At 39.1% G+C, this 60045-nt stretch overlaps 1 long non-coding RNA gene across 1 annotated transcript; it reads right to left on the bottom strand.

The window, feature by feature from the left end:
- Positions 1–29522: 29522 nt before the first annotated feature.
- On the bottom strand, positions 29523–47543 carry LOC122873676. Its single transcript, XR_006377488.1, has 3 exons — positions 47421–47543; positions 46876–47002; positions 29523–29667 (listed from the first exon to the last, which is right to left on the bottom strand). It is a non-coding gene; the product is annotated as an uncharacterized LOC122873676 (long non-coding RNA).
- Between the last annotated feature and the right edge of the window lie 12502 nt (positions 47544–60045).

Raw genomic sequence — 60045 nt, 5'->3', positions numbered from 1 at the left:
CTCCTTGTGAAGCACTGTAATCTCTGTTTTTTTCTATATAAATAAATGCAAAAACTTTAATGTTAAAAGCTTCACTATGACGGCTGTTGAATTGGATTCCATCGCACAGGTGTTCTTGTTATTGTGTCCGCTCAGCTTTGCAACTTAGCAAATGGATACTCAATCCTTCTTTAACATGTCTCTTGAAGATAGATAAATTGATCAATGTACAATATAAGCTCTTATTTACACGCTGCATGTCAGATGTCAGCAGATAAAAAATATAGCGTCTTTATCTGACCCTTTCCTGTCAGGCTTGGAAGCTGGTGTCCGTCTCCTCTCTTCATCCAGAGTCTCACTGCGTGACAGGGAAGTGGAAGTGAGGGCAGTGAAAAGTCAAAGTGGGTCACAGTAGAGTTTTCCTAATACTGGCCTGAGCCTGTATTACTCACTCTCAGGAAAAAGTAAGGTCGGCAAAGGACCAGTCTGTGTGTGAGAGACAGAGAAAGAGAGAGGATATTTAAATAATTTGACACATTGATAACATATGTAACTTAAGACTAGAGCTGAAATGATTATTCAATTAATTGATTTGTCAACAGACAGAAAATTATTTCAGTAATTTTTCGAGCAGAAAACCAAACACTTGCTGATTCCACCTTCTCAAACGTGTGGGCCTGCTGCTTTACTCTGTTTTAAACTATAGTAAATTGAATATCTTTGGGTTTTTGGGCTGTTAGACATTTGAAGATGTCACCTTGAGCCGTGGGAAATTGTGATGGGCATTTTCACTGTTTTCTGACATTTAATAGACCAAATAATTAATTGATAAATTGAGAAGATATCACTGTTACATTTCTACACTTCACTAGCACTGTTATTTGAAATCAGTTAAACATAAAACAGAAATGACATAAAACAGGGTCGACAAAATTACACACTGTCACTGTCACAGTCTACAATATAATAACACAACAAGGTCAAAAGTACAATCGAGTTGAATTAACGAGTCTTTGACACAGTTTCAGCAAAATAGCCTAGCTCTAAGGTCATTCTTATTGCATGTTCGTTTAGTCAGAATACCCATCGGATGCACAGCCAATATAATACTCATATACAAGATGACATGCAGTTGAATGCAAACATGTAAATAAAATATATAACATAAAAACATCATTCTTGTGTCAGAATAAGGATGCAACCACAAAAACACGTGAGCAGGTCCACACACACACACACACACACACACACACACACACACACACACACACACACACACACACACACACCATCCTTGAACTTCTATCATTGTGAGGACCCTCATTGACATAATGCCTAACCCCAACCCTTATCCTCACCCTAACCTAACCTAACCTAACCTAATCCTAACCTAACCCTTAAAACCAAGTCTTAACCTTCAAACAGCCCTTTAAAATTGTGAGGACTGGCCAAAATGTCCTCACTTTCCAAAAATGTCCTCACTCCGTTGGTTAAAAACTTGTTCTGGTCCTCACTATGTAGGAAGTACAAAACACACACACACACACACACACACACACACACACACACACACACAAAATGCAGCCTCATCTGCCATCCATCAAAACTCAGCACACTGTGGCGGCTCTGTGCTGTAGAGTGGATGAAGTGGCTTAAAGGCAAGTCCTTTGGTCTGGTATTAATTTTACATACTCTAAGGAGGCCATATATATCTTTTATCCATTTAATTAGTTCTGCTGTCTCTAAGTTGGTCAGATCTATTTTACCCTCGACAATATAGGCTGGTCCAGTCAGTCATGGAATTCATCAAATATATGCATTGCATCTCTGAGGACTATTCAGGCTTTAATACATATTCAATGTCTGAGTTATTGTTGTCAAAGGCAGACGCACTGAACTGAAGTTCAGAGAATTGAGAGCAATTTAACTCACATTTCTGTACAGCCCGTTATTGACTTTGGCACCAAACATTATGAATAATGGCTTAGTCTACTTAAATACAAATAAATGTTCATAGACACAGACCAGTGCTAAGAGCCTAAGGCGTTTTAGCTTGAATACTTTCTGCAAAACAATTCAGGACATGTGTTGCGTGTGAAATGCAATCAAAACATCTCATTAGATGATTTATTCATTTTAACAAAATGTATACAAGTTTTATAGATGTTTTCCTTTTACTGTTTTTGTGTGATGCTTCTATAAGTGGGTGGACTGGGTGTCCACTAGGGGTCAGGCTGACACAAAACATTCAGTACCTGCTGTGTGTGGTGAAATTACTCCACACATGCTGACATGTTTGAACATTGTGAAACAATGCAAGGCCAGATTACTACAGAAAAAAATCCCCATTAATGATTAGAAAAAGTGTTAATTTTGATCCGAAAACCTTTTATTTAATTTTAAAAAGCAATCCATTAGCATGATATATAATATAATATAATATATATTCTATTAATATTAAATAATATACTTTTTAAAACTATTAAAAACTTTTGAAATATTTTGTAGCAGTACATGTTACATAAAGAGAATAATGATGAAAGAAATGTTTGATTTCAATAGATATGTTTATGTTCAATAGAAATATATTCAAGTAAAATCCTTGTATGATTGATCATTAAAAAGCGGGCTGTTGTACAATCATTTTTTACATTATGTTGATCCTTACCTAAAAACAGATCAGATCTTAAATACAGTCTCTGCATTTACCTCAAGTACTGTGCCATTAGCATTCGTATCAGAAATTACCTAAAGCTATATCTTATATTATGTTCCCAGTATTATATACTGTATGCTCTCTTTATAACACCCCTCATGGCTATAATCACATATACAAAAATGAATCATTACTACAAATATATTCCAAAATGTGAGTGTTACTGATTACACTTCAGAACCAGTATTTGTTTGAAGGTGAAACTTACAGGTGGAGCCAAATAAGCTGAAACTGAAACACACTTAATCAAATAATAGTATTCATAATAACAATAACAGTAGAACATCATTTTTATTATTTGAAACTTTGCTTTAAACTAAAGCTGGTCCTGCCAGCACTGTCATTCAAGGTGTAGGTAACATTTTTTAATATCTGTCATGTAAAATATACCTTTTCTGTTAATAGAAATTTAATCTCAAATCTAAAATATGAATACACTGAATCGACAATGCTCTGTTACTGAAACATTCCTATTCCTCCATCATATTTTGACAAAACTTCACCTCCTGACTAAAATAGTCTCGTTGACTTTTACTACAATTTCCAGTTTTTTAATTGTGCCAATTTTTCTGTTGAATTCTGTAGTCAAAGGGTGTTCACAAAACTCACAGCGAAGTCCAACACATCTGAGTGAAATGTGATGTTTGCAGCTTGTTTGAATCTGGAGACAGTGTTTAAAACGCTCTCATGTTCCAGACAACAGGAAAAATAATTCCGTCAGATTTTAATCTGTGACTGCACAAGAAAACATTAAATGTACTCAAGAAACTTTAGTTTGTACAGTACAGTAGCGCAGTTCAGATTGTGCTGCTGCAATGAGGTTGAATACTGATTGTCTCCAGCAATCAGTATTTATAATGCTATCCTGGATATTGTTTTATATTTATTTACCTTTTTTCATCATATGTTTGGTATGCAAAGTGAAAAGTGATGGACATTTAGAATTAGTTTAAAATGTATACTTATTTCTTATATCTATACTTATTTATAGTGTATTTTAATGAAGGCAAGCAGTGCCAGAATTTGGTCCATCATTATATAACTGATACATCCTTCACAACAACAGGATATTTTTCTACAGGTTAAACAAGTATACTAATCAAACATAATCAAAAGACAGAGCAACATAACAAAATATTATGCTCTGATGAAAAAGAACAAACAAACCAGAAGTTCATTAGAAGTAGAAGCAATTAAAGTTTGGTCTACTTGGTGAGTGACAGCAGCACATTTTTTATGAGAGGATGAGAAAGTTCCAGTCAAAAAAAAAACTGCACAAATTTCTACTTTGTTCCACTTATTTCTTTACACTCTTAGCAAACAAGAATATGTGTTTGTGTTAGTTCGAAGTGTTTCCTGTATGTGTGTTGAAATATGTGTTATATATTGCAGGGTGCTAATACACAACACAGTGGGAGCAGCTCCAACATGGTGGAGTCTTTAACAAGCTGTCAAGAGCCATAACATTGTTCTCCTGCAACAGTTAACACAGCACACCGGGCAGCTCCAGGTAGTGACACCCTCAGTGCACTACAGAGCACCTTTGCAATCCACACACACACACACACATTGTACACACACATAAAACTGTGTCTGTACAGACTGGCGGTCGCATTCTCACTTCTGGCCCCATACACACCAAAGCAGCTAATAGGCGGCAGTGTTCTTTCTTAATGGAAGTGCAGAGAGAGTTCTGCTGTTGAGGTAGACAGGGCCCTCTGGGCAAAAACACATTAACCTATTTGGAGGGTGTGAATTCTAGATGGTGTTATTAGCAGAGAGTCTGAGCACCTTGAGCTGAGCTGCTCTAATACTCAGTGTGAGTTTGTGTTTGTATGTCAGAGAGAGAAAGGAGGTGAGAGGAAGAGAGAAAATTCTTGTTTCAGTCGACTGTCTCAGGCCGGAGTGAAGGTCTTTGCACAATCCATCTCCGCGGTGTGAAACAGCAGGTTGGAGGAAAAGCTGGACTTCCTTCCCTGAGGGTTTTATTAGCCCTTTGGCAGCTGCACAACAAGTCAATGCAGCGCTGGAGGTGTGCACTGAAAATCTGGTGAGAAACAAAACTGGCCAAAAGAACCCGTTATTTGAGTTTGACAGAAAAATGGACCAAATAAAAAAGTTTGCTTGACAACAGGTTATGTTGTCATGTACTTTAAAAAAGCAATAAAATGACTTCATCGTCACTGCCACAGCTACATTCTCAATTTTGCACTAAATGCTTTGAAGAAAGGGGGCAATTACGCTTATACCATCCACCAATTCTACCCAATTAGCCAATTAAGGCTAATTACAGTTTTAGCTTTGGCACAAGGGTTTTCATAATTAACCATTTATCAAATCTCCACCCTCGTTCTTTCCAGAAGACATCCAGGCAGCAGAGCAGAAGAGGCTGCCTCCTGCTCCGCCAGACTCCCAAGTCCACCTTCCCCCAGGGGACTGAAACCGTAACCGGGCTCCAGCTTGCATCATATTCCCCTGATTACCGTGTTAGGGTTGTAAATAAATTTTTATTTGACCTCTTTTAACAGGATATGTTAATTAAATATCACTAAATAATTATTTTATACACACTTGCGGCCTGGCTATAGAATATACGGTATGAATCTGACCATACATACTGCAACTGTATGAATTTATTGAGGTGACCACAGGGACAGCAACCTGTCCTCTCTGCCACACACAACACTCTAACCCCTATTGTACTACTGCATTATCTACTTTTACTTGGATTCTCCAGTTTCACAGTGTAAGTGAATTTCGTCGAGTTGTGCATTATTAAAGGGCAGAAATTATTTATCTAATATTCATTATTTATATTTATACAAGGAGCTTGTCCGCAGGGAGCAGGTCTCATTTTCAGCCTCATATTTTGTAAACAGGCAGTCACAGAAGCGACAGTTCCTCTGATTTAAAGAGACAGGCCTGCGTATGGAGAATGATGGCTTCCTTGAATTCAAATAGAAAGGTGATCAATTTTTAATATTTTTTCATGCAGCATTTGCATTGACTCATTCTCAGACTCTGCCGCTGCTCTGCCTTTCAAATGGACAATGAGGACAGACAGGTGAATTTGAAATGGAAAAAGGAAAGAGAAAAGCCTTCTGTGCTGCAGACACCTGAAAACTGGAAAACATCAACTCAGGTGGAAAAAGGATTTATTCAGCCTTTGCTTTAGAAAATAAATGGAGAGTTTACTAGAAAGAGATGCTGACCTTTTTGCAACTGGAAAGAATAATTGATAAGTGATTAAATTCATTCATCCTCATGACAAACAGAACTAATTACTCAGAGTCATGGTTTCTTTACTTTTGTTCAAAAAAATAATCAAGTTTTAGAAAGCCACAGGCCTCTTTCAGAAGCTCACAAAGTGTCCACAAATATCCAAAAACCAACAGTCTCAGCCACAAACTCAAATTCTGGTAAAGTTCTCTACTGAGAACTCGCTGGAGGCCTGCGCATTAAAAAATCAGTTGGCCGGGATTGTAACATTCAGTATGCATCTTTCCATGTTAACACCACAGAGTAGACAGATAGAAAGGATGGCAGGCCTAGACAACCAAGTGCGCGTTTGTTAGCCCGAGTGTGTGTGCCCGCACCTCCACACCCGGCGCGTCTGAGTAGCTTTAAGTACGAACAAAATCGCTTTTCAAAGGGAATAATGTAGAACAACATCATGTCAACTTTAGGATATATTTATATATTTCTTTGGGCCAGCATTAATTTTAAAGCAGCATTTTCAAGTTGAGGAAAAGGGAATGCTGCGCTCAAACCGAGACGAAACATGAGACACGGGGAGCAGTTATGCAAATGAATGAAATAAATGTCAAAATGGCAGTGAAGAATTGATGAGGACAGAGAGAGCTTGTCTTGGTTCCGAGGGAAGTGGATGACTGAGAGGACAAGTGACGTTCATTTTCAAAGGAAAGTTTCACGCCGCTATCATGGCAGCCATTGTGACTTGCAGATAAATTTTAATGCCCCACTCTGACGATTCTGTGTCACTCTCCCTCTTCCTTTTTATTTCTTTTTTTTGTGAGTACCCATTGCTACCTCCTCTCCCTATCTTGCTGCGATGACATCCGAACAGACACATGTGCATGTGGTGCGCCAAGACCCAGAAAGCCTGTGCACATGGAAGAAAGATGGGGGAAAAAGTCTACATAAAAGATTCATCACAAATGTCTCTAATCCACTACTGCATTGTCAAGGAGATGTTATAAAGCACACATTGTAAATGGATTCTTCCTTCACTGACTTAAGTCATTTCTACAGAGGGATGGGGGAGTGGAGCCGGAGCGACAGGGGGCATCCTTGTGTGGCACCAGACAAGTACATAGTGTGAGCAGATGAGCAGCACTCTCTGGGACTGCATTACTACCTGTCCCCAGTGCTGCACTGCCAGTGAGCCTGACTCTAATGTACAAGCTGGCCACATTCCCCTTGTCAAGGCCTTGACGTGCACATCAAAAATTACCCAACCTAAAGTGACAGCCCCCTTTCTTCCCATCTCCCCCCTCTCTGCAGCCTGGCCCGCTCTCCAACCTGCTAGAAGAGTGCTTTGAAAGCCAAGACTGCCAATGCCACTCTACAGCGGCAGGCACTTTATTTATTCCTCACCGCAGGCAACGGGAGGTAAAACAATATGGATGGCACTGTGGAAGCTCATAATATTAGCTTTGGCTGTGGGCACTTGGCCATAAATATCACACTGCCTCGTGGAGAATATGATTGGAGCCACTTGAAGTATCAAGATTTTGAGCAAAGGTCTGAAAAAAATGGGGGAGCGGGATGTCACTACCTTTCTTTCATCTCTTATCAAATCACCCTTCAGTTCCTCCATCCTCCCAGCGCAAAGTGACATAAGTCTCTCATGCTTTTAGTGGCACTTTGAAAAATAAGACCTAAGTGAAGCAAAAATAATCACTCTTTTCAACACTTCACTTCATCTGGCGATGCTCTTCACTCCTCCATTTCAGAGCCCCTTCAATCACACATGATGATATTAAGTATTACTTATTTATTTTCTGTTGGAGAGGTGCAGAGGTTGAAAAAAGGGAGGAAGTGACAGGAAGGCGAACAGGGAGCCCCGTCCCGCTACACACACACACACACACACACACACACACACACACACACACACACACACACACACGCACAATCTGACACATTTTGTACGGCTTTGATCTCTTCCACTGTTTGACTTTTACATTAGTAAAAACAGGACATTTTATGATCTGATGTTCTTTTTAACCTCATCGTGGTAATTTGTTTGTGTGTGTCAGGAAGAGGAAGAGAGACAGAGAGAGAGAGAGAGAGAGAAGGGAAGACATGTTTTGGTGCCTCATGTCTTTTATTACATGTTTCTCTTGAGGACAGATTACTTTTTGATTTATAATATGGTTAAAAAGCAGCTGCTGAAAGGTGTATTGACATGTGTTTTGACACACAAAGAGGCATACACACACGCACACACACGCACACACACACACACACACACACACACACACACACACACACACACACACACACACACACACTCACAGTACTTCCTGCTGAACTTCCCCTTCCCTAAAGACATGTTCATTAACATAAGGAAACAGACTAGATCAAGGACAGGGATATGGACACCTCAGCTTGAACCAGAGCGAAAACTATATTTTGCTGTTTCACTGATCAATGATCTTTTGTTACTTCGATTTCGCTTCTGTTCTGCTCTACTCATCCCCAGACTGACACTATTCTTTCTATGCTGTATCTCTATTAAGCACAAAGAAATAGAGGCAAACAAACTATTTTCTAACATAACAATAGAGAAAAAAAACTTATACACACAAGAGAAAACAGGGAAACTGCTACTAAAAACAAGTTACTTCATAACTATGAACATATTTCACTGGACAGAGATTAGAGCCTATAGAACAATATAGAAAAGGCTGCCGTGCTGTATTTTCTAAAATTTCTTCCGGGGAACCACAAATTTAACTTCTCTAATTTAAGGTGCTGCATCACCTCCCTCAAATGCAGAGTGTGTGCAGGAGTTAGCGGGCTTTTCCAGTTAAGTGAAGTTAACTTACATGCTAGTAGAGTTACAAAGGTTGTATTTAGCTGCTGTTATGGGGTCATTCTCTCCTGAAAAGCAAAATATTGCAATTGGGGGACCCAGATGCATCAGCTGTCCAAAAATATATAATAAGGTACTGAAAACAAAACTCCAAAAATTGACGATTTAATACAGTGCTAAAAGACAGAAGATTTTAAATGGGTAACATTTCATTTTATGGGTCCCTGGACTAATAATTTTCTAGAAAAGAACTTAAATTTTATGCATAACCCCTTGTTTGTGTTACATTATACTTTGTGCTATTTATACTTTTTTACTCTGTTTCTTTGTATGTGCAGGTCCCATGTTGAATTGAATCTGTTTTTTTGTTTTTGTTTTATTCTTCTCTTTTTTGTTTTGTGAACATTTGGACAAGTGTGTGTTATGTGTTTGTTGTTTATGACAAAATCAAATCAAATCAACTGTACATTTTTATGAATCATTGAACGGACTACATCATTTGCACCAAATGATGTAGAAAAAGTGGAGACAGTGTTAAATTGGTACCTCCACTTAACTCAAATTAACTGCTAGTATGACATGGAGAATTCACAGAAGGTCAGCTGAACACGCAAAAATGTAAAATTTGTTTTTCTGTGTAGTTGTTACAGACAAACATACAATTAAAATATGGAGGATGAAGTTTCCAATAATAAATCAATATTTATGTGGGATTTGGATTTTAAGATTTTAGCAGTCCTTTCAATGAAAGATTCTCTGGAAACTGCTTACAAACTCAACACAACTAACTAAATTGTCTAAGAACTAATTAGTATCAAGCTTCCAAGGAAATCATGAGAAAATTACGGTACCTTGAAGTGTTACCTTTAAATGCATTGGAGGTTTTTTTTTTCATATATTGATGGCAGACTCTCAGAAAAAAAGGGACAAATTGCACCTACACTATACTCCTCTATGTATTATTTTCTGTGTAACTTAGAGAAGGAAGGCATCTTGCGTTAATCATTTATATTTAGAACTGTCACACAAGTTTATTGTGTGGGAACTTTCAAAAAGTACATGTACCATATTCATAAGCAGTAGTAGTTTGTGTTGAATTTAAAGTAGAAGCAAACCAAAGAATGAATATCAGTCCTTTTCTCTCTTCCTGTTCTCTCATATCCACATCAGCGCACAGGCAACACTCACATCTGAGCCGGGTCACTTAAGACCTCTGCCTCATCACTTTAACTAAGTTACACAATCCTCTGCTCCGCTGTCTTTTCATCCCCACTTTCCCTCCTCTCATCTCACCCTCCTGCACTCGCATCTGTGTGCATCTGCGTCCCCAACTGCTTCGCAATTAAAGAGAGATGAGCAGTGCTGTTAGTTTATAAAAAAAGGAGTGAAAAAACATAATGTAGTTTGTGTGTCACCATCAATTTACTGCATGCTGAAACTTTTACAGAGCCGATGAATAATTTGAGAGGAGTGCAAAGGGGAAGAGGGGTGGCGGTGATGGTGGCGCGGGTGGTAAAAGACATAGATGGAACATAGAAAAGAAGACAACAGGAGAAGGGGGGAGAAGGTAGAGAAAATGACATTGTTATTCATCCGACTCTTTGTCACAAGTTGAGAGTGAAAGATGCAAAACTTCAAGCAAACAGTCTCCCTTGGGTGAGATACTGCAGTTCAAACAAAGTAAACAACTGTTTTACTCTGATGCACACTTTAGTCTTGCTGGAGGCTAAGTTGCCTTCCTGCTGCAGCTGGTATTGTGGCACACTTTGCCGGCAGGGGAGAGCGCGAAAATGGTTGCAAAGATCTCACAGTATTCTCACCAAGTGTGGTACGCAGGAGACTCTGCCTTGTTGTTATTTACATAAAACGAGCAGGTTGGCTTTCATGTACAGGGAGCTGCTCCACTAGAAAAGGATCACGAACGCATTCATGACAAAGTCGAGAAACTCTGTGCTCATATAGAGGGAACTTTTACTGTCAGAGATGAGGATGTACATTTGGGAAGAACAGAGGCATTTGGCAAATGTTTCCCCATTTTTTCCACCAACTTTAAGGCAGTTACATAAGTGACCACTGGAGCTGGATATATATATATATATATATATATAGCTCTCAGTACTAGACATATTATGCACTTCAGACACATTTCAGTAGGTACCAAAAAAGTACTGATGTTTGATACTCAGCCCTAGCGACCACTAAAAAATAAATCTTTCAAAGTTAATTAGCTTTTATGAAAAATACAACCATGATCTCAACAGGGGTAGGCCTACAGTATGTGTCTTATACTGTGTGTGCAAATGTATTTATTTAGGATAAGCCCCTTGAGATGGGTCATCTCGTTTTCGAGGGGGTCATACATATAATACAAACACTCAAAGTAAGTGGCAACAGACAAAACAACATTACAATGAAATAGTTAAACATACAGACAGCACAAAAACAAACTACACAAAAATAGTAAGTAACAAAATCGTTAAATGGCCACAAAGTAGCCAAGGACAGATGTTCATTAATGTCACTTAAAACATGTACAATTAGTCTCAAAACAGGAGATCAAAGCATTCTTAAACACACCCAACGATGTCATGATGTCAGATAAAATGTTAGAAGGTAAATTATTCCAGTCACAAGAAGCCTTAAACATAAATGCTCTTTTTCCAATTGCTTTGTTAACTGTAGGAATAAAGAAGAAAAGCTGAGCAGAGTGCTGATACTGATAAGTTGATAATTTGAAGTATAAGGTACACAAAACTGTTGCAGGTAAAAGGGATAGGTGTAGCGGACACATTTAAAAAATAGTTGCAACCAATGAATGTGTCTTCTTATACTGGGAGAAGGCCAGTTGAGTCTATCATACATTGTACAATGATGAGTAAGAAAAGGAGATCTGAGGACAAATCTACATAGGTTAATGTACGCTGCATTAAGAGGGGAAAGATTAGTTTTAGAAGCATTTTGATAAACAACATCAGCGTAATCCAAAATTGGTAATATAAATTGTAAAGCAAGTTTCTTTCTGACATTAAGTGTAAAACAATTTCTGTTACTGTTTTAGAAAAATAAAACAAAACCTTACTGTCAAAAAACAGAAATATGAAAAACAATGGATAAAATGGGTGCAGAAAAAAAGATTAATTGCTTGGGAGAACTACAGCTGTTTAGTGAAACAACGAGGCTTTAATGTTTTACTGGGTAAGGAGAGAATCCACCACAAGAACACAAATCACAGCTCCTACTACAACAAGAAGATGACAAAGAAAACGTGAGAATTTGTGCAGCATGCAGGTTGTTTATCTGAATCATATCATCAAGTCTGGAGGCGTAACCACCATTTATCCCTCTCTTAAATGGGGGATTTGAGCTTTAAATGTGCCCTTAGCCTTTCTACTGTAGCAATTTAACTTCTAACAAAAAGACACAGGCTGGGTGTGTGAACAGCAAGATTAACAAGGATTAGAGATGTACAGTAGCTGTGCATCAGCACAACCTCACATGTCAGATTTAGGCTTGATGTCACAGAGCTACACACATGAAAATGTGTTAATAGAGCTCATATACCAACGTTATGAAGTATCATTGTGACCACACAAACATATAAACATATATTGCACAACTGAAACAGCAAAAATTGACTGTTGAATTGAAAATAGGAAAAGGTTATGGAAAACTTGCAAAAACCAGTGAATCTTATTTTCCTTTTTAACTTTAATTATAGCAAGATATCACAACTTGTCGGTGTCCAGTCAAAACCATGTAACTCCAAATTTGGTGATTTTTTTTATTTTGCAGATAAACTGAAGGATTGAGTGTTGTGAGAAAATTCTTCTCAAGATAAATAAACCATTTAAACACCCACTCGATAATCTAAAAACATGCATTGTCACAAAGCTGAAAACAGACCTGATTTCATCAACTCATGAAAAGTTCAACTTTTGGAGATATATGGTTCAGCTACATTTGATCACAGAGGTTCATTCTTGCGCTAAGACTGTTTTGTTACATATACATTCGTGTATACATAGCATGTTAAAGATGATAGCAAAAAGCTGTAATGCGTGATATTGAAGTATGTAAGAAGTTATTTTAGTGTATTTTTGTTGTAATAAAAGCAGATCAGTACTGTTGCTTGTATACAAGTGTGTTTTATGTAAAAATTTGTCATTTTTATTGGTTAAAAAAAGGAGCCTATGGATGCAGTTTTTCTATTAATAATTTTTCATTCAATCCATTCAAGAGAGATGATAGATGCAGTATGCTTTAAATGTTTGTGTTCAAACTACATGCACAAGACATATATGTATATATATGCGCACACAGAGCACATGCATCAGCTGAATTTTTCAGACATTTGATAATAACATGTGCACAATACCCAATTAAATTAAAACTCCTCACAAACAGACAAATGTTAACACACACAACAAACCGGCGCATTGCTTTCTGTTCAAATGTACATACTAAATAAGATATGGGGGAAAATGAACCCATTTCCCCTCTTGTTACTTTTAAATGCAAATTGGGTCCTTCATTAAAATGTGTGGCTAAACTTCATTAGCAGCAGATATTGATTTTCAGGCTGCGATGATCTGATAGGCCCTATAGGCAAGTGAAGGTACAAAGGTTTGTCTAAATGCTAACTGGTAGTATGTGGCTCGGGGCTAGTTGGAGTTCTGGCTCTGAGAGCTATAGAACATCTGGAGAGGTAACATTTACATAAGCTTCTCTTTGTACATGGGAACCTTCATTAACATCATGCTGCTTTGAACTCAGGATGAGATGGTAATACAGACGAAACACAAGTTAAGGAGAGAGGCACTGGGTTGGATTGTTGCAGCGATGTGCTCCTTTCTCTGATGGTGTTTCCTGTTTTTGCACAATATTTCAGGAAAAGTGCTGGAGCTTCTGGGTAAGCCCACAAGAACAAGAACACAAGAAGAAAGCCCAAAATTTCTAGAAATTTGGTCTCAACTATCAAGATTTTAAACATTAAATTGATGAGGCCTGCCCAAAATCCAACTGCCATGTTTAACTTTGCTGACTGCAGGCTTTTTGGTGGCTCACTTTGTTCAAATGATGGTTTGGACAAGTTTGAAAGAATTAAAATATTGGTAGAATAGGGTTGCAGGTGACTATTATGCATGTCAGGCTTCACTGTACACTGTAAAATGCCATAATTTGTATAATAACTATTTAAAAACTCATTCCATGTCAAGATAAATCAAAATTTTAGTAACCACACTGAGAAACATTTCAGAACTTATAATCACAAGCTCAAGTTATGTGACTTAAAATAAAGAGTTGAATGATGTCCTACTGAGCATTCACTAAACATTCCAACAGCCTATTAGCTTATACTTCCTGCCGTTGGAACCTTGGTATTCTACAACTGTTCACTGCAAGTGGCTGCCAACATTACAAGCTATATGGCATATACATAACTAATCATGAAACTATTACAACAATAGATATGACTTGAAAGCAAAGTTGAATAACTTGTCACAACATGACTAAGTGGTTGTAAGCTGTAAACACAACGCTGACATATTGTCACCTTTAAAGTTGATATCGTGTTAGGCATGTGTTAAACAGTTGCTTATTTACACATCCAGCAGACAGAGAGCAAAATTAACATTCTTTTGGAGCCGTGTTTCTGGCCATGTGATGAATGTAAGTCACTCTCCTTTAGCTCTGTTTTGGTCTCCACTAACTGGACAGGTAGTGTACAGTGGGTTTATCAGAGATTTTCACTGAAAACAGCTGCCAGCTGGAAACAAGGTTGATGAGAGCGGAGAGAGTGAACCAAAGTGAGTGAAGTGCAGGCTGTAAAACTAAAACTAAAAAAATGAACTGAAAGACGCTAAAACATCCGTAGGACTGAGAACTGGAACTGCAGAGTTGGGTGATAATTCTCTGTGGGTTTTTGAATGACCTCTTTCACATTAAACATAGTTATTTAATCCACTGTAAATATGAACATATTGATTAGAGCAGCTTTAAGTTCTCAGTGCTCTCTTAACTTTACTGAGATCCATCAGGCTCCACACACACAAATCATATTTACCTGAGATCATCTAAGGAGTAAACTCACAATTTTAAAACAACCTGGTCACATTTATTTTACAGTGTATCAAGTATCGCTGTTGACAAGGAAATGCAGAAACTTGACATGATAGGAGGTTCACATCATCACAAATTCACCTTTCCTGCTCTCACACAGCTGCCCTGATCGGTCCTTCTTGCTATCCTCCCTCTGCCACTTACCCTCTCTTAACTATTTCCACCACCCCTCCTCTATCTGATACCCGGGTCTCCGCCATAGACTCTGTTAATTCAATCTCATTATTTTTCCAAACATGGTGATACTGTGTGGCTCTCCCTCAATTACTTTCCGGCCTAACCCTGTGATCTCTGGCAAATGGGGGCCCAGTCGTGTGCCACTCCTCTCACCGTATGGAGCACACAAAAGGCCATGACCCAAATTGCGGGGGGATTTAGGCCCTAATCTGTCTTTACTCTGCAGAAAAATAGATGGCTTGGATGGAGACCAGAGGAAAAGGAGGAGGAGGAGAGGAAGGGGGGAGGGTTTTATAGGATGGTAGGTATAGAAGCATTAGGAGCATACCCCCAATTGGGAAAACATCTGCTCTTTATCATCTGGGCGTTCGTCTGGCCCAAGCCGTGTTATTTGTGTGTGTCTGTGTGTATGTGTGTGCTTGGAGGTTGTGGTCGGTGGGCAGGGACTAACATGGCCTGCTTTACATTTTTAAAAAGCAACACACCAGGCGTCTCCTACAATCACATGGAGTGTAAATTATTGAAATTATCCCCAGTGTCAGTGGTCTAAGACAGCACAACATGATACACAGAGACATGATGTGGCTCTACCTGCCAGGCCCCCTAACACACTTGTAAACAACTGTAATTCTCTGCAAAGCAAGCACAAGTACAGTATGTCTGTGTGTAATTTATTTATCATGTATTTATCTGTCTCCAAACAGGCAGTTGGAGGTGAGAGATACTGTATGTTTACCCCTCTGTGAACACCACCACACTCAGGCCACATGTGCACGTAGAGATACACACAAACTCTCTTAAGCACTCTTTCTTGAATGCGAGGATGTACAATCCGGAGAACTAAATGTCAGCGGGTAGTAAACTGCCCAGTAGAGAGAAAATACAAAGAAGCTTGGAGAGCTGTTGTGACTGACAAGCATAAGCATATTCTTGGCTTGCTAACGTGTTTGTCGTTAGCTTGTGCTTACTTTGCAGAGAATTACAGTTGTTCCAACTAGCAGTGCAAACAGTACCTACGTCACCAGGCTTCTAGCACCCCATATTTTCCAAGGATACATCAAGGAATTTAGCTGTGCCACTTTCTGGTGTGACAGGCCTTAATCTGGCTCAAACCTTTACGATCGTCTAATGTTTTTGTGTCTTGTCAGTCAGTCAGTTTTACTTATACAATATAGCCCAAAATCAGGATGACAAAATCTCTAGATAGATTGTAAACATATGAAGAATATGATCCGAGAGGATGTTGAGCGATGTCGGATGCTACACCGTCCTGCCCGAGCAGGAAAGTCATGCTTAACCAGCCTCGGGGAGCGGGATTATGAAGAGCAACCATCTGATTTCTTCCTCCTCCTCCGACCCCCTGCCTTTCCCCAAAAACCTCCCATCTCATCACCGCCCCTCACTCACCCTGCTTGTATGATTAAGGGTCAAGTGTGCCACCTCATCTCCAGGCCATCATTAAAAGGGCGACAGAAAAGAAAAAGAGAGAGAGGGAGAAAGACACCCTGGCACACAGGGCTAATGAAAGCCATGAATCACAGTGTGGTCTTTAAAGAACATATTAGTGGCATCATTAACTCTGCACAAAGGCCAGAGCCGGGGTGAACAGACAGGTCGCTCTACCAGCAAGCCTGCTGCCCCACCCCCTGCCACCCGCCCCTACTGCTCTGCCTTTCATATCCCCTAGAGCTGCCGCTCATTAGGGAGGCACCCATACTGCCACAAACGGTACGGCTCTCAGTCCTTGACTATTTCCCCAAATAGATTTGAGAGAGATCTAAGGTACAATGTGAAATAAATGGTAGAACTATGCAGTAACAACTGGCTCAGTATGTTTGATTATTAGAAAACCCTCAACAAATGAGGTGCATGACACAGGAATCATTGGCAAACTATGCTTTCAGAGTATCCTGGAACAAACTCCAAAAACAAAAGCGTCTACTTCTCTGCTAGAAAACAGCAGACATATTTTTGATGGACACGCTCCTCTTAACATGCCACTTCCTGTTTGAACGAAAACAACTCTCCCTCCAGACACCCTGCAGCGGGGGCCTGTGGGTACTCCTCACGGGGAGTGACCTTTTCACACAGCCTCGGGACAAAGTGGGTCTCCCAGCTCACCCTGGAGCAACACTCACCACTACCACCACCACTTTCCCTCCACATGCCCCCCCTTCTCGGATTCAGATACCCAAGACCTGATGGTGTTGCTGGTAGAGGCTGGAGCCCCTCAGTACCCTCCATCAGAGGTGTGTCTGGAGCCCCCGTGCTCAGGGAGTCGGCACAGGCCTCATTAGGAGCTCCATGATGAAATGAGCTGAAAGGCCCCAGCCTCAACCAGCACCAGCCAGCAATCACAGCAGCCTGAACTGGTAAGGCTCATCTCATGGCCCCATAGGCGTTAAATCATGGATAACCTTCTTGTTTCTCTCGCTATCTAACTATCCGCAACTCCTAACTTGCTCTCTGTCTCACTCAGACTATGTATGGCTCGCATCTTCTCTCTGTTACTTCTACAATGCTCCCTATCCCCCCACTGCTACCCACAACCTCCCCCACCTCTTCCCCTCTGTCTGTCTGGATCGGTCTCACTCACTATTACTGCTACTCACAGACCACACTGAACTTTACTGCTTCACTCACTAGAGGCATCAAAGTTTAACACCTTACTTACAGCTGTCAGTCACCTCTCATCTCCCACTTTATATTTATATTTTCATATTTCTTTTCCAGATTGTTTCTAAAAGCTTATCATCATGCATTAGTCCTTGCTTGACCTCTCTCTTTGACTCACTCTGACTCTTTTTTTCCACTCTTTTGTTTCCAAGATCTATCTATCTATCTATCTATCTATCTATCTATCTATCTATCTATCTATCTATCTATCTATCTATCTATCTATCTATCTATCTATCTATCTATCTATCTATCTATCTATCTATCTATCTATCTATCTATCTATCTATCTATCTATCTATCTATCTATCTACAATGTAAAAATGCTCTGTTACAAGTAAAAGTTCTCAAAATTGTACCAATTTGTTGCATTATCGATAAAAATTAAATTTAAGTCTATCCCTCTGTCTATCTATTCCTGCTTTGAAATCATAATCATAATTCCCTCAGCTGAACTGCACTGTGACATGCAGGTGTAAGTGCCTGCAGGTATGTAGGTATGAAGCACAGTCTGCTCTGCATGCATGCTGAAAGAATCAAAGTAACGGCTCTTTGGGAACCAGTGTGTTTGAGTACCTATCAGAGTAAAGGGGAGTGACTTCAGAGAACAGTCAAGACACCAGTGACAGAGATATTACTGCCTCATTCTCCACAGAGCTGCTAGTAAAAATCAAAACATTTTAGTGAGCTTTGACTCACTTGTGAGCAGTGAGGCATCACTTGCAATCCAAAACAGAGATTCTTCAGAGGAGTGGAATGCCAGAAGCAGGTGATAGCGAGCATTATACAGCCTATCTTGAATATATATTTGAATAAATGAAAGCCACTTAGTCCCATTTGAATGGTTGAGTGTTGCGGATCAACTATACCTATGGAGGGATGAGGTCAGTATGGCTAACAGGACAGGCATTATGCTATGGCGTCTTATATATTCATGAAATGTGAGCATATTAATTTTTCTGAAGTCCTCACATATGTCACAACACAGAACCATGGATAATTAAGGATTGTCGCAATGCTTTATTTCTGCAGGCAAAACATCTCTCCCCCACCCTCAACTCCAAACCTTGTATTAAAAGCATAATTCTATGATAAAGCCAGTTTAGCGAAACCTAATGTTATATTAAAGCAGAGTTAATCAATGCAAGGGGAGCCTTCTTACCATACATTATTATGCACTACAGAATGCTTTAATGTGCAAAAAAGACCTTTTTTGCTGGCCAAGAGTAGACATTATATTACTACAGGTTAATAAAACTTTGGGTTTCTTAATTTTTCATAGTGGTTAGTGCATATGTAAATATTTAATGAGGTCTTTATGCTCCAGATATTCCAACAAAAAGGTTAATAAGCTCTAAGATGGAGGATAGGGTATATAATCGCTGGCCTGTCCTACAGAGAGACGAGGAATGGTGAAGCAGTAATAAAGGACCCAAAAGAAGGAAGTGAGAGGGAAGAGGAACGACACTTACTGCATTATGAAGTAAGAATTTATATATATGAATAATTGTTAGCCTTAATCTTACAGTCTGGTATAGAGGTATGCTTGTTGATAATCAAAAATGTAGGGCTGCAAGTAATGATTATTTTAATTGTTGAGAAATAACCCATTACACTTTCTCAGAGCCCAAGGTAACATCTTCCAAATAAATGTTTTGTCCAACCAACACATCAAAACATATTCATAAAAATATTCAGTTTACAGTGATGTAAAACTGAGAAAATCAGCAAATCCTCACATTCAAGAGACTGGAACCAGCAAATGTTTGACACTTGTGCTTTGTAACACTTAATCGTAAATAGTTGGCGATAAATTTTATGTCAATCAATTAATCGACTATGTCCTACAAAGATGAGACACATAAATGGTAAATAACTGCTAACTTCTTTTTATAGCACTCCAACAGTCAGATCTGTTGTTAACCAATTATACAACTGAATTACTTATATCAGTATTAAATAGCAACATAATAAAATTAATATGACCTCACCAGCAGCTGTCAGTGACTGCTCTACTTGTAAGTTTTCTTACTTTACTAACATACAAGCACCTTATAAAATAAGATCTACATATTGACATCAGCCTAGAGCTGGGGAACCCAAATGTCACTTTCATTTAACTCAACTTCCAGCATTATGGTGCGTTGAAAGCCCTGTCCCATCTAAAGCATATAGCTCTTTTCTTAATTAACACACACACACTGTGGTGTGTTGCAATATCAAATTAATATTTCAATGCCTGCTTCGTTTTATGGCCGCTACCATTTGACTAGGCCTTAATAGAGTGACAAGACATTCCCACCGACCACTGTCCCATGAAAAATGCACAAGCCACTTAAAACCAATGGCCAGTCACAAGAAGACACTTGGCCCCTCAAGACAAACCATGACTTCTTTCCTGATGAGGGGAAAGCAGGCATATTTTCAGCGCCTGCTGTGGAAACTAATGCCCTCCCCTGCACACACATCTGTTATGAAGATTGGATGAAATGGTTTGATAGTGAAACATTAGCTTCTTTTAAATCTCACGCCTGGTGAGCATTCTTCAGATGTAACGCAGAGTTAATAATTAAAGTGCCCCATTCGCCATAATATTAATCGTCAGAGCCATCTGATAGTCTTCTTGCCAAAAGAAAAAGTCTTTGACTCAGAGGTTGCTTTAACATATTTGAACTGAACATTTGGCTGCAGATGAGCTCATTATGAATGGAAATACAATACGGACAACAGACAAAGCTGAAAATGCCTGTACTCAGAGTGTTTTCATGCATGTCAGAAGCTTACAATAATCAATAGATCTGAAACACTGCATGGTTAAAAGGTCAGAAGACTTAATCTAGCTGATGGTTAGTTTATTCACTTACTAATGTATGCTGAGAGCTACTGAATGCTATTGACTTCAGTGAGTTGAATCTGTCTCAAAGTGCTTGTTCATAATATTTAAAGTTCCCAAAAGATTCATGCAACCATCATTTAAAAAAAAACATGTTTCTGACTTGTGCACCTTCACATCTCTTTGACCTTTTCTCTATATTACAGTATCAGGCAGTATGAGTAGCTAAAGACAGTATTACATTTTAATGTCCCTCTTCATCTCTGTTTCTCTCTTTGATTAGCCAGCATTACCCCAGTGCGATTATGAGACGTCAGTAAATACAACAGTGTTTACAGAGACGTATCATTATTAAGGCATGCAGCGAATCCAGCACTTCTAACTGTGCAAACTGCTGAAATATTAAAGCAAATAAGAGTCAAATAACATCTGGGGAGGTCTGGAGAGAGAGAGAGAGAGAGAGAGAGAGAGAGAGAGAGAGAGAGAGAGAGAGAGAGAGAGACAGGGAGCGAGAGAGTGGGGTTACTGACAATACTGGACTGATCAGGTAACAAAGCACCTGTCAGTATATACATTTTCCCTTAGCACATTGTTCTAAATGTTTTTACAAATGTTTCATTGACAGTAAGGAAAAGTGCAGCCTCAGCCTATCATAACATTAGTTTGTCAACATAGAACCAAGAGAAATACCCACTACATACAAGCTGGTCTGTTTTTGGTCTCTTTCTAACTCCATATAAAATGAGAAGATGTAAAAACACATGCAACAGTATTATTTGCATTGAAGATGACATTTCATCTTGGCCTCTTACATATTAAAGACATTTTAAAAGGCTTTGCCAGTTGTGTTAAAAGTAATGGAACTTTGCCACTTTTAGTGGCACATGGAATTGAAACACAGTATGTGCAAAAGAAGAAAATAACCTACATAACTGAAGATCATGACTGAGCAAAAAAGGATCTGTTGCTCATAGATTTTCTTGAATCGGAATTTATTCAATGAAAGATCTGCACTGCTGTCTCCCTCTGAGAGGTGAGAAGTGCCAAGATGTTTCCTACGCTATTAACTTAAATTGAAACTGAATTTGAATTTGTTTTGCCACAACTTGAACTTAAAATTTGAAGATATAAACATAGACTATACAGCACTACCTAGATTACCAAGACAAAAATAAAAAAACTGTAATGACAAATAAACTGTTTAAAACATTTCCATTGAGGACTGGTTGTATTTTTTGTCGCACTGTATCAGAATCTAACTGGTATTTTTGAACAAACTCTATGAAAGACATCCAGCTCTAGTTAACGATATACATAGTTAAGTTATTGTATAGTAGTATGTATACAATTATAGTGAATCTAAACAAATATTGTATATGTATATTGGTAATTAATTCATCCATACAATTAATAACTGATACATAGATATGTCTCAACACTATTTAAATCAAACAAATTTTTATTTATTTCTGACCAGGAGTCTTGTAATTAAAAACAAAGAAATAGAAGCCAATGAAGAGCATTTGAAAGCAACATTTGCCATATTAATATTTCTCTTTTTGTCCAGACCAGTGCATCATCATCATAAAGATTTGACACCAAAATAAGCCAATATGCTGAATATATCACAATTCCCATATAATTGTGCAGCATATCCCTGATATAAAGGAGATTTTAAGTAAGAAAAGTTTCTCTGAGAATAAATGATGATGATGATTGAGGGATTTCGGGGAGGAACAGAGGAAGAGATGAAAAGAATTTGGAATGACAGGATGAGACAGGAGAAGAACAGGACCCCACACTACCTGGGGCTTGAGAGGCCGTCTGCAGCGCCGCCTGATTGACACACAATCGCAGCGCTACTGCCAGGGCCCAGAGTTTGGAGAAACAGAGCACAATATGAACCCACTGCGAGCAGACAAATATACCTGCTCAGATGTGACAAAATGACACGTAGAAATACACAGAAAGACATAAAGACACACAGGAATGCAGTGAGGAAGAAAGGTATGGCTGTCATGTGAGAGCTATTTCTGAATCAAAGACAGGTGAGGTATTTATCTATGTATGTATCTATCTGCAGCAGTAAGGAGGAGCTAAAGCTAACAGAGAGTTTTAATGCATAAAAGAATAAATAACCGTCTGGAGGAGAAGATTAAAGTAGATGCTGGTTTATAATTAGCCGACTGGCCCACAGCTAGGAATCACTAGTACATCTTTGCCACTGGTGATAGAGTGTGTGTGTCACAGGGTTGACCGGGGGAAGGATTGAACAACCTGTCACCCATAATTCACACATAAACTGTACAGTGAGGTTGTGCATAGGCACAGATACAGATATTTTGCGGCAGACAAAGATAACAACATTCTTTTTACATTTTGTGACACATACATGGCATGCACACACACTCATGTATTGAGAGCTGAAGTCTTGACTTCACGTTTGGGCTAGCCACTGTTCCACTAGCTTCTGTAAATCAATGCGATATCTCGTTAATGTTTTCGTTCACTAGTTTTTCTGAAAAAGGTTAACATGTTCTTGGGGTTAACTATCCATATTCTAACATAAATAAGTATACAACAGCACTTCCTTTTAGCATTTGAACGCTTTGTGATTTTAAAAAAGTTTAAGGAAAAGGTTGGTGATATTCTTTGTTTCTTATAGTCAAAAAATCCCATAGAAAGACCAAAACCAACAACAAGTATTGTTTTCATAGCCAAAATCTGATCTAGCTTATTCCTCTGTGCCATAGACCTCAATTCTTTATCAATGAGCTACACTGTTGCACTGGATGACATGTTCCTCCATTACAACTAAAATGGGCACTGCACACACACTGTGCTGGTGCTGTAAATACTCACCAGAGTAAGAAATGTGTATTAATCCACAGCTCAAAATAGTCCCCAATAAATGCATTATTTACTCCTGTTTAAATTATGTTTGGTAGTAACTACAGTGTCCAGCTGTTTTAAATCAATTAGCCTTTTTTAAAACATAAAACATGTATTTGTTACCTGGTTTTAAAGATGAATTGGTAACACTTTACTTGGATAGTCCACCTAGATAGATTATAGAATTTTATCGTAGAAAAGGTTTCAGTCGTAGTCATCTGGACACTGTTTTCAGAATCAAGACGTTTCGGCTCCCATCCGGAAGTCATTCTCAATTGTGAAAAAAATTGGACGGAAACTACTACTCCAGTTTTTTTTTTTTTTTTTCATGGGATTTGTTGAATTATCACCAGTCTTGTCCTTTAAACAATTAAATGTTATCTTTCAAAAACCCCAGCTACCATGATGTTTTACCAGTGCAGCAGCTCACTTTCTTATATGTCTTTCTATCTATTTCTCCATCATATCGCTCCACACTCTCTTTAACAGTAACGTCATCTTTCCAACTTTTTAACCATAATATCTGCCGTCTTAAAAGGTCTATCCCATCTTGCTATTGTAACAGCCATGTCTGAACTAGGGAGATTGACATGTCCATTAAGACAGCCAATTGACTGGGTCTGTCAACATGGTGACATTTCACCTGTGACAGTCTTTGGCTTGTGGGACATGGTGTTTGTAATATATATATATACAGTTATACTGTATATACCTCACTACTCCACTTTTCTCAGGAATATGAAGAAACTGTTATTGGTTAAAATCAGTGCACATATACATAAAAGCAGATTTATGTAAACTGGCATAAGGTTTTGTATTGTATATAGCTTCTAACTTTGATTTATTATTTGTTTTTGTACTGATTTTGATTTAGGGTTTCTTAGTTTTGGAAAACAACCTGGAAGCTCTGCTTTAACTTTGGTTCTCTAAATAAACACAGATACATTTTTTACAAACATGAACACAGTGACACAAACACACACAGCACCAAAAGTCAACAGGTTGCATCCTTTGCATTCAGGAGACAAAAGGAGTTGGACGACAGGCCTCAACATGGCGAGAGGAAATCATTGTCACACACCCAACCCCCACCCCTTGTTTTACTCCTGTCAGGGGAGAAGCCTAATGTAATCATCTTTCAATCCAGACCTGATAATGAGCATAACATTTCTCTTTTTATTCATATCAGGTCAGCTCTGTGTTCACACACTCACGCACGCTGGCACCCATTAAGGTTCCCAAAGGTCCATGACGACTCCTTTGTCTCTAACGGAGGAGTCGACAAACAAGCTGTGAGCGCGGGAGTTCAGAAAACACTGATGGAAATGCAAGAAAGCGGCGAGAGTGAGAAGAGAGAGAGAGAGAGAGCAGGAGACAGAAAGACAACAACTGACATCTCAGGGAATTTCACAGGGATGGCTAATCCAATGTGATCAGCGGAAGATTTTAATATTTAAATAGCTAGCAACGCACCAGAAGTTTCTAATTAAATTATAACTCATGCTTGAAAAGCAAAAGTGCATGTGTTGTGGGAGCTTAAATAATTCAGCCCGCCCTATATCTCGTCTTTCTGTTAACCCGGAGACAAATGGCACTTGCTAGGGCTTTTAGACAGGGGGCTGGCACTGTCAGAAACATGAACAACATCAGCTTGTAAAGGGCCTCACCCATCAGGGCCCAAATCCAAACTGACTGGCCTCACTACTGAACAACGTTTCTAACCTAGGAATTCATTTGGTTAATTAATTCATTATTAATTACCTTAAAGGCCACACAACATTGGCACATTGTAAAAAGATGACAGGAAAAAAGCCTCTTCCTAATGAACTGGGGATGTTAATGAGGCACCAGACAACTATGTTCTGGCTCCTCTCACTATATCATCCTACCTGCTTGCTCTTATTACAAGTTTCCAGCAGCAAAAAAAGTATCAGAAAAGAGTTTATTAATTAATACACTCTTGAAGGATATATGAGACGTTCACAATATCCATGAGAAGCGTAAAATATTTAGCGTGGTAACATTCATATTAATGGCAAAATTACACATACATCTCAGAAATTAAATTAGAATTCGACCCAACATTGATGGCAGAGTCATGTCAAGCATATAAATGTACTTATGGCTCGAGGTTAGAATATCTCTTTTCATTCATTATTTTTTTTTCATCCACCAGGTATCTTCGCTTTTGGCTACTCTGCCCTTGCGGCGTAATTCCAGAAAAAAATTACATTTTTGATGGGAACTAATTAGGCAGGCCTTTACCTGAAATTCTTCCAGACTGTTGCGTGTTCCTGAGTTGGGATGATAATGGTATAACTTATTGAGGGGCACCAACTGTTCTAACTTCTGCTCAGGAACAGAGGGAGAGTTGAGAGCGCCACGGTCTGTTTCACAGTGCTTGTAGTTTGCAGAACAGAACAGACTCTTAAAAACAAACTCCAAAGAGACAAAAAGTCAATCTCTCCACAAAGGCCTATCACTCTTTTAACAAATTCTAAACACTGGTGTCATAGTCTGTTGCTCTGCCCTGTGAGGGAAAGTCAGCGTTCACATGCCACGTATATGAGACAGCCAGAGAATTACAATACAGACACTGGAGCACATTTCTGAGAGAATAACAGTCCCCACTGTGATTACTGCATTTGATGGCGAGTACACCTCAGACATTTTGCTGAGTACTCTCTATTTTTTGCTTTACCTGTTCCTTTTTTTTTCTTTTCTTTATTACCATGTCAGTGCTCACACATACACAGACACAGACACAACTGGAAGAGGGTGGTAAAGCGAGTGTGGGAAAGGCAGGCAGTATCATGATCTGAGATGATGAAATAAAACAGTCTGGCTGCTCCCATCTCTTCTCTTGCTGGCAGTTGTAGAAAAGCCGCAGAGGATTTCAGGTAGGAGGCAGACGCAGACATGAGAGATGTGTCAGCTCCGATCCAGTTCAACACAAAGGAGACCAAACACCACAAACTACCAACACAAATTTGTGTCTTGTCCTCAACAACAAGAACAGAAATGGAGGGTTGATTCCAGAGTTGGCTGTAGGAAGGAGGGGTGGGGGGTGAGCTAAACTTGGGGATGTTTATTCTACAACTTTGGCGAGCACTTTGAGAACATGGAACAAAGACGCGTGGTTCTGTTCTTTTGTGCTCGCAGTTCACACAGCCTTTGGCCTCAGTCTTCTCAAGTCCCCAGTCATGACTGATGCGAGCCAGTCAAGACATATAATTCAGATAGCAACTACAAAAAAGCTGCAGGGTCCACACCAGGGGTCCATCTCTGTCACTGACAAATACACATGCTGTATGCATGCATGCATGACTTTGTGAGCAGCCCTTTATGATTGCCGCTAAGTTTGTAATTGTTCTGATCATAAAGAAATACCTTTCAAGACGCTTCTGTTTCAGACCCGGAGCCTGATTAAAGAATGCATGATACTTCAGTGACAAGACTGTATTATTAATTCATTGCAAACAGTGGAATTTGGGTGTGTTACTTTGAAAAATGTTCAAAACTGGCGGCCTGTAATAAAAGCACTGAGAGAAATTCCAACTCATTAACATTTAATCACAAAATTCTCTTTCATATGAAATACCCAATATAGGCTGTCAGAATCAATCAGGTGTCCAGAAAAAGGGAGATGACATGCCAAAAGGATGGGGAATATGTCAATTGTGGCACTCAGTGTTTCTTCTGGCTGTCATATTGCCAGTGCTGCCTTTAAGCCGACACCGTTAGGAAATGTGGCTCCGTAGTGCTGCTTTAAAACAGTCGGGGAGATATGGAAGGAGAAGAAAAAAAACACTTCTGCCTGACAGGAGCCAGCACTGGAGGTTGTGTCATCTCTTGGTGTGGGAGAGGTGTTCATAGCCAATGCTTCTGGGTAATGGGGTTCTTTTGGGCTATAGGGGATCCAGAGGGACTCTTCACTCATAATTTTATAATTGGCTTGCTGTCCCAGGGATCCAGGCCCATGCCTACACCTTCAACTTAACTCTTTGAAAGCCTGAGGTTGGCCCTTGTGTAAAGACTGGTTGTAGGGATGAAGAACAAAGATCAGTGATGAGGATGATCCAAATTTCCCATGATGCTTTTGGAGCAGGGTAGAGGCAGAGCTACTAAGCAGGAGAAAGGCACAAAGCTAAGTTTAAAGTTTAGGACACTGTTTAATTATCACAGTTATGAAATGTTAATGAAAAGAACATCAACTAACAGATGGTAAGGTGTACGTACTTAAGAGTAAAGAGAAAGATGCATTTAAATGTATTTTTAGCTGTTCACTATGTTGGTTAGTTAATTTTTTTTCCATGTTACACCAAACATTTGGCCCATCCAACGCGGAATTATAAGACTGTTAAATGTCGAACATCAAAAATATAATATAATATACATTTCAAGTAAAATATATACGAAGCCAAATAAAAGACTTCACTCACAATATTATACATATATCTACATGATATCAGGTAACACATTTTATTGTACAAATTTCATATACAGTAAATTGTAGGTTTAGGAAGGAAACAAACCACTTTTGCTACATCCCTAATTGTTTTCATAATATAGGCTGTTTGCAGTGATATACAGTATGGGCTCACCATATAGCATAGTTCATATGCATGTTAATGTGCAATTTGCATGTAAATCATCTGAATATTTAGAAGTCAAACTGTCACATGTGCTATTATACTACAGGAAAATTGCAACAATATTGCATTACTCTATTGCAAAATATAATGAGGCGTTTCAAAAATTTGTTTTAAGATATGTGTAAGTCCATGAATATGATGTTAAGAATGCTCATTTTCTCTGTGTTGTCTTTTATCATTACCATCTTAAAAAGCAAATTCTGACATCATTTACAAATGAGTCATGTTGGGGCGCCCCGGTGGCTCACCTGGAGTTGTTGTCGCAGTGCCCGGGTTTGGGTCCAGCCCATGGGCCTTTTGTTGCATGTCATCCTCTCTCTCTCTCCCACATTTCCTGTCTCTTCAGCCGTTCCTATCAAATAAAAGCAAAAAGCCCCAAAAATAATATTTAAGAAAACAAACGAGTCATGTTTAACTTGAATCTCAACACTTCAACAGACCCTCAGAAAGAGGGTTACCATAAGGGGGACGTTTGTTTGACAAGTGGGAAATGAACCATCAAGGGGCATATTGATACAACATACATGATAACTTCAATTGTATATATTTTTTAAAATTTGGTTCCTTCTTCTGCAAAGGTACAGCTGCATTGTGTTTTTTCTTCTCAGCCAGAAACTGCAATACAAGTTAATTAAACCAGGCCCAAGTACAGTGTGTAAGCTCAGCAGCATTTATGCTTTTGTCATTACTTTTTCACTTTTCCAAAGCATCTTGGAAATGTTGTGGCATGTTGACCCAGATAATATTCGAAGAGACACTATAAAACGTTTTTATACGTTTTGTGTCCATACAAATAAATAGAAAACGATACAATATTTGGCTGTAAATTACACGTGTACACAGCAGGTTAAAGGAGTGATAAAGCAAATGAGATTCTTACTGCCTCACTGAACAAAATGGGTCATATAGTATCCTCCTATCTTATCTACTGTATATCTTGATAGGGTTGTTGATTTGTACAACTTTCTCAAGGTGGTGGGATTCTGGCTTTAAAAATTCCCTTCATAATAATTGGCTCTCTACATTCATTTCCAAATGCTCATTTTTGTAAAACAAAGCTACGAGCAAGTGACCAGTGAGACATTTCATTCTCAAATTAAAAAAAGCCACTGACAAAGCAGTATCATGACGTCCACATTTCTGCTGCTTTTCAGCTCTCATTAGCAGGATTGCAGCTGTCTTTTATGAAAATGTGATTTTAGTTTTGGAGTCAGTTGCAGGCCGACATTGTTCAGAGGGACAGGAGAGGGCTCTGCCAAAGACCTTTTGATGTTGCAGCTTGAGCTGTTTACAGACAGATGTTGACAGAGGTCACACACCATTTAATGATTTGCATCAGAATCAAGTTTGGTGAAAAAGAAGGTGGGAAGCATCTGGAATCTTAGAGATACTTACAGCAAATGTGATGATTGATGATAAAATCCATGCTGCCTTCTATATCTGTCCCCTCGGTGTTGCCAACTCCTGTGATTTTAAGTTTTGACTTCATTGTCTTCATGGCATCCTGACAGACACGTCATTGCCTCTGGAGGGGGCGGTGAGTACTGTGTCTGTGAAGCTATCAAAGTGGAAAAGAGAGATTCAAACTGGAGGGTCCTGAGGGACAAAGGAGCAAAATTTTCTTCTTGCCTTGTGTGGTGCCAATTTATGTCTTCCTGTCCAACTGCAGCTATGTTTCAGTTGACAATGCAATTATGTGTCAATCCAGAGTGATTATTTCCCGTATTGAGTATTGCAGAGCTTCTACCCAAAGAATCAGGATAGGTCTAAATACAGTAAGGAACACTTAAATATCGAAACGACAAAGTTGGGGAAGTTGTCGAATCCCTCACCACTTTAGTTCATCTGACTCAAATTTTAGAAAACAGGCCTGTGTACATATAACTGGTTTTCTGAATTTATGAACAAATATTCACACGCTTCTCCATGGTCTACATGCACCTCAATTTTTGGAATCCTTTAAAACTGCTGGAAAGCATTTACTTCTGCTGGGGACTTCTAATCACTTTAAATCTCCAACCTCTGAACCGAAACAATGAGCTGAGAACAGCTAAATGGTAAATGGCAAAAAAATGGTAAATGGCTGCATTTATAAAGCGCTTTTATCCAAAGTGCTTTACAATTTGCCTCCCATTCACACTCACACACCAATGGCAGCAAGCCACCATGCAAGGCGCTGCCTGACCATCCGGAGCAATTTGAGGTTCAGTCTCGACACTTCAACATGTGGATAAACCACCAACCAGCGCTTGAAGAAGTATTCAAATCATTTACTTATGTAAAAGTAGCAATACCACAGTATAAAAATATTCCATTACAAGTAAAAGTCATGCATTCAACATTTCACTTAAGTAAAAGAAGTATTAGCAACAAAATGTACTTATCAAAAGTACTCAAAATGCAGTGGCAACTGTCAGTGTTATACTATTATATTATTGTAGTATTATTATTATTGATGTATTAATATGTAAGCTGTCCTTTAATGTTGTTGTTGGTCAAGGTGGACCTCATTTTAACTACTTCATATACTTTTGGTAGTTTAATCTGTAATAATAGTTGGTTAATATCATATTTTATAAACTCATATGTTTTGTATGTAAAATCTTAATTTGAAAAGTAACTAGTAATTATACCTCTTAAATAAATATTTATCTCTGAAATGTAGTGAAGTAGAAGTATAAAATGGCATAAAATGGAAATATTCAAGTAAAGTACAAGTAACTCTACTTAAGTACAGTACTTGAGTAAATGTACTTGTGATACTTATGTTACTTTCCATAGCTGCCGCCAACTCTGTGATTAGTGGACGACCTGCTCTACCTCCCGAACTACAGCGGCCCCCCGCCACTTTATGGAGCTAAAGGCTAAAAGCTGCATAAGACTGGGGTTGATTTTCAATGGGATCGACAATACTGTATTAATTAATTAATTAATTAATTAACATTAATTTAATGTTAATTCTGAGGTTTTTACTGTAAATCCAGCAGTAGCCTACACTGTGAAAAAGATAAACTTGAACTAAAATATGTGGATTCAAGCCTTCTGTCAACAATCATCCAACCTGCTGAAGTGCCCTTGAGCAAGACAATGAAATAACTGCAATATTGAATGCACAGCTGTGTAGCTGACTGCACACTTTGAACTCACTTGGGAAGAATAAACTATTTCCCCACAGGGATCAATAAAGCATCACATTATTATTATTATTATTTAACTAGAGCTTGGACAGATTGTGAACATGGTTGTAACACAGACTGTACTCCTGTAACCCAACCTCAATACTAACCTACTTGACCCTAGTGAGAACTTCAGCAGCAGGATCATACAGCACAGAGAGGCTATAGGTTAGTAGACCCTAGAGCTATGTGAGGGTGCTATTACAACCGTATGGGCTGTTGATCTCTAATGGCTGTGTGCCGGGCTGTAATGGTGCTTGGAGAGAGTGGAAAAGAGAAAATAAGGAGAAGTAATCTCAGAAAATGCTGACCTCTGAGCCACAAAAAGTAGGCGAGAAGTGTTAACGGCTCCTTGGCCCTACTCCAAGGTTTTCTTTATAACCTTTGGCCTTTTCTCTCTGTAGACTGTAGAGAGCAGACCTCCTCTTATCCACCTCCTGTAGTTACTACGGTCTTTTCACTGCCCTAGTTCAGGGTCACATGAAACCATAAATACATTTTTTTAGACACACTCTCTGTTTTACTCTGATCAGAGGCTTAATTTTTGGTACAGTTATTGTGTGTGTGCATGTGTATGTGTCTCTGTGTGACACACAGCCTGGAGTACTGAAATTTTAGCAGAAAGACTAGAAAGATGAGTTTAATTTTACATTTTCTCAAGCTAGAGGAAAATTAAGTTACCTTTAAGCAAAACAGTTGAGTTATTTTAACCCTGTTTTTTTTTTTTTAAATAATGTGATGAATCAGTCTAATATCTGGAGATAGAAATTATGGCACAAATGATCAAACTTTTACTTCAAATTTCAGATGTCATTGTGCAAACTTGAATATAGTCAAACTTTTTTACACAGGAACTCTTCACAATGAAGAAAACAAGAATTAAAATCCTTTTCATAAACAAAAGCAGCAATACAACATTTTAAAATGAAAGTCTTGCAATCAGGTAAATAAGTATTAGCAGTAAAATGTATTTAAGTGTGAAATGTTACTATTCTGAAGAATGGTCTCATTCTGAGAGTCAAATTACTGATTCATTAACATATATGCAATATTTCAGTTTTGCTTGTGGTCCAAGAGTAGTTGGGTAATCTGACCAATAGTAATGCACCAGATTTCATGATCGTCTCATATGTTTTGCCTGTAAAAGTCAAGTAGTCAAGTATCAGCTACAGCTGTCAAATGTAATGTAGTAAAAAAAGAGTAACTTTACTTCAAAATGTAGTGAAATATAAAGTGTCACAAAACAGACATACTTATTACAATATAATAGTATATAAATATACTTTATTACTGTCTACCTCTGGTCTAGAAATTATAATACAGTAAGTTTGTTGAGATAAAAGTGTATGTGGATATTTTTTAAAAATTAAAGCAGAGGTAAAGGTAAAGTAAGTTATGCCACACTAAAAATGTAGTTGACAAAAAAAATGCTACCAAGAAAAAAATTATGTAAGTATGTAATGGTCTTTTTTATCAGGAAAGACACAAAGCATCAGTAGGCTGGTTGGCTGAAGAGGACAAATGACAGATGTCAGCTCAAAAGTTGGTGTTACCTTGTCACCAATATGTCGTGACCCACTCCCTCCCCTCTACGCCTCCATCACACCCCTCCAGCTATTAACGCAGTTAGGGCCTGGCCAGGGGAATAAGCTGCATTAGTACAGACATGTCTGCTGGTGTGATATTGATGGTTGTCACTGCCATCGGTTGTTTGGACCATGACATAACAGTCACACAGGACCATTTTCAGAGCAGTGGAATCACCTGATACTCTACCACTACTGTACTATATTAACCCTTGCATAGGATCGGATATTTGATTACATATGTTATGATTAAATACGTTCTTTTCCTTTAACAGCAGCAAAGCAGAGACAAAATGAAGATATCCACCTGCACAATACAAAATCAATCAAGACCACACACACACACACACACACACACACATACTTGTGCTCTCACAGTTCTCCTGATTAAGACTGACTCAGTGCTTGCACACCTCATCAACCCTGAGCGACAACTCCCAGGAGAAAACAGGCCTCATTATGCCAGAAAAAAAACCCCAATGACACCCAGTGCTAGCCGTGAGTCTTTTGCTAATGGACGAGGCGCGCGGGGAAGAAGGAGGCAGATCTGCATCTATGGGTAAAAGCTTGTACCGGGAGTGTGCGAGCATGAAACCTGATGTGATAGCGTGCCTCGTGGGCAAGTATTATTCCAACTGTATATCATTAGCAGGGTGCGTTTTCTAATTAGCAATAGGGCAGAATAATGAATACAGCTCCATTAATCAAAAGGTAATATATGTAAAAGAACTGTTTTATGGCCTTAGGGAAGAATGTGAAAGGTAGGAGAGAAAACACAAAAATGAGATGGAATGTGAAAACAGCTATCATTGCCTTGCTGAAAAGAACATTGCTTTTCATATTCATTTACACACATCCTTTTATGCAATTTATGGTGCTTGCTCTTTGGAGCCCAAATAGAGTTGATTTAGAGTATGGAGAATCAAATGAGAAGGGAAAATTGAGTCAGCACAAGCCCTTCTCCTCTGGTCAAATAATAGCACCAATTGCTGTATTACATTATAATACAGGAGGTATAGTGTGCCATATTTATCAGTAGGCTTAGTTGTCTTTGCCTGTTTAGAAATTGCCAAACTGTCAGAGGAAAGGAAAAGAGATTTTGATGGAGCTGGAAGGTCACATTATCCACATTATATTCAGCTGTTCACTGCTTTAACAGTCAAAGAGAGGGATACTTTACAAAGTTTCAATCTGAAACCTTTCAACAGTGCATTAGTTTCTTTTTTTTTTACTGTAAATTTCAGATGTCATTGTGTACATCTGAAATTGAGAAACTGTTCTGGACACAAGAACTCTTCATAATTAAGAAACGAGAATTCAAATCTTTACATACGCAATACAACAAAGTTAAATATTCCATTAAAAGTTAAAGTCTTTCATTCAAGTAAATAAGTATTACCAATAAAATTTACTCAATTATGAAAAGCAAGGTATTACTCTGTAGCAAAGAGGGATACTAAGGTCAAAGTTTCAGTCTGAAGCCCTTCTTTATCTCACTTACGTCAGGCTCAGCAACAGTGCATTAGTTTGTTTCTCAGAACTTACAGACTTCCCTATACTGTCTGTGGCACTAAACTCAGTGCCCATTGGTTTCTACTAAAGATGTAAATGGGTCATAAATATATAGATTCATTTTTTTAAAAGACTAAATAATTTCCTAAAACAGCTGGGTACTGTGGTTTCAGCAAATGTTACTCAAACAAGACTAAATGGTGCATTTGCTGGGGACTATTTTCAGCAGTGGATTAATATACATTTGGTGTGTGAGTGAGTATTTCCAGCAGCAGGACGGTGTATGTAGGACTGAGTCAAAATAAGCTATAGTACTCAACAATGTAGGTCTATGGCACAGAGGAATAAGATATATCAGGCTTTGGATACACAGACAATACTTGTTAGTACAGATCAATTCATTGTTGGTTTTTGGTCTTTTCATGGGATTTGCAGACAATAAGAAAAGTAAAGAACATTACCAGAATTATCCTTTAAGTTGAGGATTTGTCTGCCACTTATAAAATTACTTTTCCTTTTTCTGTTTCGTATAAAAATACAAATCTAAATCAATCAAAACAAAGATGTAAGGGTCAGAATTACACTGTACTCATAAATATCACCCTTGAGTGAGCATACAAGAGAGAAGAAATAAGAGAAATAAATTGGTATTTTTTATCTATTGGTCTCTCAGGAGAGCACAGAGGGAAACCTGTACAGACACACTGTAGGTGAGGTGTTGGAATTTTAGGGATGGAGGAGAGAGAGATAAAACTGAGGGACAGGGATAAAAGAGGGAAGAAAAGATGGAGAGAAAAAGAGAGAGATAAAAGATGATCTTGGTGCCTCTTCAAGAAATGTTTGAGAAAGCATTTAAGTGATCTGATATTTCTGCTGCCACAACACTCCCGGCTACTTTGCGCTGAATCTCCAGCTCGAGCCTTTTTTCATACATTTGCACCTCGCAATCCAAAGTGAGCAAAGCCATCTCTTTGTGACAGCAGCCCGGGCTTTTAAATGCATCCTAAGATATAAATAAACTTTGCTGAGCAGAAGCTGCAAATGCATTTATCCACCCCTACAAAAAATATAAAGATGAATCCCGAAGTCTTTCTGAGAGGAGAAAATAGAAATGTCATTAAATTCCTCTGAAATATAGATCACTTTTCACAGGAAAAGACACTTGGCACGCTGGAAGTCAAGTTTATTCATCTCAACTTGGTACTGAAATAATTTGATAAAGTTCCCTGTATGATTTTAGATTTAGATGCTGAACATATTACGGCTGAGATTTAAATAAATGTACATTAATATAAATATAAAAGCTAATTTGCTTAATATTTGGACATATCTCCATTACAACCAAATAAAAATAAACCATTAATAAACACTCATTGAAATATTACAAATTATTTACATGTTACATATGTCTCCTTTTATGTCTCGTAGCTAATTTAATTGGCAAAATAGGCCTAAAAAGTAAAATAAATCATATTTAGAGGGCCTGCTCTTATAGCCACATCCTTTCTGAAATGCTGCAAATAACTAAAATCAACCGGAAATAAAAATATGAAAGAGAAATTATAAGCAGTGTAAAATGCTTTAAAATAATCAAACTTTGTCCATGTTTATAAGCTTCAATGAACAGATAAGGAGTTCAAATTTTAGAAAAGGAAAAAAAAAAGTTTGTTCCTGACATGCATAAGATTCTTTGTGATTTGACATGTTGTCTCAACCATGATTTGTTGCCACTCCCCAGAGAGCGGAGTTAAAAGACTCGGAGTGACTTGAGGAAGACATACACTTTAATCACGTTAGCGAAGTTTCATGAAAATTTCAGCTCTTGATGCCAACATCTGCTTTCCATTATTAATCACTGTTGTCACCACAAAGAAGATCCTGGCAACATGATACACTTGACTTCTGAAGTTACTTACTTTTGACTGTAACACAGGTATTACTGTCACACACACACAAGCAGGCACACAAATTGTACATGCACACACTTTCTTGCACGCACACACAAACATATAGAAGCACATTTGGTAAAGAACAAAACCCACATGCACAAATACACCCTCAATTAGGTGAAAGATATATGGAAAAAACAGGCCATATTAAATGAGTAAATTGGACTGAGAGAAAGTGATGAGTTAGTGAGAAAGACAGCATAAAAGAGATCATCTGGCTTTTTTGCATTCTTCTCTTCACTTAAACATCATGCTCCTCCCTGCACTTAAAGCAGGCCTTCCATGTCTATTTTCCCATTCTATCTTATCAGTGGCATTTACCTCCTAACGAGGGTAACGATATCAGCAATATCAAAGTAGCACTTTTGTCTTGCATTAGAGTCCCTCCCCCTCTACCTGCTTACACACCTCTGATCAGCAATTGTTTGCAGAGATACTGAGTGAAAGACAACTATTTATGTATAAAAGAGAGTGCTGCCTGTCGTCTACTTGGCAGTTGATCATTCTTAAGCAGCTCACCAACTCCTAACCACCTGCATCTCTTTTCATTATGCCTCCTTCTTCTTCTTCTTCTTTTTTTTTTTTTTACTTTGCTCAGGCTGTCTTTCACTCCTCTCTTCACGTGGACTGGGTTATCCGATCAGACTGTGAAACAAGCCAGCAAAGGGATGCCTGACAGCGCCAATTAGAGAGGACAGAACAGCGAGCCCTTTCTACATGCATTACTCCAAATAAGTCTTTTGTGTACAAAGAATTGTGGTAAAAAAGCGTGGACAAGCTTCACCGGCTATTTTGCAAACAAACGAGCTTCAGCGCTTGTTGTGATGCCAAAACATGACAGATTTGCTTTGCACTTTGCATGAAGAATTTATTCTGAAGATAATTCAAATTTAAACAGAAATACATCAAGTGTATGATGTAGGTACACAGATATGAATTAGTGTTATAGCTACATAAAAATAATCAGAATCTGAATTATTTTCTTGGTATCATGCAGCCAAACTTCAACTTAATTGAAAATAAAGTTTAAGAATCACTGCACTAAAACAGTATGAATTTTGATTATTTTTTCGCAATATGTCAATAACACAATTTAAAAAAGATAAAAACAATACACTCTTGCCTGACCTAAAATTACTCTTAAAGAAAATTCTCTCAGGGACAAATGTGGCTACAGCTTTCAGTCATGAGGTCATGAGGAACAATTGTTTAGGAAAAAAAACTGTAATTGTAAACCCCTAAAATTTTAGAAGTTTTCAGAACGATTTTCGGACTCAGACGGAAGTTTTATACTAGCTCTGTGCAGTTATATTTTAGCCTGGTGATAAAGGATCATCAGTGCACTGATGGATACCCATTTCAGTACAAAGTACCATGTTATATCACCACCAGATGGCACTTTAGCCCTTTAGATCTCTCTTACTTTCTCATGCAAAAGGCACACAAAACTGAATAGATTAGACCCCATGTAAACAGGCTGCATCTAGAATAACATTAGATTTATATGAGAAGCTGATGTTACTGGACCTTGCATTCATTTATTTATAAGGATGCCTGTAGTTACTAATGAATGCATATTACAATTATTAGTATTCCGTAAAATATTTAGCATTATAGTTTATTTATTGGGTTTGATAAAGACTTCACTGCATAATTATCTTTGGTGTAAAATTATGTACACTTCTGCTTTAATGCTGTCTGTGCAGCAACAATAACAAATTATATTCTTAGTCAAAATCAAATTTTGAACATGCTCCTTTTTTATAAATATGATAAAGGAAAAATTATTTGGTACAGATTAAATTAATGATTAATTTCTTTTTGTGTTGTAGTGTACAGATAAATTCAAAACAAGCTACAAGTACTATAAGAGCACACACACACACACACACACACACACACACACACACACACACACACAAACACACACAGCAACATCTCACTTGCTGCTTTTCATGGCAGCACATTAGACTACAGCAAACTGAGATGTAATGCAGTGAGAGCACAAAGTACACCGAGGCGGCTGGGTTCAAGGAAACAATATAAAATCGATATGCACGTGCCTCTCTGCTTCTCCGAGGTGTGCGGGGCCTGAATGCCCGGTGGTGCTGCTCTTCTAACACAAGCTTCATTACCACACTGCAACATGGGGTCTCTTATCAGATACAATAAGAGAGGGAATGAAGAGAGACAACAAGGAGAAACACTGGGGAAGGCCACTGAAAGGCAAGGCTGATCCTTCTCAACATCCACACACAGAGAACAATGTTTTATCTTAATCAAAATTATGTCAGAGCAGCTGGTCTCACATGGAGACAGACAAAAAAAAACTGCCACACACATGCAGGAACAGACATGCATAGAAAAAATAACACATTATTGTAATGCCTTGCTAAGAGGGTGACTCAAATAAAAATAAAAAGGGTGAATAAAAAGGGTAGAATTCTTGTGTAAGAGGCTGCCTGATTACAGTTTGTGCTTCAACATTGCAACACTGACTGGCTGACTGAAGGACTGATGGTCTGTGGGAAAGACCTGCCTCAGCCCTTCACGCTCCCCTGCTCATCGCTCAGCCACCCAGGGAGCCGTGTCCTTCATGGGACCTCCACCTCACACTGCCCTGATAACGCCTCTCTACCTTTCTGCCTCTCCACGCTTCCACCTCTGCATCCGTGCAGGAAAAGGGACCAGCCTTGCTAATTGGTGATCAGGGGATGGGTGTCGCACCAGGGGATGGCCTCTTGATGATGGGGGGGCCAAAGGGTTGGGGTAAATGTGAGGGGAGCAGGCAGTTGCTGAAAGGTTGAAGCTGAATGTGAATGAAAAGTCGGATATAGGTGGTACAGACTCAACACTTGCAGCACAACACACTCATGCATGATTTCACATGGGTGCACACACCTTTAGATGGCTAGACTTTAAATGATACTGGGTAATTTAAATATTTAGTTGATGTTTTTACAGGCTTGATCCTGACATTGATTGACATACACTGGCTAATTGCTGCTGTCTTTTAGAATAACTGATCAAAAACATAAACACTATATCTGACCCCCGCTGCACCTCATTGGGCATTTAGTTTGCCTTTGCCTATGCTGCAGGTAGAATAAACATTTGAATAGCATAGGACAGCAGAGGAATGAAAACCCTCCTGTGTCCACGCTTCAAATGAACAAACAGCTGTGTTGCTGCTGGAGCTGAACAGAGGCATCGAGCCGTGTGGCCAGCCCCCTGCCCTTTCCCTGTTGCCTTGGCTGGCTGTAAACAGACTGAGAGGCAGGGAGGTCGAGGCATGCTGCCTGGGAGCCCAGGCTCCATCGAGGCACGCTAATTACAACAATAATGGAGCCTGATCGCAGGTCCTCGCAGGCCATGTCTCCCAGTAAACTACCTCTATGTATATTAGCTACGATGTTGCTTTTTCATGTTGTTTGAGATTAGCACGTAGCTGTTCTCTGTACCCCAATAGGGGGATGCCTGGGCTGGTTAGAGCATGTTAAAAAGGCCCCCAGCCCCGGCTCAGGCAGCAGGCTCTGGCCTAGTATAGTTAGGCCTAATGAGCAGGCGTTAGCGTAAACACGCGCTAATGCTGTGGGGAAACAGGCAGGGTCGGGTCAGGGAAGTGATGTTACCAGTAGGGTGGCTAGCACACCAGAGCTGGGATCCTGATTAGTGCTCATAAATAATGCAGCAGGCGAGGCTGGTTGGAGAACGGGATTGGCTACAGCGGGGGGAAGCTGCATAACGATGACAGGGAACCTGTGTGAGGTCACAGTGAGTCAGACTCTGCTGGTAAAGCTTATGATTGAACCAAAAACACGACAGCTGTAAAAGAAATCCTTGTTTACTTTCTGTCATCGTTGAGATTGTGAGATGGTTTTTTTTATAGCAGTGATGGTATTAACGTTACGTGCAGGCCTGTTCACTTAGATGACAAATGCCACTGCAGAGCTGATCATGAACCCTTCTGTGGCAGGGATGTGGAGTGTAATGTGACGGACATGGCTGCAGGCTACAGCCAGTAGGGCTTCACACTTGGATATGTGTCAGTTTGAGAGGCAGTAGGGGACAGAGTTCAGAGGTCAAATCCATTACGGAGGATCGAGAGGGAGGGTTTGAGGGTGACATGTCATATGTTGCTATGGGAACATGGTGTATGAACTCTGCCCTCTGTGAACTTCAGCTGAGACCAGAGGAGAGGAGAGAGAGAGAGACTCAGGGGCTACCACTCGAGTCCATTAAACCACTGAATCAACTGGGATACGAGGAGGAAAGACAATATTGTTCAAAGGGAGACAAACATTTAGTGATTAAATTAATTTAAAAAAAATCTACAGATACTTATGTAATTTGGTCATGGTGTCCAACAACACACATGCACCTTGCTTTTGTTTCAGTAGTGTTATGCATGTGACTATGATACACTGTGCTGAAATCATAAATTTGTTGCCATCCTTTTATCCTGTGATTTGTTGTGGAATGTGTCACCCAAGTATTAATTTATATCTGAACATGATATATTTCATTGTAAAAGAACTACCTGCTACCATATTATGATGGGATGTAATTGTAATTGAATTTCTGTGCTATAAGCTCATTTGTATTACTAAAACAGGTACATTTTAAGTCTGAAATAGTTGTGCGGCTGTGAGTCAGACAGCAGAGGCAGCAGGGGTCCAGAACCAGGATTTATGCCGTGTTAAACTTGACAAATTCAGGTGCAAATCACAGAGAGCTGAAAAACATGAACATACAGAAGTGTTTTTGGTGTCACTCAAAGGTTTTTTAGGGGACACAAACAAGTGAGAAGCCCTGCCTCATTATTCTTGTAATGGAGCGCAATAACTTAGCACCAGTAAGTATAGACAAGTGAAAAATGACTGGGGGCTACATGGCTAAATTTACATTGACTATGAAGTTTTGAAACCCTAATAATGTTGCAGATTTTGAACAGATAATGTGCTAAATACTAAATCCTAAAGTTAGAACAACCCTACTAAAAATATTTTTCACGCATCCTTGCTTGCAACCTAGCATGATGGCTAAACAATGTCTATTGCCCAAGCATTCTCATGTGATTGATGACATGTAAGGTCAGTCTGGTAGTTTGCTTGGCTAATAGCATAGTGGGGTTTATTTGGTACTCTGTGGTGGTGAGGGGTGTTGTAACTCCATAATTTCTATTTGCTCTCACTTGTCAATGTGTGAGCAGTTGACCTAACCCTAACTATAATGCATACATTAAGACTTAAACTGTCTAAGTGTATCCATGACCGGGGAATAAGGACATTGACAAAAACCAAACTACCAAAACGAAACCTCATGACAAAAACATGCACCAAAGTTACAGTCTGCTGCTACAGGGCAATCTTTTAGATGGTTTGTTTCTGCCAAGATTTTTTCACAATACGTGTAATAGTTGTAAATTGTAAAGGCATTCCCTTTCTTGGTGATTCATCCACCTGTTCAGCAAACCCAAAAATTCTTGAGTTGCCTCATGTGCAGGCGACTCAAGTATTTTCCAAAGCATATGACACATTACTCCACATGTTCTACACTTTTGCCTGTGTTTAAGTTATTTTTGATGGCAAAGGACAGCTGTACACATGACCCTTGTTTGTTATCAACATTTAGAGCTTAGCCTGACCTACTATGCTGAAAACCTGTAAGCCATTTATCCAACATTTATCCTCATCTCCCTTATGAATTAAGCATCGTGGAAATATTACATACAGTAAGACTCACAGATTAGTACTCACACAAGTAGTGGATCACATCACACGCAAGGCCAAACAAACCACCAGGGATTTGAAAAAACAAGATGTTCTCAAATGAACCTTCACTTAAATCGGAGAAAGCAGTAAGGTGAGACCAAACAAACGCCCCAGGACTTGGATAGCTGATCAATTAGTCCCCAGGATTCCACAAAGGTAGCAGCTAACCCACTGTGCCTCTATTTATTGTGAAGGTATTGTGAAGGTGCACAGGAACCAAAAAGTGTAGAACAAAAAACAACTTACAAGAAATCAAAGTAATATTTCAAAAACCAGAAAGTTCGAAAACTAAACCAGGAATTAACAGTCAAACGCATAAGCCAAACTGGAGCCGGAAAACATCATATTTTTGGCTGCATATCACACACTGCATATCACACAGACATTTGCATGCACACACTTGCACATACAGACAGACACACACTCTCACATACACATATACCATTCCCTCTCCGTTCCCCATCCACACACAATGATGGCTCAGAGTCAAGTCCAGACGAGGGCATGCATCTGAAACCAAGAGTGAATCCATATTACATATGTAGTGTGCTGTCTGTCTGGGTCCAGGTCATCAATTATGAATAGAAATATACAGCCTCCACAGCCCAGGCCCTGGTGTTTCACCACTTGTAAAGGATTTCTTAAAAGGGGGACAGACACACAGGTTTGTCATTCAGATGCATGCCCAGGACTTAAGAGACAGACACAGAGAAGGTTTCCTGTTCTCTTACACTTCCCGCCTGGGGAACTTTCTTCTGCTTTCATTTAGGCCATTCCCTGTTGCACTGAACTTAAGTGAGGTGTCAGAAACTTGTACTGTAAAATACTAACAGCAACATTAAATTTTTTTTCTATTGCTAAAAATGTCACAATGGCAGAAAAATGATGACCATCTTCTATGTACAGCATCTAATGTCAATCCAGCATGAAATACAAAAACCTTTTACGTGTGTTCTTGTTGCTCTGTAGCTGTTCAGAGGAACAACAACAACAAAACATGCAATGGTACATCATTTCTACTGTCTGCATGATGTTTCTGCTGTGGAGAAGTCATTAATCATAACTAAACATCCCAAATCTTCTAAGAATTAAACAAAACATCTCACCTTTGTGTGTGTTTATGTATAAATCTGACACACTCTGCTACAATGCAGCAGGCATGGAATTACAGAGCACATGTAGCTGGCAAAACAAATTTGCAATTCTCCTTGTCTATTTCCAAACCCCCAGTGTACTGCACATGCCCTCTAGAGACAGAACAAACAGCGGTTAAGATGTTTAAAAGGCTTTGCTTTCTTAGATACCTGTGCAGCTGAATACCAATAGACTGCTCTTACATTAAGGGGGTGTGGTGACAAGGAACTACATTCAGAGCTAGCGGGGAAATGCTAACTCCTCTGGTATCCTCAAGGGCAAAAATGTGCTTAATGCCTTTGCACGATGTTGTGTGAAGGTGTTTCTTGGGCATGTGTGGCTTATTCTGTCAGCCTGTTCAGTCTGTGAGCTGAGGTAAACACTGAGACCCCACAAGTGTGCTATAGTGTGTGCTGTAGTCCTTTGGACTGATGGGACACATCCCACTGATTTCTAAAAGGTCACTGTCATTATTGTTGCTTAGCAACCTTGTATGGGGAGCCATAGGTGTACACTGTACAGTAATTGTAGATGTGTATGCTGAGATGCAGAAGATCATGGGAGAATACAATGAGTGTATGATGAACCAGATAGATGACATTGATCTATTATGTTAAACACACACTGACTCTTTTGTGTCTAAGTATGAAATGTAGAAAGGAACCTCCCATGAAAAAAATACGACAAAAAACCCCCACCTAAAATTAAAAATAGTTTTTCACTTGGCTGGTGGAAAGGACAAAATGTGAGAGAAAGATTTTTAAAATAAATGGTGATGTTGCAGAACGTGCTTCTGCTTCACTGATTGATTACAGGCACTAGTGAAGATGTAGCATCAGTGTTTTATGCCTGTTACACCAAAAAGCCCAAAACTGTGGACAGTTCCGTGTTATATTACTGTGTCAAACAAAATTGTTGACTGTCTTCTTCTTTATTAAAACAATGTGACGAGATTAATCCTCTCAGCTCATGGTGTGTTTGGGGTTGAGATGCCGACCATTAGCTGAGGCGACCCCGAATCTGTCCAGGGACCTTTGCTGTGTCTCATTTCCTGTCATCTCTCTCCTGTTCCTATCTAATAAAGGCGTACTTTGTTTTGGGAATACATTTAACATTTATTACATTTAGAAAGAAACATCAACAATAATCCAAATAGATCCAATGTAAATTCCAGGTTTTATCCTATGCACAGTGCAAACAGAATTGATTGCACTTTGTTGAGGATTTGGAATTTTGAGTTTTTGCATCTTGTACAATGATGTCCACCCGAGCCTAGATGGACGTTGGTCTGAGTTATTATACAATGATAAAGCCAGTGTAAGGTATGTACAGAGCCCAGTATAGAGGCAGAGTGATCTCTGAGTCATGTCCCATTTGTGGAGGTTGATGGATTTCCCCCTTGCTCTGCTCCCTCAGCTCAGTGGGGAGAAGGCAGGGCTGATAAGGTGATTTATCTGCACCTTTCCACCTCCTGTAATGGATGGCACATCCACCTTTCCCTGAAACTTCATCATCTCACAGCTGCACCCCCTCTCTCACGAAGAGGTGTGAGTGAGAAATGAAACAGACATGCTACACAAGAAAAAAAATGAAAACATATTAAGCAGATAGTGACTTCTTTTCCACACTTTCTCATTAAGTTTAGGAGAGTGCGGGAACATGACACTTAGCACTCTGATGCCACTAAATCACTCTCCGACGTCAAGCAGAACCAAAATATTGGATAGGTCTCTGCTTCAGCTCATTGCTACCGGTGCTTTGATTGATTCCTTAATTCCTTCATCTGGCCTCGGTCCTTAGGGGTCCTGCTCTGTGTTTTCATTGCATAGCTACAAGGGCTGGAAAAAATGATGGGAGAGTCTAACAAAACATGGATATTAAGTACAAATAAGGAGTTGGTTGATGCCATTGTATTATTCTTCTGCCTGAGCTTCGAAGCTATGCGGAGGCGACAGAGCTACACAGAAGTGTATCTAGCTATGTTGTGAAGCTGGGGTTCCAAACCGTTTTGATCTGCGACTAAAAATGAAGCTATGTTCATGACCCCTCATCACAGGTTGCATATGTCTACAGGTGGTAAACCATAGGGTGATTTTTCCTTGTCAGGTTGTTTATTTTCTGTTTTGGGGGCTTGAAGATATAAAATGATCAAGTGATTCACAAGCAAACAATATAGAGGATTTTGTGTAGCAGGAAAGGTTATTTACTTCTTTTCTATCCTGTTAATCATCATCAACCCCTTTGATTTCTCTTGTGACCCCTTGGGGGGTTCCTACCCCCGTGTTGGAAAACACTGTTATGGGAGAAACTATGAGTGTTTCAAATACACTGAACATAAAGATCAATGGCCGAGAAGTCGATTATGCTGCAGGAGTGGTTTAAGAAGTTTCTATGACATTTTAATATGTTTTGACACTTCTTCCCACAACTTTGGGTTGTGAGCGTAACACCTGATAATTCAAGCTGACTAAAGTTGACATTCTATGCAAAGGAGCAAGCTACAAACATTCCAGAGCCACCTTTAAAGCCTAGAGGTGGTGGAGTATTTGATATTTAAAGGTATATTTTCGTTAGAGTACTCAACTAAAAGTACTTGATTAAGATTAACGAAAGATGGTAGTCATGGTTACGGTCAGGGAGAGATCTTGTTGGACACAAACTACGGTCTCGTGTCAAATTGATGCGCTTTGTACGTTGATTCATCAACTCTCCTCCTCTCAACAAATAAGCATTTGCACAAATAACCTATGCTGTGAATGTTTCTGATGAGGACAGTCTCCGCTTGCAAGTGCAAACATATCTCCAGTGTGTTTAATGTATGCTGTCAAAGAGGTAAATGCAGCATGGCATCTCCGCAAGGATAAAAGCCAGGGATTCCCTGCTGATATCCAACCTGAAGAAGCCACTGGGATGAATTGGAAAACTTTTTTTTTAACTCTACAACAGTCCAGTGGATTTTCTTAAATTATTAAAACATTATTAAAACAATTATTAAACTATTATTAGTGCTTTGACTTTGTTTGTCTACAGTTTTTGTTATGCACCTGCACTTTCAAAAGGGCGCCAAGTAACCAACTTTTACCTATTATTTTTACACTAATTGCTTCATGGTGTTTTAAAAACTCCTAAAAGCAGTGACTGCCGCATTCTTCTAAAAGCTCACAGGTTCTGCTAATTGGCTCTCGAGTAACATGACTCACCAGCATAGATGCTCTCTTCATTCTTTTTCATGTAATGATTTAATTGTTTTGCCCTTGCCCTGTCTTCTGCATTTATCAACACATAACAATCTAATACTCTAAGGATCTAACGTTTAACAAATATAATCCAATGGCACTGCTTGAGCCAGTGATGGTATCATTCTGAGGGTCTTCTGCATCTGAAGCTGTATCAGTGTTCTCTTCTGTAAACAGCTCCTCAGCTTTTCTTAAACATGAATTTTTACACCACAGAGAGGATACCAATTAACCTCGGTGGTCAGCATTAGAAACACAGCAGCATGCCGCTGGTTTCTCCTTCAGTGCCTAAGGCCGCTGGCTGACTCACCTATGTTTTAACAGTAGCGAGGAAAGAGGGCGTAGGGTTGAGGAGGAGGAGGGAGACAATCAATAGCAGATCAAAGTGTTTTAGCTTACCTTGGGCTGCAGAGAGAGAGAGACGTTGTAATCAGCAAAGACACTGTTTACTCGCCAAGCCTTCCCAAGGCGGAGGAGAGGACTCCGGGTGCTGGGTAGTCTAGTTGTGGTACTTTCAACCACCTATCTGAAATTAGAGAGGGAAATAGAAGAGAATGATGTAAAACAACAAGCTAGTTTATACCATGGCCTTTCAGAGAACAGTACAGAACTTTACACGTTAAAAAGATTTATTTAAACATATTTACTTGATTATAATGTAGAGGTTATCATGTAGTTCTCAAAATGCTATACTTTATCCATCTTAAAAACTACTTGAAATTGACCTGTCAATGGTAAAACAAGACTGAGGGTTGAGGCTGTACATAGGCACAGCAGTGCTTTGAGCTAAATGCTAACATCAGCATGATAACATGCTCACAATAACAATGCTGATGTTAAGAACGTATAATGTTTACCATGTTTACGATCTTAGTTTAGCATGTTGGCATGCTAACAATTGCTAATAAGAATTTAACACAAAGTATTAGACATAAAAAATTTACCTCATTGTTTCGCTACATCAAAGTCACAGGATCACCAAAGTGATGACAATTCATCCTGAGCGACATGAATGTTTGTACCAAATGTCATGGCAATCCATCCAATAGTTGTTGAGACATTTCACTAAAAAACAAAAATGTCATCCTCATTAAGGCGCAAGAGGAAAAGTCAGAGGATCAACAAAGTCATTAGGATTCATCCTGTGTAGACCATGAATGCCTGTACAAAATTTCATGGCAATCCATCCAATGGTTGATGAGATATTTCAGTCTGGACTAAAGTGGTGGACCGGTTAACCGACAGACCAACATTGCCATTCCTAAAGCCATGCCGCTAGCATGGCTAAAAATACATGATTTTTTGAATTCATAATTATTGAGTAAGCAAAGTTTTAAATATGATTTCAACAGCAATCCAGTGTAATTTAGTGTTATACTAACAATCATTTTAAGGGTGTTTACTCTTCCAATGCAGTTTTTGCAAAAGGCCTGAGGTGTGAGAAACAGATGACACAAATTCAAACCTCCATTTCACGACCAATACGTTATTAGGTTCCTGCAAATGTGGCTCCTTCAGTTTTGGGGACACCCCCTGTGTTCCATTGTGGGCCAGTCACCTCTTCAATGGTGCACTAACTCATAAACTTGGTAAATATCATGTTAGCCACACCTTGTTAGTTTTCCAGGAATTTGTATTCAGGTGGTCATCAGTCACCGCCAAATACATCAGATGAACTAAACCAATGGAAATAAGCCAGAAATAAACCCCTGAGTTTGTTCTTAATATAAGGCTGGAGTTTTTGTTTACAGATAAATAACATCCAGCAGATCAATGGAAGTTACATAGATATATTTGCAAACAACCTGTTATGTTCACTTGTTAATTTGAGTGCTACTTCCTGGTGATAAACACGCAGATGTTTTACTTTGCAAGTTCACAGAGACCACCTCAGTGTAGCATGAATTAATTATTTTTGGTCTCTGTGAGACTAGAAAGGAGTAGTAGGTTCACTGTTGCTTTCAGGCACTTAGAAGGACGTGACTCACAGAGTTGTGTCCTTCAGAGGACCTGGCCCAGTCCCAATGTCCACCCTAAGCCTGAAGCACTGAATGAACCTTTACAGACATTAATTAACATCACCTGTGTGTTCAGTGAAAACGTTTGAGTGCAGGACGATAGAGGGGTTCCAAGTGTTTTATGAGGAATGGGACTGCACTTTGTGAAATCACATGTTGCCTGGGGCACAGACATTTTTGTGGGTGGTAAACGACATATTTCATTCATGTAAGTGGTTTAATAAAAGTGTTAAGAGCCTACTTATTAGTAATGTCTGATTAAATGAGATGAAAACAAATCACGCCTTCATGTTTGAATTCATATTTGCATCTCTCAAACCAGTGAGAATCATCTGCACTCGGCCTAAACTGACCAGTGCTCATGCTAACTGCCTTACAACACAATTCAATGTTTTTCATCATAAGCATATAGCCTATTAGTTAGGGTCTGTTGTTTATCTATGAAAATGGCAATGACAAGATCGGAGGAGAGAGTGTAAGGAAGCAAAAGTCAGCCACTGGGAGGTCTCCTCTCAGAGATCCACATCCATTGACTGGATGGCTGGCTGAGTGACATTGGCCCATGACACCAACCTCCCTCCACTGCCACATCCTCCAAGCTGTAAAAAGCATGTCTGAAACAAGAAAGGTGGGGGCAGAGAGGGAGTGAAATGGGAGAGGAGAAGAGGGGGAGGAGGGGTGTTATGCTGAGTGTCCATGGAGGAAAGACCAAAGTGCTAAGATTTGGAAATTAATCTGTTAAATCGCCTGTTTTCTGTCTCTTTTATTTTCACTCTTTCTTATTGTCATTTTTAACTTATGTCCTCTTTTGGTCACCAGGGTTGCACCTGCTCTTCTCTCTCTCTCTCTCTCTCTCTCTCTCTCTCTCTCTCTCTCTCTCTCTCTCTCTCTCTCTCTCTCTCTCTCTCCAAGCTGAAGTGACCACACACCACACGTGACACAGGCCTACCAGACAGGGGAAACCAGCAGTGATTTAGCAAACAAGCGCTCAATCAATGGTGCAGTGAAGCGTGTAACACATGCCAGTCAAAACCTATTACGTTCAAACAGCCCTCTTCAACTTCCACTCCACTGGTCCGACCCTTGGGCTGTTAGCTAAAGAGACTGGCCAGAGGACAGCCACAGTGATATGAAGTCACACACTTGAAAATATATACAACATATACAAAACAATGTTGCTTGTTTGCCAGTGATAAGAGCTCATTAGTTTAAAATCTTAATAAAAAAAACAAACAAAACATCTGGTAATGTATCCGGCATAATTTGATTATTAAAAAATGTGTGAAAATTGGTACAAAATTTAATAATACAAATATCTTCATGAAAATGGGATTGTAAAAAATACAATTTGCAGCCCAAACACTGTAGTTTAGCTTTTGTATGTCTACAGTAGTACTTGATCAGCAGCTTCCCATTTTTTGTCTTCAACCACTATTATCCAACACATTTTCAGAGCTGTAAACTATGCTGATTAGCATCTTGAGGCAAAACAAACACAACTTTTGAATGCGCGTGATGAAAAACAGGTTTCAACTGCTCTGCGTCGTCTGGGTATTATTTGGTGAAAATCTTCTGGGAGGCAAGAATCACATTTTGCTTGAATATATAAGAATGCAAGCATAATAAATAATAGGGTGAAGTACTTTCCTAAATAACTATTTGCACCATACATCTATGTTTAAGTTAGTGGTTATTACAGTCAGAAAGGCCAAATGTTACATGTAAATTAAATGTGTTTTTGAAGGATGTTTGGCATTTATTAAGTAATTTTTGTCTTTTTAACTTTTTAAACGTCTATTTAAATGTTCTTTGTAATGATAAATGTTAATGCTATATGAACCAATGAAGGTCACAAGCCGAAACGCATTGGTCTTACAATAAAGTTTTGACTTTTTTACGGTGCCACTGTTTCTGTATTGTACTGTACATGACGTTTTGGTCCATACCATGTAATCAGTCTTGAGTCAATAACAATCCAAATCTGAGAAAACCGAGACAGGTGAGCCTTAATTATCAATTCTCTACACTGGTGTTTCCAAACCTTCTTGGCTTGTGACCCTTTAAAGTGAAGCAATGTCTAGTTGCAACCCCTTGTCCCAGGCTGCATATGTCACTCTTTTTATTCATCTAGTGACTTTTGACATTTATCTTACGACCCGTTGGGGAGTCCTGATCCCCAAGTTGGGAACCACCACTCTACACAGAAGAAGGGTGGACAAATTCATCAAGAGATCAATATCAATTTAGCTAACTGTGGTATAATTATGAATATATCATAGTGAATACCAGGTAACTGTGTTTCTTCAGTTAAAAAGAGCTAGCCTAATGCTAATAGCACTAGAAAACGTTTAATGATGGACTCTGCCCTCTGGTCTCTTTCCCTGTTTCTGTCACTGTTGCTTTTTGGGCATCAGTGCAAATAGTGAGGATCCTGGCATCACCTTGTGATTTACGCACATGCATGTACACGTGCACTTGTGCAAAAAAAAAAAAAACATGCACACACACACACACAGGCATACATACAAACATGAGAACACACACACATGGACACACAAGTTTACATAGACACACACACACACAAGAGGCAGGCTGCAAGCAAGCCGGGTTTTTGTGTAGCACCACATGCGAATGAGGCTAAAAGAAGTGAAATGAACCCTTTGAGTCAAAGAGGAGCTTGGGGCGTGCTGCAGGCAGAGAGCTCAGTCAGAGAGGGAGCTTGGCAGGCAAATGCGCCTTCTGTTGACAGCTTCCACTGAACATCTAATGGCAAGAGATGGGGGCCCACAACCGCTTTCTTCCACGCCATTGGTTTCCCATTTCATCGCATTTAGTAGCCCCTCTCAGCGCATTTGCAAATATGTCAAGTCACCATTCATATTTTACAGTTATTAGCATTGTCTCTCGATTTTTGTTTTGTTTGAGCAATGTTTTTTCTTTTTCTTTCTAAGGAAAGTTCTTTGTTTCAGCTCTTTTTTGTTCAGACTTAGAGAACAGGGCTAGGCACTGATGCCTTGGAGACTGAGTAGGTTTTTTTGGAGAAGGGGTTTATGTATTCTTTATGATGTGATATACAGCCCGGGAGAGGGAACGTTGGGTAAGAACATACCAATGCCAGGCTACGTTCTCAGCATGATATGAGGATGAAAATGATATGAGAATATGTGAGTACTTGCTCTCTTTCTGCCAATACCTGAGGCTGCTATTGTAATTCAATGGACTATCAAGATTTTAAAGGTGCTCTTGCACAATTTCTGATTGGCTTATGTAGGAAACAATAAAACAAAGAAACAGCTAAACAGAAATGGTCAACATGTTGAAGGTCATAAAGAGCTGTATGGTACAGCATAATGTTCTCTGTATAAAAATATCACAAAAGATTATATAGAAGAATCATAATGTATACAGGATCATTTCCACTGTAACAATTACAAAAATAAAACTAATTTAAATACTTAAACTTTAAAGCTGTACTAATCAATGTTTTAATATTAACAATGGATCAAATGGGTAATGCACATGTTGCACATGATGAACCCACAGAGAATTAGCAGTTCCCCTAAGCTCTCCAAAGAATTCTTTCAGCTCATTATTTTGGTTTTATGGCCTGTAACTTCACAGGCCACAAGCCGAAACGCGCTGGTCTTTCAATAAAGTTGTTCTTTATGTACTGTAGCCAACTAGACAAACAAACATGACTCTGCATATTTAGCCATCTTTGTTCCAACATCATTTAAATTACCTCTTGCTGCTGTAGAGGGCGACAATGTTCGGAAACGTAGAATTCTCAGCTTTAAAGGAGTACAACAGAGATTTATGAAAACCTTGGTCTTAGCATTCAAACAGGCCTTGTGCATTTTAAGTCAGTTTCACTGTGTGTGTACAGTAAAGAATGACATCATTACTTGGAGGTACCTTAACACTCAGCTCTTGTCCTCTGTCTCACAACCTTTAGAAGAAAGGCCACATCTCTGGCTAAATTCCAATTAATATTTTCCCCTCTATATTCTACATACATACATCACCTTGATGTGCCCACTGCTTTGAATGCACTGAAGGAAATGAAGCAGGAAAGTACTTTTCTTAATGCTTGAAAATGATAAACATGTTGTTCCTTGGCTATCTAATTTGCTGTGATGGCATTAATCAGTGTTGCACGGCGGGCGATGGCAAAGCGAGAAGGACAAAATGGAGCAGGACATTAGTCAACGAGAAGAATGATGCATTAGCTGTTCACTCATAAAGTCATTGAGTGGGGAAATTAGAGAAAGCACTTATTGTTCACATGACTTAAAACTCCCTGTGTAAGTATTAAACTACAGTACAAAACTAGGTACAAAGACAGGATTTAGATGGTTTGACACAAATGGCCTTGTTTACAAGTGGTACACTAAAATGAGATAAAAAGCCCTTCTTTTACTTTGTATTCCTATTAAACTGTGTGGAAGATTTTGGCTATTTTTTTTTACTTATTTTGAGTTGCATTGTTTTCTGCATTCTGTTCAAAGCACTGAATTGATGGTAAAGTTATTCTTTATCCTGCTAACTCATGTTAAATATTCTCTAGTTTCTGTTACATCCATTTATAATCCAATTACAAAATCTTAGAAATCAAGGTTAATTAGTGGGTTTAGATTTATAACATAATCCATCAAATGTAAACTTACAATTTATCGTTGTCTACATTGTTACCACCTTTTGGTGAATTTTTACATTTACGAGGATATTTTTTTTGCCTTGCCTAATGACAAATCATCAAACTTTTGCTAAATTGGAATATGTACTAAGAGTAACATATTCTTACTAAGGATGAAAAAATAGACTCGCCTTTGCCGTACACACAGAAGCCTATCTTAGACTGATCAGTTACATCACCAGGTGGGTTGGACTTTATATGCCCTCCTCCTGATGTCAATCGTTGTGCGCCCCTCAGGCAGTGGGATTCCTTACTCCAGTTCATGTTACTGTGTAAAGACATTAAAACTGTCAGGACAGTGACTCTGTGTTTTCATAGCTTAAGAAAACATTAGCACACAGATCACATTAAAAACCTATACTTTAGATTACTTAAAGATCCAAAATGTAATGTTAGGTTCAATGTAGATTAAAAAAAACTGAAATAGAAAAATATATATTAGAAATATATATGTGGAATAGTGGAAAAATTTATTGGAAAATGTTTAATTTACAGTAGAATACCATGCAATATGCAAATATTTTATGACACAGCCAATGTAGTTTTTATATTGTTATGTAGCAACTTAATTTATTAGGAAAAATTAAAACTTAAAAATTCTACAGATGGCATAACTAATACAAGCAAAACATTTAACCAAAGCTGACTTGAAATTGTGATCTCTTTATAGCCAAGGGAGCTCATGGGTCACATTCATATTAGGTAAAACTGTGTCACACTGTATGTTATCACTGATTTTTAAATGCTTTTTCATTCCTCTCTGAGATCTGACCTGCGACTGTTGCACCTTCTCCTTTTTCAGACTGATGCCATGGAAATTGTACCTCTTGAGACCTCTGTGCTTCATATTGTATTCCTTTGAAAACCCACAAACAAACAGACGTTACACATATCTAGTAAGCTGACACATTCAGCGGCAGAAAGTTGCAGAAAGTCAGAGAGAGAGAGAGAGACATTTAAAGACAGGGGAGCAAGAAGAGCAGACATTCAGGAAGAAGTCATGGGGTAAACAGATTAAGAGATACTGTACAGATTGGTGGATGGACAGAACAGTTGGATGAGGAGTAAGGAGGTTCCTGAGAGAAGGGGAGAGAGAGGAGAGTGGGGGGACGGAGCCAGACCTCTAACAAGTGATTATACTGAAACCCCCCTCCTCTCCCTCTTTCTCTCCCCCTCAGGGCATGGGGACAAGAGAGCAGCAGGCTGGCAGTGTCTGCATGTGTGTGTGCACGTATGTTTGTGTGTGTTTACGTGTATATATGTGTGTGTATGTGTGTGCACCCTGCCTGTTTCAGCATATTGTGCCCTCAAACACAAAAAGATGATTAGTGGGATTTTCTGTGGGCTGAACAGCATGCCTTTAAGACTGCGACAGCTGGTAAAGGATGTTCAAGATGAAATGGTCCTGGGGTCTCCTCGCAGCCATTCCACTTGAAGAAAAGACAGAAAATAAAAACTGTTTCTGGCCAACTAACAGTGGATCTATTCATTCGCTGTGTTACATATTCCAATGAAGTCAGCTCACCCAGGTAGCTGAGGATTCTCGCTGTGATGGACAGGTTGGGATAAATGTATACACCTCTCCATTTCCCTCACTTTCTCCATCACAAACACACACATTTAAGTACACACCATTACATACACACACACACACACACTAAGGTGTCCCTTTGGCCCCGAGGTTCAAACATATTGACTTTAATCAAACTAAACACTTAAAGCCGGGCTTATATTAAAACAAGGGGCGAATCTCTGCATTCCCTCAAAGCTCATATAAATCCAACCAACAATATCTATTTATTCCTTTATGCAATATGCCTTTAATAAACATAGTGTCAGAGGGAAACCAAATCATCCGCGGCTGAGAGCATGTAAGAAAATCAATTAAAATGAAGTCACGGAGCTGGCCGCCCAATTGTCTGTGGCAGTTATTTGATATAATATGGTTAATACTACTGGCTGGGTAAATTAACACAATTTTGCCATAGTAGACTGTGTGTGTGTGTGTGTGTTAGTGTGTGTGTGAGGGTGTGGGGGGAGGTTTGAGGGAGGGCACTGGGCTCCCAGGGGACTTCTGGGAGTCAGAGTAACACTTGAAGTAAACAATAGCAGTGGCTGACCAGAGAGGACCTCAGATGCTCATTGAATCTACCAGTTGTTTTACACATGCGCTACGGATGAATGATTCATCGTTTTAAAATGACTAGAGCCACAATTTTAATGGTAACTTACACAATTAGCAGTGTTTCAACAAGCTGTTGGAGGCGAAAGGTTTAGTTAGCAGACATCGATTGTGCCAGCTATAATAACAGCAACCAAATTTAATAGTTCAACATTTTGGGAAATATGCTCATTCAACTTTCTGGTGGGGAGTTTCATATTTGCCCATTAAATATAAAACTACAGCCAGCAGCCAGTTAGCACAACTTAGCTTAGCACAAAGACTGGAAACAACTAGTCCAGGCTCCGTCCAAGGGTTACAAACTTCTCCCACCAGAACCTATAAAGCTCACTAATTAACATGTTATTTCTCGTTTGTTTAATCCATACAAAACAGAAGTATAAAAACAACAATTTGCTGTTTTATGGGGGCTTATATGCTAAAGTATTTCTTGGCTCTGAGCAGTTGCCAGGCAACCAGTGGAGAGTCCAGGAAGTTACTGCTCCCAGCCAAGAAGTAGTCCAACACATAAACCCCTGGAAAACGGCAAATTGTCGTTTTTACACTTCGTTTTAGATACAAAGGGTAGTTTAAGTATTATTAGGCAGCAGAATGCCCCCTGTCAGTGTTATATTGCCGTATCATATATAATATTATCAAGATTATTATTACTAATATCATATAAGCAGTATTTTATTTATGTGGCTGTTCAAGGTGGCGCTAATTTTAACTTCTTTATATATAGTACTGTTGGGTAGTTTAATCCTTAACAATGTATCATTTTATAAACTCATCCTAGGTTGATGAGTCATTAGTTACCTGAAAAGTAAATAAGATAAATGTAGTAGAGTAAAAAATACAATATTTCCCAAGCATAAAATTGTACTTAAGTACTGCACTTAAGTAAATGTACTCAGTTACTTTCCAGCACTGGTATCATTTAGTATTAAATATTGTACGACAAGACTTAGTTGAATTACTTTTATTATGTCATAGAACAATATACATTGTATACATTACACAATTTTTCATTATTACCAAAAGACGACAACTATGTAACTGTTATCAATTAATAGAATGCTATAACGCTATATAACCTTTGAATGCAATGACTGAATATTATTGAGTAATGTTAGGTATAGGCTACCACTAATGCAATATCTTAATAAATGCGAGCTTTATAGAAAACTAGGCAAGTTTACTTAGAAGTCGACTTTTCTCTAACTGACTGACTTGAATCCTGGATGACCTCAACAATAAGAAACTGCATTATTTTATCTGATTCTATTCATGTACAAACAATATAAGTTGCTGATTATGCTCGGTACAAACATTTAAAACAATATATATCGCAATCTGATTCGCAATCGCAATATTTGTTAGAAAACACACAATTAGAAATTCTCCTTTTTCTGCTTCCTTGTCACTCTCTTTTCACTTTCCTCTTCCATTTCAATTTTATATATACCTGTAATAACTCTCCATCTTATTCTCGCTCCCTCTCTCTCAGTCCCGAACCACATGGCTGGTCATTGTTGGTGGTGCACTGTACTGTGATGCATGGACTTCAGTGGATCGTTTATATGGTGTTGCAGAGGGATTGATTCTGGTGGTGGTGGAGGGGTGGAGAGGGAGGCGGGTAGAGGGGTGGCGGCCAGGCCCCCCACAGCCTGCTGGGAGAGGGAGTTGGAGCCAGGCGCTGAGCTGGAGGGCAGCACTGAGGGTCACAACACATTGTTCTCTCCTCTCACCTCGTCTGTAACCTGTCACACACTTGTAATGGATGGTGAAAGAAAGACTGTGGAGAAAAGAAAGGGGGAGGAAGTGAAAAAAAAGAACAGTTAGAGGTACTTTTTGGATTTTTTTTTTCTATGACTGTGACAAATGAGGGATCAATCAGGCCTTGAGACTTTAGAAACAAGATGATAGCAGTGCATCTGTTTTCAGGAAAGCAAGTGTGAAGCAAGAAATATTATTTTTACTTCCCCCATTTTTTCCTTTTCTTTTTTGCTGGATTTGTATTTACTTTTTGTACTAGCAGTTAGATGACTTTTTTAAATCAAACTTTTCTGAAACAAATTTGAAATAATCCTTCACTTGGTTAAGGTTATGGAAACACCATGGTTACTGTTAATAAAAAAGCAAACATTGATTGCACAGGACACAAAGGCCGGTCTCCTGCATGAAAGTCAGATCCGCTCTGACTTTCGGCCTCGCAACATATCGGACACGCCACTTCTTGCATTTGGATTGAATGTTGGCATTGGACATAAATCATGAAGTGTGAAACCGTCCAATATGGATGTAATTACTAAGGATACTCGGCTAAAAAAATCCTGATCATTATCACTACAACACTCCTCATAGACATAACTACTATATAAATAAATAAATAGAACAAAGGCAACTTAACATTCACCTCTCTCAAGTTGGTAACTGTAAGTTGACTTTAACACAGATGTAAACTGAAACCAATGGCAGCCTTAAAAGGAATCGGCTAAAAAAAGCGGACTAGACTAGCTAAGAGCGAGTGTTGTAGTAAGACAACAGCGGTTCAGTCATTTTCCTGTGGATCAAAAAGTGATGAAGGCGGAACAACCACTGACAGATCTGAAGGTCCTGAGAGTATCCCCAACACAACACGTCTCATCAGCAGCCCCAAAATGAAGACATGGAACAGGACACTGGATGACAGAGGCTCCCTTGGTATGTGTATGTGTGTTAGTGTGTGACCGTGTACATCTGTGTGTGTTTGTGCATAGGGTAACTTGGGCACTCTGGACCTTGCAGCTGTGGCACATTGCAGAGCCAGTGTTCCACGTCAACATCAAGGAGCCATGGGTGTGTTCAACATGCAAATGATAGCAGATCAGTGAGGCCAGTTGCTGCCTGCACTCTCCTGTGAGCCGCTGAACAAAAACAAATCCCTACAGCACAGCCATTTCATAGAATGACAATATCTGTCAGATTGTGTGACATGACTCACTGAGATATATCACATGGCTCGGTGTGTAAATATTAAGTCCAGCTCTCTCTTTCCCTTCCCCTCACACAGTATTTCTTTCATGTGGCATTGTTCTCTGGGCGTTTTTCTGAGGTCCATTTGAAAGGGGGCATATAACACAAAGGCAATGAGGCTTAATTAAGACACTTTAGCGAGCGATCACAGTGGGCAGATGGCTTTCTGTAGTTGATCCAAGCTCAACCACGGGACACTGTGAAGTTGAAAAGAGCTGCCAAAGGGGGCACTGCAAGTGGGCTTCCCTACTTACCAGCCAAACGGGTGGAGGGTCAGGGGAAGGATGGAAATAGAAGATGTGTGGGTGAGAAGGGTGAAGTGTGAAAAGGAGACCACCCTGCTTTCTTTTATTAAAGGGAAAATTACCCTTATGGGGAAGTGTGTTAAGGATTGATGATAGTTATTAAAAAGATTGTAAAAAAAAAAAAAAAGAGTCCAGGATGTGGAGAAGGACAAGTTAGGTGCTTTTTTGTCTATATCTCTGACCTGGGACCTCATGGTGCTGTGGGATTTTTGTTTCGAATAGGCATCCATGTAGACAGGGTTACCACTCACAATGGCTGTCGTCACTGCTCTCTCTCTCAGCCCTTTAAGACAGCATGGCGTGTCTCATTTCTAGCTCAGTGTGTGTTTCAATCCTCAGCTGGCCCTGCTCCAGCAGCAGACAGATCAGAGGATTATGTAAGATGGAGGGGCCTTGAGCTAAGTGTGCTGAGAGTTACTCAGAGGTGTGATTTGACAATCTACGTGCCAAACCGTCGCCCAGCCCTCAATACATGCAATAGATGTTAGTTATCACATATCCAGAGGGGTAGAGCGAGCATAAAGAAAGCAAACCAATATTTTTGTTCTGTTTACTCTCAGTGCTCTTCTTCTTTTTCTTCTCCTGTTTCATTTATGTGAGTTGAAGGGAGGCGGGATGAATGGAAGATGGATAGAAACAGGTAAAAAGTGGCAATTCATCTTCAAGGAAACTGAGCTGAGACTGTAAAGAATGTTTTTTTTTTGTGGTAGTGTGCACAGATAAAATACTGCAGATTGCCAGTGGCTATTCTTTATTCATACTCAACTGTTAAAACAAGACTAAATTGTCAGCACAAGAATCAAGCAGGTGAATCCAATTCTGTTTTGAAAATATGGAAAATTAAGTATAATAAAGTGTACTTTACATACATGATCATTTAAACCATAGCTCTACTTTAGTTTGCATGATCAGTTTTACTATATAAGAAGCCCAAACCATAATTTCAGCAAGGAATCTCATGTTGAGGTTTAACCATTTATTGCAACAATAACACACATTTTAGTTTGGCAGTGTGCCGCTGCTCGTGTGATCATCTGACACAAATAATTCAGGAGGAGGCTGAGGAGGTGGAGGCAGTTAAATTGCTGAAAGCAGGCAGCAACGCAGTAAGGATGCAGAGTTTAGAATTTGTATATGCAGATAGAATGCCAAGTATTTATATGGACTGCCTATTGTTATAGATAGGGCCAGGGCCATGCAGGATTTTAGAAATACCGAGGTCATAATGTAAGTCCAAATTGCCCCAATACAACCCAACTAAACAATTATCAGACTGGCCACCAAAAAAAAAGAAAAGTAAAATTACTTAAACTAAAAAAAAAATTTAGTTTATTTTGTTTTTTGTCTTAAAACAGACAAATTTTAAGGTAC

This window comes from Siniperca chuatsi, linkage group LG3 (assembly GCF_020085105.1).
Source record: "Siniperca chuatsi isolate FFG_IHB_CAS linkage group LG3, ASM2008510v1, whole genome shotgun sequence".
NCBI lineage: Eukaryota > Metazoa > Chordata > Actinopteri > Centrarchiformes > Sinipercidae > Siniperca > Siniperca chuatsi.
Note: the sequence above shows the minus strand (reverse complement) of the source record. Positions and strands in the feature narration are given on the sequence as shown.